This window comes from Chlorocebus sabaeus, chromosome 11 (assembly GCF_047675955.1).
Source record: "Chlorocebus sabaeus isolate Y175 chromosome 11, mChlSab1.0.hap1, whole genome shotgun sequence".
NCBI lineage: Eukaryota > Metazoa > Chordata > Mammalia > Primates > Cercopithecidae > Chlorocebus > Chlorocebus sabaeus.
Genome location: NC_132914.1, coordinates 9,882,136 through 9,954,224, shown reverse-complemented (window position 1 = coordinate 9,954,224; position 72,089 = coordinate 9,882,136). Strand labels below are relative to the sequence as shown.

Sequence of the window (72,089 nt, the reverse complement as noted above, 5' to 3'; positions counted from 1 at the left end):
GCGAGACAACATGCACTGGGCTGCTTAGACGGGAGCTGCAGTGCCCACAGGAAGGCAAGCAGGCGGCGGTCAGGGGAGGCGGGGTGGGCTTTACAGCGGGGATGGGCCTGTGACAGTGGGTCGGGACAAGGTGGCCACAAGGGAGAGGAGCAATGGCCAAGGTTGGAAAGGTTGAGAAGGACAGACGGTGGCGGGGGACAGTTTGGCTGGAGAGGCGGATTTGTGTGGGCAATTGTGGGAGACTGCCAAGGGGTGGGGCTTGAATGCCTGCCTGAGGAGAGTACAGGCCAGGCTGGTGGGCTTTGGTGTGGTTGGAAGTGCAGGGGTGGCTGAGATGCCAGTGGAGGCTCCATCTGACCTTTGATGCCCAGGACTGTACCTGGCATTCCTCCCGCCCGGTTATCCTCTGATGTCTCCCCAAGCAGCGGAGGTGGGGAGGAGGCTGACCTCCAGCCGCATGCCTGTGTTTTCTCTAGTGACCCAGAGGGAGACCTTGAATACGGGAGGTGATGAGTTCAGTGGTTCTGCTGATACAGGAAGATCAGAGACCTGTGAGCGTGAGCAATGCTGCGTGTTTGCACTGGGAGGGCAATTGCTTTATTGATATCCTGAGGTCATGTAAATGGAGAGGGGAGGGAGATGGGGAATGAGGAGGAGGGGCAGGGCACCCTCACCAAGCTAATTCAGGCTCAGACTCCTGCCCTTGGGGTACATTTGGGTTCTTCAAAACCAGAGAAGAGTTTGAGAAGCACAAAGGTGGTTCCTACTGAGGTAACAAGTGGGACTTGACTTCGGAGGTGGGGTTGACCCTGGACCAGATTGAAGACTGGCTAAACAGGGAAGAGGGGAAAGCACCTGTCCATAAGACATGCCCACCAGTGCCATGCCAGTTTACTACTGCTATGGCAATGTTATCACCCTTTTTTGAGAAATTTCTGAGTAGCCTACCCCTTGGTGTGCATGTAATTCAAAGGGAGCATTAATGTGACTATGGGGCCGCCCCTGAGTAGCTGCTCTGGACACACTGCCTGTGGGGTTGCCCTGGACCGTGGAGCCGCCCCTGAGTAGCTACTCTGGACACACTGCCTATGGGGTTGGCCGTGCTCTGCAGGAGCAGTCAAGGAGCTGTATCACTGCCGCCTCAATAAAGCTGTTTTCTTCTAACATGGGCTTGTTCTTCAGTTCTTTCCTAAGGGAAGCCAAGAAACTTCCTGGGTGAAACCCCAATTCTGGGGCTCGTCTGCCCTGCAACGCTTCTTGCCTTCTTCTGAGCCTGTTCTGTGGGCAACACTGTGGTATCCTTAGGGGAGACACACAGCTCCAAATGACACTGACTGGGGCACTGAGAACCCGCAGGTTGCTTGCAAGGGAGAAAGCCTCAAGCATCATAGCTGGGGTGGGGCCTGAGAAGCTGTATTTTTAGCAAACTCCACAGCCAGGGGTGCAGGCAGCAGAGACTCCCAGCTGTGGATGGTGTAGGACAGTACATTGGGGCTGCTGCAGCAGGGAGAGCTGGTTTTGAGTGTTGAATAGAGAACAACCCACCAGCCTGGAAAGAAAGAGCCCAAGTCCCCAGAAGGGTCATGGCAAGCTGGGCTCTTGAGAGCTGGGCCCTCAGGACTTACTGGCTTGGTTCCTGGCTTTCCTACCAAGACCAAAACATGAGACCTTTCCTTTACTCAGATTCCCCCACATCAATGCTCTTGCCAATTTCAGTATCTGTGGGCACAGGAGGTGGGGGAAGTAAGTGCTTAGAGTTCTCCAGGAGGACAGTGGGGCTGGAGTGGGTCGGAACTTCAGAGCAGAGGACGGAAGTGGGCAAGTCCAGCCATGGGTGGTCTGCCATGGCCATGGCACCCACCAAAGAATCACAGTGGACTTGGATTCAGGAGGCTTATGGTCCTTGAAGACCTTCCTGATCTGCTCTGGTCCTCTGTGTGCTCACCCGGAACAGGAGACCATCCTGAGGCCCTTTCCTGTCATGCATGTGATGGTCTGTGACCCACAGGTACACATGGCCCTGCTGAGCTTCGTCGAGATGCTGGGGCGGCACAGCTACTTGACCCTGCCCCAGGGGAGCATCGTCATCCACCACCTTGTTAGGCTCAGCCAGCCGGAGCCCTCAGTGAGTAGGGCCTGGTACAAGTGAGGGGACCGAGGGTGGAGCGAGCCAGGGGCAGGAGACCGAGGAGGGCAGGGGTGGAAGCAGAGATACAGAATAGGGGCCTGGCTGGCCTGACGGGGACAGGCTTTGGCATCCACACCCCGGATCAGTGGACCGGGGAGGTCTTGACCCAGGAGTTTCAGCTAGCATTGGTTCTAGATTTTAATTCTTTCTTTTCTTTTTCCAGAATAAAAGGACACCCAGCAGATGTGCACCAAGATCCTACGAATAGTACACACAGTTAGGGCCAAAGAGGCCTCTCCATTTCCTCCCCCCCGACTCCCCAGATCACTATTCTGCCCCACTAGACTGCCCTCCATCTTACCCCGTGTACTGTCTCTTTCACCCTCCTGATCTCCATCTGTTCTTGCTTAAGGGCCTGGGGATCCTCTGAGAGGTGGCTCAGTGGAGCAAAAGACAGGGATTGGACTGTGAGTCTGGAGACCTGAGCTTGAGTCCCTCTGCGAGTTTCTGGCTGTGTAAGCAAATTGCTCCCTGGGCTGCACTTTCTTCTTCTGTGTAAAGGAGGAGATTCCCTGCCCTGCCTGCTCAGAGTAACCTCCAAGGATTCCTGAAGACTCCTGTGGGCTGATGCATGGTTGGAGTTGGGAAGAAGGCCCTGGGAGGGGAGAATTGTGAGTTCCTCTCCTCCCAGAGGCAAACTGCTCTCCCAAACAAGCCTAGTCTCCTGACCTTTAACATTTCTTCTCCTCTGGAATGTTCCCCAGTGAAGGTGATCGCAAGTCACATAATTTCAAATTTTAAGAAACCCTTCTATCTAAGCATGTCCTTCCTTGTGTGATTTTCATAAGAACCTTGGTGACCTTTTACCAATGTGGGGCAGGAGGGGGAAGAGTGAGACACGGAGAGTCAGAGATGGAGTCAGAGGCACCAGGAGCACAAGGGGAGAGCCGACGATGCGTCCGGGCCTCTACTGCTCCTCCAGGAAAGGGATCCAAGGTCATGGGGTCGGAGAACTCAAGATGGGGGCTGATTTGGGCTTGTTGCTGATGTCTTTGCGTATCACCTGCCCAGTGTCCCTGCCAGAACTCATCAATCTCCTATGCCAGCCATACCACATCTTGGTCTTCATGGTTTTTAGCCAGGTAGCTATGGAGGTGGCTCTGCAGGCTCTCTCCGTGGGCCAGTTCCTCTTCCTCAGCAGCTTCCACTATAGACATGAGTACAAAGCTGGGTCATCTATGGGAAGGGGGGTGGCCAGGAAGGCTGTGGCTGCTGTGGGCATGGAGGGAGGGGGTAGGCTGGCACACTGTGGGGGAGTGGGGTGAGGAGAGGGTACAGGTCTGTGATGAGGGGTAGGCTGCAGACTGATCCTCAGCCAGGGTGAAAGGAGGGCCCTTTTCTTAGCATGCAAAATATGATGAAAATCTGCAATTGCCTCCAAGGCCTTCAAAACACAGTAAGTACCCCGGTCTCCTCCAATTGTTCTCTGTCCTGACCGAGAAACACAGAGTGCACTCAGCTGCTCTGTGACCCAACCAGCAGCATATTTTCCCTTGCAGGCTTGAACCCAACGCAAGCTGATAAAGGTGTTTGCGTTGTTGCCCAAAACACTGAAAGAAACTGGCCCTGGCCTGGAGTCAAATGCCTTAAACTGTCATATAGACTCCACTCCCTAAGCCCCTGACTGTGGACAGATCTAGGTAGAACACCCCTTCCTCTTGCTGGCTACCTTGAGGATCCACTGCAGTCCATTTTCTACCTGGTCTTCCCTAATAAATGCTTTAGACTGATCACCCTGGCATCCGACGCTTCTTTCTTTGGGATCCCAACCGGCTCCATCTTGTGATGGTTTGGGGCATTCCCTTGTGGGAACTCCCCTGACACCACTGTTGACTCCAGCCATGAATTTGGCTGGAACAGAGCACAGTTATTTACTGACTAGCCCGGGCCCATCTCTGGCAGATGAGATTATGACAAACTGTGCACTGATTGCCAGCACTCAGTTTACTTCCAGGCTGAGCCGAATGGGCAATAGCTTCCTCAAAGCCTCTGGCCTTGAAGCCCCAGAAAGAAGAAAGTACCTTTTAAAATGTGTCAAAGGGGGAAAAACGAAAACAAAAAGAATTTAGCAATTTGCTCGAAGGCCTTCAAAATTCATTGCAGGAGTTGCCCAATAGGAGGGTGAAAAATAGTTACCTATTACCCCTTGTAATAGGCAACTGACATAAAAGGGCAACGGTGGCACAAACATTGAGGTCCACCTGCAGAAGCAGGGTCTGTCTAAAAGCCATAGTGAATTGTGGTGAACAATTAGGGCTGGTGAGATGACCAGATCCCCAGAGCACTGGATTTCCAGAGTTCTGATCCAGCCCTGGGAGACCGTCTGCCCTTGGTGTTTATGGAACCCTGAAGCTTGGTGGCCTCCTAATTTCCAGAAATATCCTTACCATAGATTCCTATTGCTGACGTAACTCAGGAGGGTCTCTGTGACCCTGAGGGAGTCTGACTGATACTTAGGATCTCAGCATCTGGGGTTTGCAGAGAGAGTTGGGGAAGAGCTGGGAGCAGAGCGAACCACCACACTCCCACTCTTGACTGTTTTTCCTCCAGCCTGTGCTTCTCATTCCTGCCACAGTGACAGACGGCACCTGCACAGAAGGAAGCCCTCGGTCAAGGATTTGGGTCTCAGTCCAAGCTCTTAAAGTGCAACCACCGAGGCAGGCACCTCTGTCACTGTCACTTGCTTCTCCATGAAGAAACCACCGCTCCTTCTGCTCCTCTGAGCCTGAGTCACTTGGTTCCAGGCCCCTAGAGCTTAAGACATGGGTCACTATCTCTGTTTTTGCCCCCGGGTTCTGCCCACAGTGACCTGATAGATAGCCCCAACATTAGAATGGGAACCATCCCTTAAAACCCGTCTTTTCCAGAAGCCAGTCTGAATTTACATCTTTAAAAATCTCCAAAATATTTATTTTACAAGGCAGGAGCTGTGCCCCAAAGCTTGTAGCAAGTGGGGACCTAAGGTTCCTTGAAATCACCTGAGTGTGGAGGTGGTGATAAGGTGCTAAAGAAGTGACCTGAACTCACCAGGCTGATGTGGATAGAATGCGGTTCCCAGTTCTGTCCCTCCATCCCTGAGGCCCCTCCCCAGCGCCCGTGAACCCCCTGTCCACGGAGGCAGTGCTGTGTGCCAGCCTCTCTCCTGCATCTGGAGATGCTGTTCCAAGATGCAGGTTCCCTCATACCTGCCCCCACCCAGCAAACTCCAGTGGACAGATCCATGCCAGCAACAGCTTCACAGCTAGGCCCTGGAGGTATGGAGCTCACAGACCTCCCGCTAACTAAGAAAAACGTGGTAGAGAGCCAGGAGAAGGGTAGCAGCTTTCAACAGAGCCCCTACCATGTCCCCCACTCAGCTCCCCATCCGATCCCTTCCCTCCACCTGGACTCAGCACCGTCCTGAGTCCCTGCGTAAGAGGCACATTGAGTCCTATGGAAAAATAACAAAAGTGAGAACAACTGGTGCAGTTGCCATGAGGCCCTGGATGCCCAGGGGACTGGAGGCTTTGACGCCCTCTGACACGGCCCCTCTCAGGGGATCCTGAGGACTATCGGGATGTTTGCTTCTCCACACACACAGAGGATCCCATTCCCTGGCTGCACTCCACATGGATTACCTTCCTACACCAGAGGTTTCAGTATTTCTTTAAAAGCTTGGCAATTGTGAAAAATTTTTTTCGTACATTTATTCCTTATGATTCATTCCTCTGCCTTCTTACAATTGAGCATTTTGAAAGTAATTTAACCTTTTCATCATGACTTGGGGCCCTGCTGATGAACACCATTATTGTATTGAGGTGCCATTCTCCCCAGAGTGCAGGGACCACGTCTCAGTCCTCTGTGTGCTCCTCGGCACCTCGGCCACCACGTGGTGATGCTGTGTGCGTCTGCGGGGCTGTCCTGACAGAAGCCAACAGAGGCTCCCACATAGAGGCTGACAGAGCCTGCTGCTCTGGGCGGCTCTGCTTTGTGAATATGCATTCCTTAGTGTCTTTCCTTAGTATCCTCTCTTGCTATCAGTCTATCCGCTCACCAAACCTTGAGGCCCCTTTTTTTATGTTCACTTTTTAAAAGCTGAGATATAATTTACCTAACATAAAAATCACCCTTTTAAAGTGGTTTTCATATATATTCACAAAGTTGTGCATCCATCACTACTATCTAATTCTAAACATTTTCATCACCTCCACGAAGAAACCTCATACCCATGGTCAGTCTCCACACTTCTTTCCCCTAGCCCCCGGCAACCACAAATCTACCTTCTGTCTCTCTGGATTTGCCTGTTCTGCACTTTTTCGTAGAATGGAATCCTGTGCCATGTGGTCCTTTTATGCACGATATCCAGCCCAGAGAAAGCCCCTGCTTCCTAAGCCCCCTGAGACTCACCAGCCACGAGCCCACATCTATAGCAAGTTCTTTTAAAGGCCCTCCTTACTGCTGGACATTCTTCCTTTGTGCAACAAGTCAATAAACCCATTTTGTTTCAGCTCTAGGTGAGTTCTTGATGGTTTTTAGCTTAGTAGGATTGGCAGAAATAGAGGTTCCCTGAGTCAGCTGAAGCCCTCCCCCTTGGACAAGAGCCCCCGCCTCAGTTACGGTGGACACAGCTGAGACACACAGGGCGTCTCCCGCTGTCTGAGGTGCCAGGTGGCCCACAGCTGGAAGGCAGCTCGGGGTGAATGGAGGCTGATGTTTTCTTGAGGCCGCTCCGCTTCAGGTGCGCTCTGTTTTGGGAATGAGGTGCTGTGCGACTTTTCCTGGCGATCTCATCAGATTTGCCCCGCTCCTCGGTGAAACCGCTGTCTAGCCTTCTGAGAAACGCTCCTATGTCTATCCGGTGGTCGAATGTTCTGAGCGTTGTCTCTAAGGGGAAAATTCAGTAGTTCGACAGGGGCCCGGGAAGTCTGTCCTCAAACTGGTCTTGGAGGTCACAGTGCTCAGGAGTTCCCCTCAGACCAGCATTCATTGGCATGAGCTTTGCCCCAGGTCACTGTTTCCATACCAAAAGGTGGATTTCCCTTCAACCTTGTCTCTGTGTGGTTCCTGAGAACGACTCCCTTTAAAGTTCCCTCTGCCTGGAATCAGGAGGATTGGGGACAATCAGCCTGCGGCCTCTGACCAAGCTCCAGAGGCAAGAAGTCTCTTTTCAGACTGCTCGGGTGCCCGTGCGACCTTCTTCATCGGAAGTGGCTCTTTCCCAGGCCAAACACCTGCTGCTTCCAGATTTCCTCACTGTCGTGTGAACTCATCTTATGTCTCTGACACAATTTCTTAAGACACCATTTGAAATTGCAGTGGTCACTCTGGGGAATTTTCACATGAATGAGCTTGTTCATTTGGGGGGTTCTGTACAGCAAAAAGGAAAGGAACCTCATGAGAGCTTCTCTTGTGGGAAAGAGACGCTGATTTGTTTAAAGCAGGAGACACACAGTCCCTTCTTCGTTTGTTTCCATACTTCAGGGATTAATATAAGCGCTGGGGTTTTGTTGTACAGATTGATAAAACTATCAAAGGCCAAGCTATTGTCCAAAACAGGATCATTTCACTAGCTTTGAGAGTATTTGTCAAAAATATGTTTTTCTAACTTTTTTTTTTTTTTTTTGCAAAATAACCTAATTAGCCTGATGGTCATAATTTCATACTTACTGGAAGCCAGTTCCCTCTCCTTTTTTGTTTATTTTAAAAAAGTTTACATTTCTTATTTTAATATTTATTTATTTATTTATTTGAGACAGGACATTATTCTGTCCCCCAGACTGCAGTGCAGTGGCACAATCACAGCTCACCGCAGCCTGGACTTCCCAGGCTCAGGTGATCCTTACACCTCTGCCTTTTGAGTAGCTAGGACTACAGGCGCCCAACCACCACACCCAGTGAAGTTTTGTATCTTTTGTAGAGATGAGGTTTTGCCATGTTTCTCAGGCTGGTCTCAAACTCCTTGGGCTCAAGCAGTCTGCCCACCTCAGCCTCCAAAGTGTTAGAATTACAGACCTGAGTCACTCCATCCAACCTCTCATTTTTTTGTTTCTATCCCTCCATTTTTCTTGGGCTAGACGATATTGACTCACTATTTTTCAGAAAAGAAAATAGAGGTTCAGAGAGGTTAGGTGACTTGCCCAAGTTCACACTGCTAACCTATATAGCAGGGCCAGGACTCAACTCAGACTGTGAGATGTGGCCGGTGTTCGGAACAAAAACGTGCCTCATTGTGTTACCTCCCTCAGGACCAAGGAGAAAGGAGAGGAACTTGGGGATCATCAGACCAGCCATGCCAGAACTCACAGCGTTCTTACTCAGTCCCACAAGCCCACAGGGTGTCAGCACTCAGATGGATTTTGGAAACAATCCAGTCTCATCCCTCGATTAACAGATGTGGAGACTCAGGCCCAGAGAGGAAAAGTGACGTGTTCAAGGTCACACAGATTAGTGGCAATGCCTAGACTTGAACCAAGATGAGCAGCGTCTGGTGCACTGCAACGTTCCACCTTCCTCCTCCACAGCAGGTGCAGGGAGGGTCCACCCTTCTGGTCACTACAGCATGTTACAGTTTTCTGTGCCAGTGCCCTTCCTCTTAGGAAGAAACATTTCTGGGCTGGGGTAGCTGGCTCCCCCTTTTAGCCATGTAGAATTTTTCTCTGGGCATTTTAGGTAGGAGTGTTGTCTATATTTCTTAAGTGTCTGAGTCTACCTTGGCTACAGAGATGAATTAGGACAAATTCGTCTCTTCTGTGTATGTGTGCAGAGTTCTCCATGCACAATAACTTGTGAGTGAAAAGCAGCAAATGCTATTAGCAGCAGGGCAAGCCAAAACTGCTGTGCCCTTTTTAAAATGTCCTCAAGTCATCCTCAAACCCATCCATGTAATTATCTTCTAAGTGCATTCTCAAAAATGAGATTTTAAATTTCAGGGTCTATTTACAGCCAGGTGATCATAATACTCCCCTGCTCAAAAAGCTTCGATGACCCCTATGCCTTGACATTAAAGTCACAAATTCCTCTCTCATCATCCAAGGCCACTTGTGATCTGGTCAAAATCTATTTCTAGTAGTATTGCCCACTGCTTCCTTTCCAGGCACTCAACTCAGTCTACCTCCAGCAGATTAGATTTCCTAGAAATAACTGCTCCTCCTTCTACATCCCATGAACAAAAGTTTTCTGAAAAGGAATCTGGAGGAAAGAGACTATTTCAGTGGACAGTTTGCAAAACTGGGTGTTAGGTTTTGAAGGGAAGGCGAGGATTAAAGAAAGACACACATAAGGGGGTGGCTTAATAGCAAATGCAGGCTTTATGTCCAGCATAAAACCTACAGAAGTTAGGGACCAGCATAATGCCAGAGCCCAATGCTGCTTACAAGCCTGGGGCAATTTATAGCTATGGGCTGAAGGGGTCTGGGCAGTGTGGCTTGCTGCCTGGCAGGGTATTGGTAAGATGTTCCCATGCTGAGACGGTTCTGGCCCTTGTGCCAGTGGGATTTCGTTGTGGTGTTCTGGGTGTTCCTCGGACCTTTGTCCAGCAAGATATGATAGAGATGTGTCTTTGGTTGGGCCTTTGTCTGCCTTGCGGTTAGGTGGTTAGGCAGACTGTTTCTCACGCCTGAACCCCTGTTTCACTTTGACCAAGGTCTGCAAAATAGCAGAGAGAGCTTACAACATGGTGCAGTTTGGACTAACACCGAGAGACCAGACTTCACTGTAAAATGAAGGTGTGTTCAGAGAACAAAGAGAGGAGTCGGGCTTTATAGCAAAATTTGCTGCCCAGGTTCCCCATCAGGTTCATTTGCATATGAACCCAGGTTCATTTGCATTGGCTTTCTTCGGATGCAGATGAGCTCTGATTGGTTTCCAAGCCCTAAACTGGGAGTCTCTGTCAGACTGTTGCTGGCTGGTGGTGGGAGGGGCCCAGCAGCAGTTTGTCCTGGGAACAACAAACAGCAGGCGCCGGTTTGGCTTGATTGTGAAAAGAGGGGTCCTGTGATGCTCTTACATCTTTCTGAGAACACAGAGTACGTGACCGCTCCCACACCTGGCTGTAGCCACTGGGTTTCTGTTTTAAATGTGAATACCTCAGTGAGTCATAGGGAGTCCATTTGGTCTATGGGCTATGGATATACTTTACTATTCCCAATCCTGTTCTCTCTTGACAAACCACTTTCTCTGCCCAAATACAGATACTGGAGTGTGTGTCTTTCCTCCCCTTAAGGACAGGACCTCTTGGGCTTACTTTTATTAGCCCCACCTAGGAGAGAGCCCGGCACATGTTAGGTCTTAATCAGCACTGAGCAAATGAATGACTGCGTTCATTCATTTACCCTTCCCGGCTCCATGCCTGGGAAGAATGAGCTGCCTCTGAAGATGGGTAACATCTTGAGATTTTCACAAAAGAATATAAAGCTAGCAAGTTGAAGACAGTGTGATACTCCTCTGTTTTTAGTTTTTCTTTGTTTGTTTGTTTTTCCTGAAAGAAACACAGCACATTAGGAGTTGGGATGATGGTATAGACAGACTCTCCTTGTGGTTTGTGTGCAATTTTTAACCAGGATTCATGGCTGGGGAAACCAAAGCACTTCTTTGCCTGTATAACTTTGTTCCCTTCCTTTATTACTTCAAATAGGCAAGATGTGGTTTGCATTCATTTCACTGCTAATGTTGTTCAGATATTGCTCTCAGAGATGGCTAAAGATCTCCTCTCCCCTTACACACTCCACTCATTTGTAACCCATATCCTCAGTGTGGCTAATGGAGGGCCGCTCAGCCCCGTAACTTCTGTGCATAAAGCAGTAGGTAGTGGGTGCAGTTGTGTTAAACAGTAGGTAATATCGGTATCTTTTAACCTTACTATGAGAATCTTAAAGATGGAAGCATTATCCTCTGCTTATGATTGCTGTAGACAAGAATGTGCAGCAACCCTCCCAAGAGTATAGAGATCCTCACCATCACCATTGTAAGGCGACAGCTCTTTACAGTTCATGTACCTTTTTCCCAGTTATTCTCCCTCTTAGTCATTGCAAAAGTCTCGGGAGACAGGTGTGAATCTTTCTAGGGCACAACTGAAAAAGTTAAATGTCTCCTCCTAGAGCACACAGCTCAGCAGCACCAAGAATGAAATGTTTAATCTGGTGTTTTTCCCTCTATGCTATAGTGAAGCTCTGCTAGAGATTTACCAAAGTCCTTGATATTTTCACCTAGCTATCAACTTCAGCCCAGAGAAAATCTTCCAAAAGTAGATTCATCCATCAACCATAACCTTAAATCTGAAGCCAGTAACTAAAAAGAAATTCTCAAGTTAACACAATTGTCATGAAGTCTCACTTCCAGGACCAATTATAATCTGGATTTTTTGTCTTCATCCTCCCAGATGTCTCTCATCCCACTGTAACCAAATCCTGAATCCTGGGGCATTTCTTCTGCTTATTTTGCTCTTTCTGTACACATTTTCCAGGCACTTCCACCACTCATCACCCTCCAAAAGGAGCTGATCCCTAAGCTTGTGCAGTGATTAATGATTTTCATGTCTTTTTCATATGCCTGCAGTTATGCTACAAGATCTCTTGGCAAAGGACTAGCCAGGTATGCCTAATATACACATTTGTGTGATTTAACAAACTGGTTTCTACCACTTTCGGCCTGAAGTGACAGTGCTTTTTAATGTTGGTTGCAGGTAGGGGGCTGTTGCCCCCTCCCAAAGCGCTTCAGCTTCCTTGCACGGCCTCTCCTTGGCTTCTGTCTGTCCCTGCCAGCAGCTCTTCATGGGACCCATCCTGACCCTCAAAGAAAACAGAAAAGGGGGTTCCTGATGCAAAAAGTAAAGAGCTTTCATCTGAGGAAGGTGAGTCTTTTTAAACTATGAGGCCTAGAGAGACGTTAAAATGAGATCACACCTTACTGCCCGCTTTGAGCTATCTATGCATCTCTTAAAACTGCTTGCTATTGCCACAAGTAGCTATCAATTACTTTTAATTTAGGATAATTATTATAGTGTCTCACCAGAAGTATAAGCTACATCCTATAACTTAACCATAACCAATTGCTCATCAATTTTATTTCTGTAATCCAAAGAGAGTTTCTGATCCACAGTTTTGTACCAGCCCACTCTCTCGGTCCCAGTCTTTTGTCTTTAAAAACCTGCTGGTAACAAAGGCTCTAGGAAGCTCACAGCCAAGAGTACTTGGGTCTGAGTCTTCCAGGCAGCTGTCCTCACTTTGGCTCAAGTAAACTCTTTAGATTCTACTTTGTGTCTCAGCCTCTTCCTTTCGGGTCAGCACTGAGGGGAGTGAATGAAGGCCCCTGCTCCTTCTCTCTCTGAAGCTTGGACTTCTCCTGAGAGGATTTCCTATTCCAAGATAGGAGAGAGTCTCACTCAGGAGAAGAAGGAGCTCCTGCCTCTGAGGACACGGTTCCATTCAATGAGGTCAGCAGGGCTGTTGGCAGCTTCTGTTAATTCTGTTGGGGCAGGCACGTGGCAAGTGGCAGTTATTTGAGCTGAGGATGCTGGGATGGATTTTTACATGAGCGGTTGGCCCTTAGATCATGAGACCAGCCTAAGTGTCCAAGGAAATGGAACAGCAGGGAGGGGGACATCACATCCATCACCAAAACTTCTTGTTAGTCTCTGGCTTCCACATCCTTCCCCAAAACTTCAGCCGGATTCACAGCCTCATTTTTCCATCTCTTCTCCATTCCTCCATGGGAGAGCTTTCTGTTGGTACAGGAAGAGCTGCGAAGTGGGAAAGATCAAGGGTAGTAAGAGCTGCCCCAGATAATCCTACAGAAAACTTTGCTGGAATTGGGTTGTGCATCTCTGAACCTGAGCTAGATCTGTTGGGTCAGGGACCATACTTATTTACTGACCCAAGAATTAAAAGAGGAGGTGTCTAAGAAATGCTTGTTGGATGAATAAATAAACAGCTGAGTGAGGGTTTACATGAGCCTGAAAACTGCCTGCGCCAGCACAAAAGTAAAGCCCCGACATCCTCAGGTCACACCTACTAGAAAAATATATGTCAACCCCAGAATAACGTGGGCGACATGAGGCAAGTCCGGAGCAACACAGGAAACTGCCTTCCTCTTCTGTCCTCTCTTCCACTGTGATGCTAAAAATCTCATTAAGGCTGGTCATCTAATCAGGATGTAAGAGGGTCATTCTCTGTGGCCATTCCAGTTTCCTGGAAACTTGGCTTTCTCCTGACCATTGCCCCATGAGCGTGGTGCTGACAAGCTTGAGCTCTGACATCAGAAAGTCCCCAGTTTGCAACCTCTAGCTTCTTACTCGCTAGCTATGAGACTCTGGGCAAATTAATCTCTCTCAACCTCAATTTCTCAATCTGTAAAATGTTTGAGGTCAAGCAACTCACTTTTCCACATTGTAATTGATGAAACTAAAATTCAGACTCAGATCTGCCTCACTCCACAGTGTGTGCTTTTTCCTTCCCACTCATCTGTTTCTCTTTCTATTAAAAATTTCGTAACACGTTTGAGATTCTGTCTCAACTCATATCACTAAGATCATCTGTCACGTCTGATGATCAAATAGAAGCCAGACTAAGATTCAGTCACAAATGTTATGGCTAAGCCTTTCTTATTATTTCTTCTTAATGTTTTTCATTTATACAATAAAACTTGCATCCTAGTATTATTGGCAGGCTAATGTATGCCCATGAGACACGTAGCTTAAATCTCTATATGGGATAGGATAAATATTCTCCCTTTGTTTGTGATTTGAAAGCTTTCCATGAATGCTAAAGCGATTTGTTAAGATATCTTCACCTGTAGGTATTTTTTCCCTCTTAAAAGCCAAATTCATCTCTGAGTTTTACTAAAACAATCTAATTTGCTCATTTTCTCTAACCATTCCAAGCTAAATCCCAGGAAATACTAAAGAAGCAATGCACAGACACAGTATCATACAATGTGAGACGCAGTATTACACAATTGATGTGAACTTCTAGGCACAGTATGCTCATACTCGTCCAGAAATAACTTTGTAGCAAGCATAGCTCCAGTCTAGCTGCCTGGCAGCCTGGCAGGATACTATTATTACTGATTCTAATTTACTTTTTAATGTAAATTTACCCAGAATATATTGAAGAAGTTTCAATAAATCAAAATCACGGATTATAACCTGACATAGTTCTAAGGAACCACTGGTTCCATGTTAGTTTAGCATTTGGTTAGCTTTTTCAAAGTCCATGCTTGAGAAACATTTTTGCTCTCCCAATCAGAGCGTTGTAGTTTTTTTTTTTTTTTTTTTAAGCATACTATTGTGCAGATAAATAAATCAGATTTAATGCCATTGCAAGTTCTGGCTTTGTGTAGGGTTTTCTAATGAAGCCTATTTAGGATCCTGGATTTGTCCAAGCTGTTCTGATTATCCCATCATTTTTAACATGGATAATCTACAATCTCTCATCTATTACGTATGTTAAATTCTGGCACAAGTTCAACTGCTCTTCATTGAAACTGAGAAAAATTTTAGGATCACTTTGCTAGAATCCAAAGAAGATGTTAAATACTACCAAAAAAAAAAAAAAAAAAAAAAAAAAAAAAGCCTAAAAACTGGTTTCCAGGAATCTCTGAGGCATCCTTAAGAACTCCCCTTGCATGTTCATTAGACAACCCTTTACCCAATGCATCTCTAATAGTCTGCTGAAAATACTCAAAGGCAAGTAATTTTCATGTAATCAACTAAATAAAGTGTTTAACAAATATGGCAAGTATTAATATTTTTAACTGTTTATGTAAACTGTTTATGCAAAGTGCAAATATTAATATTTTTTACTGTTTATGTAAAGTGCAAAAGAGTTATTGATTAGGAGAGTAGCTCTGAAGCTGAACAGCCTCGGTCTAAATCCCAGTTCTGTCATCAAGAAGCTCCACTACTGTTGATAAGTTATTTCGATTATCGGTGTCTTAGGATCTTTCCTTATAAAATAGAGGTGATGATCGCTGCCATCTAATAGCACTGTAGTGATCATATACGCAGAGTTTACCACACTAATTGACATTCAAAAATATTAACTCTTAAAAAATTATTATTAGAAATTTGAGAAAAAGAATCACACTAAAAAAGGATAAAAGGCATTGAAAATAATTCCCCAAAAAGAAAATAAAAATTTCTCAAATCATATAGGACTTATTTTTTAACATTAAGAGGATTCCAACTAATTCAAATTAAATGGATAAGATGCCTTATCTTCACTATGAGAGTCCAATAGCCTGTTTTCTTATTTCAATGAAAATATGTAATGATGGTGAAGATTCAGTGAGAAAGGCACTTTCATACTAGCTGCTGGAATTCTACATTGACACAACATATTTGGTGAGCAATATGACAATCAGAAGACTAAAAGAATGTTGCATATTTTGTCTTGGCAATTCCTCTTCTGGGAATCTTTCTTAACTGAACAATTCCTAATTCAAAAGCTGCTTACTATGTAGTTATACACGAAGACATATGCTACAAAATTATTAATTACTAGGAAAACAAAACGAAATCATCTATATATTATATAATAAAAGAATAACTAAATTTCATGTAGTCACATAAAGATATGTTTATGCAGCAGAAAATTGGTATTTATGAAAAGATTGGCATAATACAGAGACAAGTTTTCTTAGTTATCATGAACAGAAAAGTGTGATGGCCGTCATGAAAAATATTCATTAAAAATTAGAGGAAAATAAATTATCTCTCTGTGTGTCTGTCTATCTTTCTATCTATATTTTGAGATTCTGTTTTATAACTGAAGTATGGACTCTGTGACCCTCCCCTAAAAGTCTGTTCATCTCTTTTTCAGTCAAGACTGTTGACCACTTTTTCACAACAGCCAGTAGACATCAGTGACAACCACTTTTCTCATGCATTCTGTTTTCCATATTTCCAAAATACTTTCCCTTAAGCTGAATACAACTTCTCCCTCTGCATCTGTTTTCCATGAGCATATCTGGATTTACTGGTATATCTATGACTTCCATGTCCTTTTCAGGATTGGTGAACCATGTCATCATTTCCTGCTCCTTGCAGAAACTTGTTCTCAGTCCCTGGTTTTGAGCCTGTGTATCTGCCTCTCTCTTCTGTTTTTATTTTAGGTTCAGGGGCACAAGTGTATGTTTGTTAGACAGGTAAACTCATGTCACAGGGGTTTGTTGTACATATTATTTTGTCTTCCAGACTCTAAACCTACTACCCAATAGTTATTTTTTCTGGTCTCCTCTCTCCTTCGACCTTCTGCTCTCAAGTGGGCCCCAGTGTCTGTTGTTCCCTTTATTGTCTCCGTGTGTTCTCATTATTTAGCTCCTACTTATAAATGAGAACATTTGGTATTTGGTTTTCTGTTCCTTTGTAAGTTTGCTAAGAATAATGGCTTCCAGCTCCATCCATGTCCCTGCAAAAGACATGATCTAGTTCTTTTTTGTGACTGCAGAGTAGTCCATGGTGCATAGGTACCACATTTTTTAAAAAAAATCTGGTCTGCCATGGATAAACATTTAGGTTGATTCCATGTATTTGCTGTTGTGAATGGTGCTGCAATGAACATGTGCGTATGTATGTCTTTATGGTAGAACAATAAATCACAACATTAATGGCAGTTGGTAGAATTAATTTGAGGTAATTTCTTATGCTTTTCTTTATATTTTTCAAATATTCTACAGTGACAATACCTTGCTTCTCTAGTAATATGAATGTAAGCATATAAATAATTAAAGTTACCTGGTTAATCTCACTTGTTGTCTCTGAACTTTGTGTCTCCCTGCGAAGGCAAATCTCCTGAATAAATGCTTACTTAGCATGTGCATCTACTTGGAATCGAACATCTGAAGTAGTTACTGTTTGTGGTGCACTGACTGTAACTTCAAACTTGGGCAGCACTAGAAACAAAGAGAAATATACTTCAGTCCCCATAAACACTGGTGAGCAAAACTTATTGCAATCATATAGCTTAAGGTGCTTGCTGGCACTAGCTTTCACTGTATGTCCATCTGGACAGATCATGTTCTGTTGCCCCAGATTCCGTGTGGCACCAGTCTACATGATGGTGTCTCACTAGTCGTTAACTCTTCCTCTTTCTTTTCTCTGTCCTCAGAATTTCAAGTTTTTTCCATTGTAATCTCTTAGATCTCTCCTGGCAGATTGGGCTTTAGAAAATGTATATTTTCTAGGGAGAAAAAAAGGCAGAAATCAGAATAAGGATACTGGGGGAGGAGTGAGGAGCAGGAAAATGCTGATGATGAAGCCAACCAGGCCAAGGAAGGGAGATGAGAAAAACCAGATTCAAGCTTCACGTACTCCTGCCTATGTCTAACAGCAAAGGTGTTTTGTTCCATCCTTTGAGTCCTTTATCTACATAGGAAAACTACAAATAGCAATTGGTTACCCTGCACCTTGACAGTAAATTGGTGTGTCAGTGTCTTTCCTGATTTTCTTTTCACAACAATTGAGTAACCTCCAAACACTGTTTCTGAAATCAACGGGAATGAGAGGAATCATACAGTACAGACTGTTTTGTGACTGGCTTCCTTCTTTCCACATTATGTCTCTGAAATTCATCCATCTTGTGGCAGACAGGAGGAGCTCACTGCCTTTCACTGTCTTGTAATCTTCCATGGTCTGAGCACCCCACACTGTATCCACCTCTCCCCACATGCCTACTAAATGTGTCAGCCAAACCTGACTACTTCCCATTCTGCACACATACTTTCTCCACCTTGGTGGCCGAACCCTTTGGAGCCTGCCTCTCACATTCAGCTCCCTGTTCTTGGTTATTTGGGCTCCTGTCTCATGTGCTCTATCAGGTTCTAGGCTTTGTAGGAGTGAGTTCTATGTCTCCACTCATTTCTATGTGCCTCGTAGGGCTGACTCTTGGGAAGGTCTTCATGGTGACTGAGGCATGGATCCTTAGCCCTGTAGCTTGAATTCACTTGGCACTCAAATATTCAACCTGAAATGATGCTTTGAAAGTGATGCTTCCAGTCAATTAAGGGTTCACTGTATTATGGATTCCCAGCACCCAATATCTAGCACATAAGAAATGAATGAAAAATAGTGAATGAATGAGTAAATGATCTCCAGTATGCCCACAAGGCGAGAGGAAAGTGATCCTACTTACCAGTCATGCTAGGGAGGCATTTGGGACTGTTGGCTCTGCTGTTGCACAATAGGCCTGGGACTCTGAAGGCTAGCATTTCCTCATCCTAAACCTCAAATTTCAATAAATTACCTCCAAGTGGACAAAAGTCCATGGGCCAGGGCTCTTTGTATAAATAAGCCACTTCTTTTGGGTGTGGTTAATGGACAGGGACTAAACAAAACTAAAAACAATGTTTGAGTGCTGACTACCTGTCAGCCATGGTGATGAAGCACTCTGTATACATGACCTTATTCAATGCTCCCTACAAACCCATGAAGAAGATTTTTAGAAAAACTTTGTAGCTGGAGTATTTTGTACAAGACAATAGTGTAATGAGCTTTCACCTCCTCATCAGCAGATTTAAATATTTGTTAACTCATAGCCAATCTTGTTTCCTGTATACTCCCACCCACTTCTCCTCCTCTTTTGTTATTTTAAAGCAAATCCCGGACATCATATAATTTCATCCATGGGTATCTTAGTATGTATCTGTAAAAGAAAAGGACTAAATTTGTTGTTGTTGTTGTTGTTTTTGAAATAGGGTCTCTGTTGTCCAGGTTGGAGTGCTATGGCACTCCAACATTCATCACGTTGATGAATTCCTTCCTGTTTCTAGTTTGCTGAGAATTTTTTTTTTTCCATGCATGGGTAGATAATTTTACTCTCATTTACAGAAAAGGAAATGGTTATTCAAGCAGCCTGCTTCCAGACGAAGCCCTGGATTATGGTGCTGTCTATAGCACTCTCTTCCATTTCATTTTTCCTCTGTGCTTCCTCTAAAATTGTCTTTCAGCTCACTGGAGAATGTTGGTGTCTCCAGGATTCTCAGCACTTTGCTTGGGTGCTTCTCTGCTGAAGTGGGAGAATGGATTCAGCCATCCCCTGCAAGCTGATGACTGCACATTCCCTATCTTCTGCCCTGAGCTCGGTGAATCCCCATGCTCCCAAGACTTTTCCACTTGGATATGTCAGGAAATCTCAAACCCATCCTGTCCTAGAATGCCCCATTATCCCTCTCCACTCAAGTGGGCTTCTCTGCCTCTATGTTCAACATTGTATGCTGCTGCCATTTGCTCTGTTCCAGCCTGAAACCTGGGCGTGATCCAGCACTTTTTCCTCTCCTTGACCCCTCCTGTCACCTTTTCTAATCAGTGGCCAAGTTTGGCATATTTTTACTCCTCACCGCCACTGCTACTGAAACAGGAGGTAGAAAGACATTATTTAGGCAGATAGTGAGGGGAACAGAGTCCTTGGCAGAGCTTCCCTTCCAACAAAAAGCAGCCCAACAAATTATCTTTTTCTAACAAAGAGCAGCCTGAAAAATCAAGCCGCAAATGTAGTTAAGCAAGCTGGAAGCTTGCACGGGGGAATGCTGGCAGCTGTGCCAATAGAAAAGGGCTACCTGGGGGCCGGGCATATCCAACATGGAGGGTCCATCTTCCCTCTTCTGTCACCACGTGTGCAGTAACAGAGAAATGGGCAACATGGCACAGCTCAGGCAGAGAACCCACCTGCATAATACAAGATTAGGGAGGGGACGACCAGAATTTCCCACCCTATGCAAAGGGCACACCGACCAGCTCTAAGCAGTTTTTCACGCCCTATGCAAATGGCACGCCTGGTCTGACTAGTCTTTCATGTCCTATGTAAATCAGACACCACCTCCTCACCAGCTCATCTATAAAACCCTCTGCGTTTTGCCATGGACTGGCGATCCATTTCTCTGTGACCCCTCGCTGCAGCAGACAGCTTTCCTTTTTCTTTCGCCTATTAAACTTCCGCTCTTAACCTCACTCTTTGTGAGTCCACATCCTTGTTCTCCATGGCTGTGAGATCACAAACTTCAGGTGCTACTCCAGACAATGAGGCCGTTTCATTCCTGCCTTGCTCCTGCCTCCAGTCTCATTCCCCTCAAATTCACCCTCCATGTTACCAACAGAGCAATTTCTCTGAATTACAGATCCTCTCACACTTAGCCCTTTAACGGTTCCCTATTCCCACAGCACAGCAATTAAGGCCTTTCCTCATCTGTTCATTTCATACACTAGGAACTTCCACTAAAGACTGAAGTCACTAAATGCACTTTCTGATGTCAATTTTAATAACCTCATCCTGCTTTCATCATTTGATGTTAGAAATAACGTTACCCATTTGACTCTGCTTTCTTCTGCATGTTGTGTTTTCTCTGCCTCAATGCGTCTTGTGTACTCTGTTGTCTTTTTAAAATATTAAACTTACTTAAATAGAAACAGGGGTCTCACTATGTTGCCCAGGCTGGTCTCGAACTCCTGGGCTCAAGTGATCCCCTCAGCTCGACCTCCCAAAGTGGTGAGCCTAAAGGCACGAGCCACCACTCCTGGCCCTATTGTCTTTTTTTGAATAGTTCTTTCTCCTCCCATGCCATTCCCTCTATTCCTTTACATCCTGAAAAGACTTCTTTGAACCTTCCTCTAGCTGGTGCATAGTTAATTATGCCCTCCTCCGTATTATTTCAGAACATTGTGTATGCCTATAATATCACATATGTTATCCTATGTTATAAGTATTTGTCATGTTTTCACTCTAGATTTATACTAGATTTATCTTAAATACTCTTATAATTGCCTGTATATAGAAAGTGCTTAAAGAATATTTGTTGAATTCACCTGAATTAGGATTTGTCTATAAGCCTCCTTGCTTTTAATAAACAATTTTCTAATTTGTCAAATAGTTTAAATGCATTTTGAAGAGAACATACTTTAAAAATAACATTTTAAATGTGACAAAGTAACATGTTTATTTTAGACCATACAGAACATACTGAAAAGACCTACCAAGAAAAGAAAAATGATTTTTAAATCTACGATCTGGATACTGTTAGTCCAGACTGCACTGTTTTGTAAGCCCCCTGCTATTTCACAGACCTTGGTCAGAGCAAAACATTCCACGGGGGTTCCACCGTGAGAAACGTCCTGCCCCACCACCTGACCACAAGGCACAGGAACGTCCCTATCATACCCTGCCAGGAAAAGGCCCAACTGAAGGAACATCTTTGTCAAGCAGCAAGCCATGCCACCCAGACCCTTCCCGCCCATACCTATAAGTACCCCAGCCTGTAAGCAGTGGTGGGCTCTGGTGTTAAGCTGGTCCCCCACCTCAGTAGCTTGCTCTGGCAATGAACTTGTGTTGCTGTCGAGCTACCAACTCTCCCTCTGTCTTTTTGTAACCCTCGCCTTCCCTTCAAAAACTAACAGATATGTTACCATTTTGATATACGTCCTTTCAGTTTTATCTGTGCACCCATATGTGCATTCATATATGAGGATTAACCTGGCATTTATTATATAAAAATCACTTGGTTGCTTTTCTTTAAAATTTTTATTTTGAAATGACTAGATTCACAGGGAGTCACAAAAGTAGTAGAGAGTCCCTTGGATGCTTTTCCTGGCTTCCCCTACCAGTGCTATCTTACAGAACAGCAGGACACCATCAAAACCAGGGCATGGGCATTGGTTGGCTATTGTTAGGCTACAGACCTTATGCAGTTTTCGCAGTGTTTGCATGTACTCCTTTGTGTGTGTGTGTTCTATGCAAGATGGTCTCGTGTAGTATCTTGTAAACACTTGCACCAGTGTCCTTGCCAAAGAACTGTTTCATCACTGAGAGGAACTCACTTGTGCTACCTCTTTTTAGTCATATCCTCATACCTTGTCCCTGTCTCCTGGCAACCACCAATCTGTTCTCCATCTCTATAGTTTTGTTAGTTGGAGTGGAACAAGAATGAAAAGAAATTAAAGAATATGTAAGCAAAAACTCAGCTGTATGTAAGAAAACCCAATTCCCCCTGAGGAAGAGAAAGAACTGGAGTCTTTAACAATTAACTGCCTGTTTTTTCTGTGACTAGTGAGCCTTATCTCTCCCTTTCCCAGGAGTTGTGAAGACCCTGTTTCTCTAGCTGTACAGCTGCAAGGTCACTAGACAGATAAACTCAAGTTGCAAAACATGTTTTTCCTTGAAAAGTAAGAAATAATGTAATGCAAGTCTCAACTGAATAATTGTCTTTGTTTCTTGATTCTGTAATATGCTTCCCCCTGCACAGATCTCCCCCCGCCCCACAAAATGCTTAAAAGGTAACTTGACTCTTCGTTCGGGGCTCAGTCCTTTGGATGTTAATCCGGCTGGACCGGTGAACCTAAATAATAAATATCCTCCTCAACCCCTCAGTCTCTCTGATTCCTAAATTATCCCACAACAGGAGAATGTTTTATACATGGAATCTTATCAGTGTAAAACCTTTTAGAAGATTGGCTTTTTTCACAAGAGAAAGTTTTTTTCTTTCTTCAACAAAAGCCAAAACCCAATCTTCAACAAAAGTTTGGCTTTTTTCACCAACTTTCATGCTCTAACAAAACTTCCAAGTTGTTGCTTGTATCAATAGTTTCTTGCTTTTTATTCCTGGGTAGTATTCTCATATATGGATATGGTAGAATTTGTTGAGTCTTTCACCACTGAAAGATATTTGGGTGGTTTCCAGTTTGAGGCTGTTTTGAATAAAACTTTTAAGAACATTCACGTACAGGTTTTTGTGAACCTGTTTTCATTCTTCCGGTTAAATCCTGAAGAGTGAAATTGCTGAGTCACATAGGACGTGTACCTTTGGTTTTATAAGAAACTGCCAAACTCTTTTCCAGAGTGGCTGTATCTTGTTTAAGTGACGCCAGTGATGTGTGGGTTGTCTGGTTTCTAAGCAATCTTGCCGGCATTTGCTGTCATCATTGACCTTATCCATTCTAACAGATATAGTGATACTTCATTGTTTTAATGTGCATTTCTCTAATGGTTACTGATGCTGATCATATTCACTTGTGCTTCTTTGCTGTTCGTGTTCTTTGACAGAATGTCTTTTCATGTCTGTCTTTTCATGTCTTTTGCCCACTTTTTCATAGGATTTTTTTTTTTTTTAAAGTGTTGAATTTTGAAGGTTCTTCGTAGATTTTACATACAAGTCCTTTGTCCACTATATGGTTTGTGTTATGTGTTTTCACTCAGTCTGTAGCATGTCCTTTTGTCCTGTTAATAAGAACAGAGCAATCCATTCAAGTTCACAGGGGCAGGTGACACTTGAAAATGTCAGGGTCAACTTGCAGGGCAGAAGTTAGCAGGGATGTCTTCCTGGGGTAGTGGGAGAGCCCAGCAGAATTTAGGAGGAGGGAGGGGTGATATCGGGGTAATCCTCTTGAGTCCCTCTTTCCTCTTCAGGCAACGTTCAGGAAGACCCTGCAATCTCTCTGCAGGCTCATGGGAGCTCCCAGAAGTGAGACAACACACAGATCCAGGCCTGCTTTGAAGTCAGTGGGATGAGGCCCTTGAAAGTCAGTGTATTGGGTTCCCAGGGCTCACATAAAAACATGCCACACCTGGCTGGTTTTAAACAATGGGATTTTATTCCACCAGTTGCGAAGGCTAGAAATGCAAAGTCAAGGTAGGGGCAGGACGAGTTCCTGCTAGAGGCTGTGAGGCAGATCAACTCCATGACTCACTCTTGGCTTCTGCTGGTTTCTGGCAACTGTCCACGTCCCGTGACTTGTAGACACTTCACTCTAAGCTCTGCCTCCATTTTCACAGGCACATTCTTTTGTGTGTATATGTGTGTGTGTGTGTTCTCTTAAGGACAGGAATCATTAGACTAGGTGGGGCCCACTCTAATCCACTGTGAGCTCCTCTTACTTTGGTAACATCTGCAAAGACCCTATTTCCAAACAAGGTCACATTCCACGTTCTAGGACTATCTTCTGAGAGATGTCTCCCCCAGGATTGGTCCAAGTGGAAGGATGCCCTTTGATCTGCAAAGCCAGCCAGAAAACCAGGATCGGGGCAGGACAAGGGGATGCTAGTCTGTGATGGCTCCCACCCAGGTGGGGTGTGAGGAGCAGTGTCTGTGGGCTGGGACACGCCAACTTGCTCCCATCAACTCATCTGAGATGGATTGTACAGTGTATGTCCAGGGCCCATCCTGGCACGCTCTGCCTTTGCAATGCTGTCTCTGCACTTTGGAAATTTGCTGAGCCCACTGCGTGGGGTGGTCTGAGGCAGGCCACAGTCGTTTCTCAACCATCCCTGAGTGCCTGACCAGTATCCCTTGGGGGTAACGACTGGCCACATCTGGAGTGTGAGGGGTGTGTTTACCTAGTGAGTAAGGATGCAAGCAAAGGATGTGCTGGCCTATCCTCTGCACAAGCAATGCCTTTGCTCCAACGGAATGGGCAACGTTGGATTAGGCCTAAGGAGGCAGATTTGATCTCGGAAGATACATTCGAGTCTATGTTGTGTGTGTTTGTTTTTGTTTCCTTGAATTAACATGGAGCCCGTTTCAACTTTCACTTAGTCTGCTTCTTTCTTTCTCTTCCCCCACTTCTTTCTCTCTCTCTCTGGATATGGAGGAATTCTAACTCTGTATTCCATAATGTCTAAACATTCGAATTTAGAGTTGACAGCAATACAGCAAATTATTCGAGTTGCTGTCAAAAAAACCCCTGCGTTTTCTAGGATTAAAACTGTGAATAAAGTACTGGAAGGAAAAAAAGTCATAGACTCAGTTGCAAAATGACAACATTTAATGAGATGACAAGGAAATAAAATCTGATAAGAAGCCAGAGCAGATTGTGGACTGTTCAGGATGCCAGATGGTTCATGAAATTTTTCCAGGTTTGATACAGAAGAATCAGTTTGTTAAAAGAAATGCTTTTCCACCTGGGATTTAAAACATTGTTTAAACAATAAACACATGTTTGTATTTATATCTAAATGGATATTTAGATATAAAAACATGCATATATAGGCACATAGACATGTATCATACATATACAGCATATGTACAAATATATGTGCCTAAATTTTTACTGATCTGTCAACTTACAAAACAAAAATGAGAGATTTATAAAAGGTACATATATAGCTGTGAATTCTTTAAAGCTATTTTTAAAGAAATTAATACAATCTTAACAACTATCAGAATACTCATGTAGTACACAGTTACACAACTCTAATGAAGTACCAGACACTTGTCTTTCTTCAACCATTGTCCTATCTTATTTAGGTTTTCATTTTCTTATTAGATGTGTTTTCAATGGTTTATGATGTAATAAAATTTCTTTACCTCTTCCAGTAATTGCTTTGTCTCACTCAGAAACTGAACTACTGTCGATGTTGTAAAAAGCAAGGGCATATTCTTCTGAAAAAATAAAGGGAACATGTATTTTTATTAAGTAGATGATATAAGCACATTCGATCTAATCTTTCCAATAATTTTGAAATAGAGACAATTACTTTCCTATTTTATACATCCAGAAATATGCTAATAATATTTAAGACACTTGATGAAATACATTCTATTAGTAAATGTCAGAGACAGAATTCAAATACTCAACAAACTTCACACAGCATTCAACAAGAAACAAATAGCACCAACCTTCCGGGGAATAGTTGTATGGTCTCTACGACATCTTAGTAATCGTTTTAGAAATTAATCTATCAAATTTTTAAAATAGCATTTCAGAATACTCCCCACTCCCCTTTTTAAGTCAAAGTCCTTAGAGGTAGCTTCGAACGGTCAGTCTTAGCATGAACAACAATGACAACAACAAAAAGACCTGGAAGCTTCATGTGTCTTGTATTTCAAATTCAAGTGGAGCCCTGTCAGATTATATTGAAAGGATTCTGTGTTGAAAAACTCTGGTAACTGGAAAATGGGTTCAGTCAGAAGATGCATCATGGAAGAAAGAAACCAGTATACAAAGTAATGCCATCTATTGCTTACTCTGTGAAGACAGAGGTTGATTTTGGGAAGTTTAGTAGCTCGGGAATGTTAGATATAAATACCATGTTCAATAGCCTTAGGGCATGGCTGTTGCTTGCCTACCTTTTTCATAATAATCGTAGACCATGACCGGGGCTGGCTGAATGTTGAACACAAGGTTGCTCTGCTCAACAGAAAAAGTGAAACTGTGGGCTGTACCAAAAACCTGTAATGACACAAATTATAATTACATTGTAGCAAGTCTGAGAAAAGATAATCACTGAGAAAATTATCCCCAGAAGTTTATGATCTACGTAATTAAATAGATCTAGGGTATGATTCACTTACATATTGGCAAAATAATGAGTTGTTAACCTTAAATCATATAAAATTTTCAGTTCCTTTGCTTACATTGAGGTGAGAGGAATTTAGCTGGAAGTCTTAGATGAATGAATGTAGGCATTTATGTGAGTGGTAATGATACACATAGAAAAGACGTCTCTAAACTGCAAGCCACAGTTTGGCTTTTCCTGAGAAAAATAAAAATAGAACTATCCTATGATCCAGCAATCCCATTTCTGGGTATGCATCCAAAGAAAATGAGATTAATATCTTGAAGAGACAGTTGCAGTCCCATGCTCATTCTTTCATTATGATAGCCAACATAAGGAACCAACCTAAATGTTCGAAACAGATGAATGGATAATGAAACTGGGGGATATATTTATATATACAAATTATTCAGCCTTAAATAAAAATAATTTCTGCCATTTGCAACAACATTGCCAAACTTGGAGTAAACTATTTGGAGTGAAACAAAGCAGACACACACAGAAAACACTGCAGGATCTCACCTGTAAGTTAAATCTAAAGTTGAATTCATAGATGCAGAGAGTAGAATGGTAGTTATCAGGGATGGGAAAATGGGGAGATGCTGGTCAAACGATAGAAACCTTCAGCTGTGCAGAATGAATACATTCTACAAATCTCAGATACAGCAGTAGCCTACAGTTGACAATGCTATACTGTATATATAATATTCCCTAAGGGAGTAGATCTTAAGTGCTTCATCATGAAAAAGGAAGAGGTAACGGTGTGAAGAGAGGGATGTTTTAGTCAGCTGTTTCACATATAGTCACGCTGGATGATAACAATCAGCTCACTATATCAAAACGTCACACCACACACCTTCAATACACAATTGTAATTAAAAAAATTATGGCAAACTTTGTGAGAGTTTAGTCAAATTATAAAATAATTACACATCTACTCTGTGACCAGACTGTGTTTGATAGGGAGAGGAAAGCTATCTAGTCACGTAGCCAGGGCATAGATGAAATAGCCTTCGAACTAGCAAGGAGAAGATGATCAGTGGGATAGAACACTGGTCATCCTTAATGTCGCTTAGTTTTTTCCTTTTACAAATCCTATCATATCTATAAGAAGCGGAAGCATCCAATCGTCCTTGGAAGGAAAAAAGAAAACTTTAAAGAAAAAAATTATTGCTAAACTTACATTTTCCAAATAGAAAAGAACATGGCCGTTCTTGACTTCAGTCTTCATCACTTGGCCCTTGTTTTCAAGCTTTGAAGAAATTGTTAGGGAAGGATAGAGAATAGATATTAGAACAAATGACAGCACCACTGCAGAACTGAATGTCCACGCTTTTCCATGTTAGGTTCTGTTTTATGGAACATTCCTTGGTGCCATGATAAGCACAGGTAGCAACTAAAGAAAAATATATGATGAACCGTGGGAAATACTGACTGCTAATTTGTACAAATTAAATACACCAGCTCTCCAGTGTTAGTGTAAAAATATAAAGGTGAATGTTGAAGAAGAATTCTATAGTTTTGTTTTGCTAAACAACTGCTAAACAAGTATTTACTTTATCTTTATACTCTATGTAGCTGTCTTTGTGCTGACAGATTAGGCTTCTATTATTTACCTTTTCAATGGATGACATGGCTGGAGTAAATCCTGATAGCATTTTTACATCTGTAACCACAATACTGGATTTATTGTGAATTCCAGTATATCTGAAAATTTTAAGAAAACACTAGTTTAGATATCAATTTTAAAAAGTGACTTATCTAATGAGAGTGCCAGGTGGATAAATACTAATTGGCTAGAAGTCTGGAGGACAGGTAAAAGCCGAAGAGAAAATTTGAAGAAAGTCATTTTCAAGCATCTGTGAATAGGCATGATCAGAATGATAATGAAAGAGATAATACATAGCAACAGAAATTGGAGCAAATAATGAATTATCTGACACGAAATCTCCCCCAAATCCTGGTCTTAAGCTTACCTGCAGTCTCAAAGTTTGAACTGGTAAACAAAGCTTCTAAATCTATATTACATATACTTAGGTTAATGTTGGATTTGCATAACACTTAGAGGACATCTTTGCTTACAAGGTGGTATATTAGCAGAATTATGGAGTAGACATGTCTCCAAGAGATCTTCTAGCTCAGTTTCCTGCTTCTGGGTAAGACTACTGGGGTATGAAGTTAAGAGTTCCATAGTTCATCAGGGCATGGTTTCTTACGCCTGTAATCCCAGCACTTTTGGAGGCCAAGATGGGTGGATCACTTGAGGGTCAGAGTTCAAGACCAGCCTGGGCAACATGGCAAAACCCTGACTCTGCTAAAAATAGAAAAATTAGCCAGATGTGGTGGTGCACACTGGTAATCCCAGCTACTCGGGAGGCTGAGCCATAAGAATCCCTTGAACCCAGGAGGTGGAAGTTGCAGTGAGCTAAGATTGTGCCACTGTGCCACTGCACTGCAGCCTGGGTGACAAAGTGAGACTCTGTCTCAAAAAAAAAAAAGGGTTCCCCAGGTCATTGAGTTCTTAGCCCTGGAGCTCAAGAGAATTTTATTTAGAAATTCTAAAGAATATCTGCCAAACTAATTTTACTCAATGCTTTCCACATATTAGCTAAGGCTAACATCCTTTAGCATCTATAAATCATGCTTGAAATCAAGAGGATCATTTTGTTTTTCTATTCTGAAAAGTAAAAATCTAAAATTTTACTCTTTACAGTTATAAAATAAACATTTGTGGGCTTGCTACTATATGACCATGCGTGCTTGTCTTGAGAAAGAAATACAGAATCTCTGTTTTTCAAAACTAGGAGTACTTCCATACAACAGAATAGAAAGTGTCATTGGAATATCAGTGCAGCCAAAGCTTTCAAATCATGCTCATGTAGACTGCATGTTATGCTTGCCTCATTTTAGCTCTGATTTAGCTGAAGATGTACTAAATTGTGGTGTCCGGACAGAGGGCTAAAAAGTGACTGTGCTGTAGAATTGTCACCACCAACATGAGAACTCATCATATTACCATGATTTATATTTTGTGATTTCACTACTGTTCAAACTTTTTAAATATTTTACCATCTTGCTCACATGGGAGTTACTATCAAAATATGACACTTACTTGAGGGTCACTGTGAGGTCAAAAATAGTCTGGAAGATATCCGAAGAGTTCTTTACTATTTCCAAGGAAAGAGAAAATCCAGATGCTTTCTTAGGTAGGAGAACATTGTACTTAAGCGTGGCCTAGAAAGGATAGCAAATTATAAGAAAACTCATCCTGTATTAAGAATTATACAGGCTGACTACAGTCAGTAGTAATGTAATTTTACATTTTAAGATAACTAAGAGTATACTTCCATCATTTCTAACACAAAGGATAAATGCTTGAGGTGATGCATACCCCACTTGCCCTGATGTGATTCTTACACATTGTATGCCTATATCATGCACCCCGTAAATATTTACACCTACTATGCACCCACAAAAATTAAAAATAAAACATTTTTAAAAAGAAAGAACCTGTTGCTTATTTCTATTATTAATGTAGTTTACATCTTTATCATCAGGGAATCGGGTTAAATTCTTTAGTTTTCAGAATAATGTAATTTAAGGAAGATAGAATACTTTGTAATAGCAATAATCCTCAAGAAACTTCAACAACTGAGTACCTTTTCATAAAATAACTTGCATTTTCGGCCATTGACGTGTAAATACACAAAACGGTCAGATAACACTTCACATAGAACTGAACAGACAGTCTGACTCTTTTACTGGCAAACACTCATCACCCTCTCAGGCAGATTTCTGTTACCTGGACAAATGTACAGCCGTGTCCTTCCACATCTACTGTGTATTCTCCAGGTGCCTTTGTTAGTTCTGAACGTTGGACCAGTAGGCGGTTATCACTGTTAACCTGGAAAATCTCACTGGATCCTTCACGGCTAAAGGTAACGGTGTTTTGATTCTTAGAGAAGGTTAACTTCATGTAACGGGTTATGGCAAGAAGACAAACTGGAGTTTCCTGCACAGAACAGCACAAGCAATGATCCAAGCTCAGTTATGACACAATATTGGTCATCATTTGACCACAGACTTCATATCAATCCTTAGAAATGTTCCTAAAACAGGTCAGCAAAACACCAAGAAGCAATATCCTGAATGGTAGGAAAATATACTTGCTTGTGCAAATTGTTTCCACTTAAATTAATTTTCTTCAACAAATCTTAATTGTGTTTTTACTTTCTAAAAATTTTTCATAAAAGATAGTCTCTTTGGTTAAAAATGGTGTCAAAGCTTTTCTAAAAGTTAAGGCATTACATAAGTCAGCGGCCCCTGTGGCTGCCATGGATAATTCTTTTTTTTCTGCTCCTCTTCAAAGAAGGGAAGTCAGAATCAGGAAAAGATCTTTGGAAATTCATTCGTATATGGTTTTACTCAGAAACTAAGACCAAATACAAAGAGAAATGCAGATTTTTCTCATGGAAATAAAACTGTTTTTTGTTTTGTTTTTTTTTTTTTTGCATTTTCAATTTGTTTCCAAGTAAGGAAAAACATGTCACTGTTTCTCATACCCCCCATTTCTCCTGTTTTCCTTCTTTTCATTTGCTTTTCCCAGTGTATAGCCCACAGAACTAGAGAGAAAACTTTCTTTTTGGTCCACATATAATTTGAACATAGTATCATCAGGTGTCTAATGTACCACCAAGAGTGGTGCTTATGACAAAAATATCCTCTAGGCTTATTCTGTGTTTGCTGTGTGAATGAAGATACAAATGGTGATAAATTCCTGGAGCAGGGGGCCTCATTTCATTCACTTCTACTTAGAGGCTTCCTAGTAGAGTGCCTGATACACAATAACCGGCCAACAAATAATTGTTGAGGAAATAAAATACGATTAATAATACCCACGATTCTTCTTCTCAGAAAGGATTTGTTGTGATATCTTTACTATGAATATCTCACTCATCATAGAGTTACAGCTTCTGCATTAAACATACTGCTATTAATATCAGGCCTACATGAATCACCTGGGTAGAAGAAAAGCCTCCATGGGAATTCATCTGTTGGGCAAGCCACTGTACAATCTTGTTGGCATAGGTGAGGTCAGGAATTTTCCGGGAAATGACAGCCAACAGCACATAGCAAGTCTTCTCAGTCTCAGCAGAAGGTGCCCAGGGAATAAAGGATGGAAATTCTTCTGTCTTGGGTTTCCTTTCTGTTTCCCAGTAGATGATGTTATCTGAGAAAAAGGAAGAATTTTCACATAGTCTGTATAAAAGTCATGGGTTACACATAAAGAAGGATGCAAATTCCATTTCCGACCTCTGTTTGTGCTGAATTGCTCCCCTCACATTTATATGTTGAAACCCCAACTCCAAGTACCTCAAAATGTGGCTGTATTTGGAGATAAGACTTTTTAAAGAGGTGACTAAGTTAAAATGAAGCTTCCGGGCCACAATCCAATCTGACTGGTGCCCTTATGAGAAGAAAAATTTTGGACACACAAAAGGGAGAGCAGGGCTGTGCACACACAAAAGATCTTGTGAAGATGAAGGGAGAATGTGGTCACCTGCAGGTGAAGAAACCACACTTCCAACACCTTGAACTTAGACTTCTAGCCTCCAGAAGCGTGAGAAAATAAACTTGTTGCTGAAGTCATCCAGTATGTGGTATTTGATGACAGCTATAGCAAATTACTACAGCCTTAAATAGCAACTTTCTAAGTAGCAGGTGATTAAGCTTCCCCAGTAGTTATGGTAGCCTATGGCTTGGTCACCAGGCTTGACTCCCCTCACATCACTCATTTGAGAGGAAGCTAGCATAAAGCAAAAGAGGAAAGTTTAGAATATGCAGTGTTCTTGGAAGGTATAAAGGCCACTGATAAATTCCATAAGAGAAATAGAAACACACTGGTGAAGAGGGAGCTCCTATGTGACTGCTTAGAACGCTTCCTCACTGTGCTCCAAGATCACCCCCACTAGCAACAATGAATAATAACGCTTACTTATTTTTGTGGCAGATTGATCCAGGGTCTGGAGTAAAGATTCCACTTTCTGCTCTTCTCCAGCTAAGGCAAAAGTGTAAGCTAGAATTGCATGATTGTAGCCATTAGTGACACCACTGTCCAATGCCTCTTCAAGGCAAAAGAGTGCGCTTCGTAGAGCAGGAAACTGTTGGTCAGGAAGTAGAATCATATATTGTAAACTGATAACTGAACATTCCATGAGCTTGCTGAACATTTAAACTAATCATTGCTTATAATATATATAATATATCCTCAAAGTATATTTTATATACAAATCCATTTATATATACACATATATTTTATCCTTCAAAAATATCATTAAAATAAATTCCTAATGTCATTATTAGTACCTAAGCAATAATTTTTTTTTTCAGATAGGGTCTTGCTCTGTTACCCAGTCTGGAGTGCAGTGGCATGATCTCAGCTCACTGCAACCTCCACCTCCCAGGTTCAAGCAATTCTCCTGCCTCCATCCCCCAAGTAGCTGGGATCACAGGCATGCACCACCAAGCCTAGCTAATTTTTGTATTTTTAGTAGAGACAGGGTTTCACCATGTTGGCCAGGCTGGTCTTGAACTTCTGACCTCAGGTAATCCACCTGCCTCAGCCTCCCAAAGTGCTTGGATTATAGACATGAACCACCATGTCTGGCCCAATAAAATTTAGTGAGAAGATGGTAGTTTTTATATCTGATCAGTGATATTTTAGTTATGAATGTCTTCTATGTGGCAAAGCATCCAAATTTATCATAGGCCTAAGAGGCTTACATTTCTGAAGATAATTTTCAAGGTATACTAATGACCCTGACAATTTCTAGCATCTTAGTTCAGGAATAGATTTTGGAAATCTAACCTATGGATTGGGAGGTGGCGAGGGTGAGCCACACTTGAGTTGAAAATGTTTACTCACTGTTGAGAGAGAAACAGAATACTAGGCTATGGCTTTACATAGAGCAGGGGTTCTAATCTGAAATTCATGGCTGAACTTTAGGAGAGATGTGAATGCCTGCAATTGTGTGAATAAGTCTTTCATGTGCATATGTGTATTCTCCCTAGGGAGAAACTCAATTCTGTTTTACAAAGCTGTCTATGAATGAAAAACAGTTTGAACAGCATTAATTTAAAGGGTGGTAATAAACTAAATGTTATCTCGGGGTTTCATCTAGTCTTAGAATCTCAAGTGACTCTGACTCTACAGTCTATTTAATGTGCATTCAGCTGACTGAAATCAGAAGATGATGGGGATCCATACAGTGAAATTGAGCCCAGCTTCAAAGAACATCCCAACAACATATGCAGTGAGTGAAATGTCCTCTTCATCTCCACCCTGAAAACAAAGGAACAATGAGTCATTCGGGACAGCAGAGCACAAAATAACAAGTATTCTTCTGAAGTAAAACTAGGTATGAAAAAAATACTGGAACAAATACCATTATTCATAAAAACACCCGAATATGTGTAGTTTTAAAATTAGATGGTTAATAATCATATTATCTGAGCAAGAATCATTCAGAATTATTGCATAGAGATGCAATAATTAAATCATAATTATTAAGTTGTTATTATTATAACAATTAATTTCAAATATAGTAAATAACATATATAATCATATTTATGCAGCCTGGTGTTAAGCATGCATTTTAAGGAATTCACAGGACTCTATTTGTCTCCACTTGGTATAAATCTGAAAAAAGCCAACAAAGAATCTCTAACGAGGTGAAGCAGAAAGTTGCTGTGAAGATTCCTGGAAATTCCTGGAAAAGCACACTAGAAGGTCACCAGAGTCAAGTCTCAGATTCTTACAGTGTAAAATGAGAAACTCATTTAGAAATCATGTGGTTTGCAAACTGACTGTGCATAAAAGTCCCCTGGGGTACTTAAATCAACCAGCATCTACACAGAGATTCTCATTCAAAAAACTCAGGAATAAGACAGCGAAATGCATTTTAATGGGTGCTCTAGTGATTCTGATGGAAATGGTATTCAGAATGGCATTTGGGATCTACTGATCTTGTACAAGCTTTCCGTTTTATCTATTTAAGCAAAGGACAACCCCTCCTTTCTTCAGAAAAGAAATATTTCTGAGAAACCAAGTGTTTAAGACGCAAATAACAGCATATGGTAGGCAATAACATGAGGTACGAGGACTCACAGTACATCTAAATTACAGCGAGTGGTATCACCATTCCTCTGCAGTGTAAGCTTTTATTTTTCCCTTGCATTTTTATTTCTCTCAACTCATAACACACACAGACACCCACCCACTCACCCCCCCAACAGATATTTAATTATAAAGAAAATACTGGGGAAGATCAGACAAACTGAAGCAGTAATCAGCAATGATTTGCCAGTAATGAATCTGATAAGAAGAAAGATGGGATGTGAAGATGTTTTAGAAGAGAACGTGGGAAAGTTTTTGATTTTTCTACCAAGGAGCAAGAGCTCTTCTCCATCAGGGCCCCCCCGTTGTAAGGAATAAGTTTGGAATAAATTAAAAATACTACAAAACAATTTGAATACAATTTGCATGCAAATTAAATATCATTGAGTGTCTGTTTTCATTCATATTTTGATGTGGATTAGATATGCATTCTGTGTTTCAAGAACAGGAGTGATGATCAAGAGGAAGGATGCTGAAGAAAAGCTCATGTTATTTCAGGGGCCATCGGAGCATGCTAAAATGCCATGATGGGAGATTTTGAGCATCCAGAGGGAAAAATAGGACAGGAAAGGAGACAGAAGATGGGCTGGAGGTGGACAGCTATCTGCAAAGAAAGGACGTTGGAAGGGAGGGATTTACCTAAATATGGACAGGAAAAGGGTTGGATTCTGCCAAGGATATAATTCACCTCATTTGTACTTTGGCCCTGGGGCAAGCTTGGCCTTTGAATTTTTCCTTGAGAGGGTCTTAGAAAAACTTGCTTCATTGAAACAATGTGAACTACTAGATACTCTCCCCAGAACTTTCTTGCCATCCATGGACAGGAATAAACTTTCCTTCCTCATATACTCACAGCCCCCTCCCTTTATACATTGACTGTCTCCAAATTTATGAAAGTTTCTTTTCTAGGTTCCCTTTCTCTCTCCTCCCTTCTATTGCTAGTTTACTTTCGGAAGAGGACTGAGACCGGGGAAGGACTAGAGGCTGAGTAAGGCAGACAAGAGACTCAGAAGGAGTCACATCCAGGCTGTGGTTAAACATGCACGCAGCGGGAATGGTGCTGCTGACCAACCCACCACAGGCCCAGGACTGCAGTGGCTCAGAAGGCTTCATATTCACAGGAAGATTATTCATATTCCAGATCAGGAAAGCCAGAGGCAGGGCAAGGCAGGCAACGCCCAGGAGCAAGGAAAGCCTGGTGCTGCCCCTCTCTCACCTCCCAGGCATGGTTGAAAAGCTGGCCATCATTCTTAAAGCAGCCGTTCGTTTTCTGCTGGCTTGAAAGCCAGATTAAGGTCTGTTTTTGAACATTTTCATCAATGAATACATAATTTTTCATTCTCTCCAATGTCTTAAAAGTAAGAGCACTGAGCCTGTAGTACAAATCACCAAAGCAAAAGTTAGATAAAGAGGAAATGGCGATGTTAGCAATTCCACATGTTCATCGCCATCGTTCTCTTTGGGTAAGGGACGCATTCAACTCATCTGCTGTAAACCGTCTTTATTGATAGTGGCTCTTTCCTTTGGGTCAGGAAAATATTATGACTAGCAATAAGTGGAAATTGGAGTAGGTAATTTTCAGCATGTTTGCACCCAAAGGTCTTGCTGTGTAGCCCATTAGATTACCTATACATGGAGAGAAAATTAGGCATTTTGGGTTCTTCTAATTTCACTTTCCTGAATCTACAGGGGACTCTGAGAAACATAGAGTAAGACATGCCCTCTTCGGTGGAGTTAGCCAGCTGTGCCTGTGTATGGGCTGTCATGAGAGGATCAGACTGCTAAACAAATCATCATGAGACTGAAGGTATATTGTATTAGAATCAGAATCACTAAATCTTTAGTTTTATCTGTTTCTCCTCTGTAAATTGACTTTGAAACCCACTTTGCTTCTAAATCCCCACTGAACTCTATCCTCCTTCACCTCCTTGCAAGCCCTCCTCAGGTAATTTCCATATCATATAAAATAAAATGTTTATGTCTCACCATATGCTTCCTTTCTGATTCTGCTGCCAAAACACACTATATGAACCATCAGAGTTCTTGAAAGATAACTGCCTTTGATAACCTAAAAGAGAACATTGTAGGAAATTATTTTTTAACCTAAGAAGTCAGAAGAGAAAGAATAGTGCAGTGCAAGCCCGAGGTTTTGGTGTTAGACAGACACAAATCACTAGGATGATCATTTCCATTTGAACTTCTGAAACTCAGTTTCTGTATTTATAAGGGAGAAAACATAACTCTTACTTTATAGGATTTTGATGACAAGATAATACAGATGGATAAGTCTGGCTCAGTAATTGCCTCATCATTGATACCTACTAATTATTCAGTACATTTCCCCTAAGGTCCTTTTACTTCAGTGTTATCTTTCTGAGAAAAAAAACCAAAGAAGATTATTTTATGCTCTTGGACTTTTCCTTAACCTCACATTTTACAACATTGGCCCTCTTTCTGTATACAAAGCCAATCACTTCATTGCAACAGACCACAGCTGAGCAAACAAATACAGACGTTGATAGATGAACCACTGACAACAACTCTTAACAAAAACAACAGCAATCACAACAACAAACAAGGTAGCTTGCAAAATACCAGGCATTAAAAAAAATTAAGTGCATAGCTTGAAAACTCTGCAACTGCAAATGATGACCACACAGATTTTGAAGTCAAACAGAAAACAGAGCTAGGACTGAGAGTTCCTAGGTTCAGGTTCACTTTTCTTTCACCAGACTATTGCATAAAAACAGCTTATGACATCTTTGTATGAGTTACAATTGATTTCAACCATTATGGGCAGAAATTACTTAAATCTTCTCACCGTTAGACAAGAGAAAGAAAGCCTTAGATTGAACTTCCTCTGTCAGTTGCTCAGTAGATTTCAGGTAGTCAAGAACGTAAGTATCAGATGCCAGCAGGGCCACATTCTGCTCTCCACTTCCATAGGGCGTTTGCAGAACAACCAGATTCTGCATGGCAAGTCCTAGAATATCTCCTAAAAACAGGAAAAGCGGAAAGCTGTATTGTTTACAGTTGCCATCTCAGCATTAATAACAACAGACAAAAGAGGCCTAGTGGAATAGGTAACATTTAAAATTGAGTCTAAATGGTGGAAACAAAGAAAGTTTTATGAAGCAATTTGAAAGAGGAGATAGCCCTGAAGGGTGAGGTTAAAGTGCTATGGAAAATATTTCTGAAAATCTCATTACCAGAGAGAGGAGGAAGTTAGGAGAATGTGTTTGCTTGTTTGCTAGTTTTACTTTTTTCTTTTTTAAATAAACCAATCCTATGAATTACAAAGTGTAATCCATCCCTTCCAAGAGATGTTCATGTTAATAACAGACAAAGAAGCTTGCCTTTCGTAGCAACAACAAAAAATTCTCCTTGTACTGAGAAAACTCCCAACATCATTAACAGGCAAAGTTAATTCTGATTCTCCAAGAGGTGAATTTCATATTTCAGATTAATGATTATAAAGAACCTCTTGCTTTCTGAACGCTAGTTACCATCTACACAAGCTAGGGTTTCCTGAGAATATAGGTCTGGAAACGGTACTGTAATCCCTTCAGATCCCATCAGGAAACATAGAGGGTGATCTGAACAATAATTCCCTCCAATTGATCGCTTAGGAAAATCTCTCTATTCTGTTATTTTAAGGATTTTTTTTTAAGACCACCTCAACCAAGATTTTCAAATCATTGTGAAACAAAACATTTAATCAACTCACCCACAACAGTGAAAAAGCCTCTGGCTGAATCTTCTACTACATCGTTTGGCAAGTCCAAAACTCCCTGCTTGGAGGCTTTGGCACCTGGAATGAAAATATTGATTTAAAAAATGTGACGGCTTCTTTATATCAGCAGATTTGGGGGATACACGTATTGGAAGTAAGATTCCATTACTTATTTTTATTTTACAAGTTGTTTATTAGAGGAGATGAAATTGGAGTTTTGACCTAGTTTAGGATAACAGTACATTCAGAAAATGGCATTTAAATCTGTGCATTAGATTGTGGCCCCCATTGTTCACTGGTTTAGTGCCTGAACTATTTATGTATGAAAAAAATGTAAAAACTAGACTGACTGTAACACATAAAACAACACACACAAAAGGTAAAGCTTGAAGGCTCTGATGAGGGAGTATAATCAGATCACCATCAACCAGGTAAAATAATACCCCTCATGGCCATAAAACCAGAGACTGAGGGGCAGGGGCAGTGATGTATCTACGGGTGATTTTATTCTAAGAGTACAAAAGCAAAGATTATATTATGTGCTATTGGGCCTCAATCCTGATGTCCCATTGTCCAATGTTGTGTGACAACGATATCATAAGAGGAGCTAAGAATACACATAATGAAAAAAAAATAGGTCGGGGCAGACCAACATCAAAAAGTGAACTAAAAACCACCTTCTGAATATGCTTCTCAATGGCTAAAATTATATCATGAAGATAAAGCATGAAACACGAGAATCCTCCATGAGATATTTAAAGTGAAATCACAGGGCACATGGACTTATGTGGAAGGAGAGGACATAAACTGATTCTTCTGGTGAATTTTATTTATAACTAATTTGACTTCCTAAAAGATCCTCTTACCTTCTGTACAGATAAGGAAACTCTGGGTCCTTTCCTTTTCAATACCTTCAGGCTGTCAAAGAGTAACACAAACAAGCACGGAAGAATGAGTTTAAGTCCTCTGTCCATGAAGGAAAAGTGATTAAGCACTAGCTCACTTAAGCATGGCTGGTGCAAGTTTATCCCTGAGAGAAGATCCAACTCATGGTCCCCTTCTGTTCATATCTGGAAGGCATGGGACGTCACCAGCACCCATTTTAGCCTCTGCGTTCTGTAGCTTGGACAGGCATAACCTTGATGTCATTGTGGGACACTCTCAGCTCCTCTGATCCTATATAGCATCTCCAGTAAACAACTAAAAGTGCTTTGTGGAGCAGGGATGTGCCGAGAGGCAAATCGAGAGTGTTCCTCTGACAAGTGCTGATTCTTGTTGAGGATGACGGGAACTGCACGGGAGTGTAGGACAAGTAGATTTGTCTCTTGAATATGAGAATCGGAAAAATAGAAGGAGGAGAAATAGGTGTACAGGAAACATCTTGACTCAGAAACAAACAAAAAATTGTCAAGTCTGTTTCAAGTGTTAAGCTTTACTATCCTGGGTGAGGTATTAATTAAAGAAAGGATGAAATTTATGCTGTTTTAATTCATTTAAAATGGCATGTCTTATGTCAAAAGTAAATGTTGTCAACTAAGTCTCTTCAAGGAGAATGTCTTTTAAGACAGAGCCTCTTGGATGTCTGTTTCTTTTCAGGAAAAGCTTGACAGTTGGCATATCCATACCTCTACCAAGAAGCTTTTGACCACAGTGTCTTTCCAGTTTAGCTTTTGCTGCTCCATTCCTTCATTTGAACAAGCACTGCTTTGTTTGGACTCAGCAACTACAGTGATATTCACTTTACCTGGAAGACATTCCAAAATGTAAATTAAACTGATCATTGGTCCCTTCTATAATGAGAAATGACTAGAGTCTGTGAACCATGTCTTGAATGGGATGAACCAAATTCTATCGTTAATTTGATGCTTAGAACAAAATAACTTGTTTCTTCTCCCTCCTAGATACAATGTGGTCTCTTCTATTTCACCTCTTCCTTGATTTTCATGATTCCTTATATTAAGTAAATGATGAATTTACTTAATTAAAACTTAAGGAATTTTAGGAAAAGTAACATTCTACAAAGTCATCGGAGTCAATTCCTTGATATTGTTTATAAAGATTACTTATGACAATATAGGCAAATAATATCAGTTAATTAGGGCTCCTAACTTTTCCCAAGATCAAACAAACAAAAAGAGTAAAATATGATATAGTAGACAGGCACTGGGATTGAAATACTGTCCTAGCAAGGAATTCATTGTCTTTAAACTTCCTGACTTCACATTACATAATTAGAGCTGATCTCCAGTTTCCTTGCTTGTAAAAATTAGAGGATTGAAAACAATCATTCTTTAAAGTTATTATTATTTACATGACTATACATCAATATATACAACCAATATATTGTTCTTATTTTTTGGTGTGTTTGATTTGTTTCTCTGTCTCAGAAAGCTTGTTATTTCACTCTTAACACTGTGTCTTCAACTTAATGTCATAAAACTATACAAGTTGGTACAGGATTCTATCTCAATTGCCAAGGTAGGATTTTGAAGATCTTGTGCAGTAGAAATATTGAGAAACTTCAAATCTAATAGAAAAATAGTCTGAGAACAGCATCACAACTGAACTAAAATGATCTCATCGATGTATTATTTGCTGTTAAAATAATACAACAAATATAGGACATTAAATAAAGAAAATTTGAATGACTATTTTTTAAAAGTAGTGATTAAAAGTATCACACATATCACATCTAGCATTCCTTGTTTACTAGAGTTTTAAACTTTTTCCATTCCATGTATTTTCGATATTTCAATAGGAGACAAGTTTATTTTTCCATCTTGCAGATAGCATAGGCACTAAATATTCTCAGTTTTTGATCTCATTCCAATCATTTAGTGATTTTGGTATCCCCGTGGCACATGTAGTAAATTTACAAACCTGACAATTACCTAACTGATCATTGTGATGGAGTAGCAAGTTTTGTGAAGGTGGCCTGGGTTCATGATGGTAGGCGAAGGAGCCAGTGAGAAGTCAAAGAATTAAGGTGGCATTAATGACAACATGGCCTTTATTTGGGATATGGCATATTCCAAACATATAGTCCATGATAGGTCATGCAAGTTAGCATTTATATTGTATTTTAATTGCATTATGCTCTTGTAAAAATGACTGTGGTTTTGCACTACACAACATTGACAACCAGAAATTAGATTACTATAGATTAGAATTTCTAATGGAGAATTTACAACAAGAATTTTAAAAATGTAAAAGAGAAAATCATGTTTGTATAGACAATTTAAGGAAAATAAATGGATACAATTAATATGGGCTGGTTTTCCATGAGCGACTGGTGTAGACAGATAGCTGCTTACCCAATTTCTTAGGTATAATAGTCCAGACATTTGTTTTCCTCCCTCCAGTTTGGATAATCTCACTGCCATTGATTTTCAGGGTGTTAATATTTGCTTCATAATTCTGAGACTCCTCCACTTGAACAGAAATCTACGAAAACAATCATGGCAATGAGGATGGCACTGGAACACACATCACTATGAAATGCCGTGCGCAATACACTGTTTAAACCGTCACTGTGAATGAAAGCAATTATATTTGTTTGAAGAATATAGACCTAAGTCTCATACCTTTATAGTAGCATTTTGCATTTGAGAATAAAGAGAATATGGAAATATTAAGAAATATTTTAGCTTTGTTAAATTTTTGCCTCCAGATCCAAGAGAATAACTCACCTCTACACATGTATCCAAGTAGTTGAAGACATTGACAATCAAATCAAATTGTTCATTTTGAACAACCGAAAAGGGTGAAGCAATTTCAATAAAGAAAGGTTGGGAGACCTCTAGAGTGGTTGTAGAGGAAACACCAAATCCAACGTCGCCATTCACACAAAAGCCACTTGCCTCCCATTGGGTTATCATATCAGGAATGAGGAATGAAAGATTGGCAGAGCCTGAGGAACTGGAAGAAGAGGTTATCGGTAAAACACATTCTTTGTCTGAACCAAGAACTTAAAATTAAGTGCGAAGCAAGCAGAAAAGTATTGACTGAAGCTCAAAAGTGAGTTATATTGTTTGGATGGGGCATTAGATAAAAATAATGAGAGCTGGATTTTTATAAAATTTGAGTATAGAAAGGTCATGTTTCTTTAAACACCACATTATGTGTTTTTTTGTTTTTTGTTTTTTGTTTTTTGTTTTTGAGACAGAGTCTCTCTCTGTCACCCAGGTGGGAGTGCAGTGGCACGATCTCAGCTCACTGCAACCTCCGCCTCCTGGGTTCAAGCAATTCTTCTGCCTCAGCCTCCCGAGTAGCTGGGATTATAGGTGCCCACCACCACGCCCGGCTTTTTTTTTGTATTTTTAGTAGAGACAGGGTTTCACCATGTTGACCAGGCTGGTTTCAAACTCCTGACCTCAGGTGATCCACCTGCCTCAGTCTCCCAAAGTGCTGGGATTACAGACATGAGCCACCACGCCCGGCCCACATTATGTTTTTTAATTGGGGCAGCTTAAATCTGCCTGCATAAAATGAATAGAAGAGAAACTCTTGGTGAAGGGAAAACAACGCTAGAGAAAAAATAAAATAAAATGTGTGATCAGTGCATGCAAGTCGATGATATATATTTTACAAATATGATACTGTTTTATATACCGAGGAATAAAAGTGAAGAAAGAGAAAGAAAATAGAAATAAAGAGACATAGGAGAGAAAATGGTTAAAACTCACTCGACACTGACGAGGTCCCATATCCATGTTTCTGGGAAGTTTGTTCTTACTGTTTGAATTATAGCCTGTTCTACATTGTCAGCATTCTCCTCTCTGATTTCACCAGCTAAAAAAAAAAAGGAAGAAGTACCTTATTCAGACTTTGGACTCTGCAAATTATGGTCTATATATTATCAGGGTGTAAGGTCCCCATAAAACACCTCACTTTCCTGTATCACAGTCACTTACTATGACTGTTTTTGTGTATCACCATACATTGCCTGTTCCTATACACAGTCAGTTACCACATAATAACATTGTGATCAACGACAGACCACTTAGACTGCAGTGGTCCTGTAAGATTATAATGGAGCTGAAAAATCCCTACCACCTATTGTCATCAAAGCCATCATAACATTGTAGTGCAATGCATTGGTCATGGGTTTGTGATGATGCTGGTATAAACAAACCTACTGCACTGCCAGTCCTATAAAAATATAGCAGAGAAATTCTGTATAGTGCATAATACTTGATAATGATAATAAATGACTATGTTACTGGTTTTTGTGCTTACAGTAAACAGTATACTACACTGTTTACTGTTTAGAATGTACTCGTTTTCCTTATCAAAAAAAAAAAAAAAAGTAACTGCAAAACACCTTCAGGCAGGTCCTTCAGGAGGTGTTACAGAAGAAGGCATTGCTGTCACAGGATAGGACAACTCCATGTGTGTTATTACCTCTGAAGACCCTTTAAGTGGTACAAGATGTGGAGGTAGAAGACAGTGATATTGATGATCCTGACCTTGTATAGGCCTAGACTAATGTGTGTGTTTGCGTTTTCGTTTTTAACAAAAAAGTATAAAAGGTACAAAAATTGAAAAATAGGAAAAAGCTTATAGAATAGGGACGTAAAGAAAGAAAATATATTTGTACCCTGACTCACTCAGAGTAACTTTTAACTTTGCAAGCTCCATTCATGGGAAGTGCCGTATATAAAAGTACAACTTTTTAAAATCCTGTGTACCACATTTTCACTATGCCTTTTCCATGTTTAGCAATGTTTAGATACACAAATAGTTACCATTGTGTTACAACTGCCTACTGTATTCAGTATAGCCACATGCCGTGGAGGTTTGTAGTGTAGGAAAAATAGGCTGTACCACACAGCCTAGGTGTGTTGTAGGCTACAGCATCTAGGCTTGTCTAAGTTCACTGTATGATGTTCACACAGCAATATCACCTAACAATGCATTTTTCAGAACAAATTCTCCATCACTAAGTGAAGCATGATTGTATTTCTGACATTGTATTTTATCAATAAAAGTAAACTACATCTCACCTCTGAAGCTAATTTCTTGTTAGAGCCAAAAGCATTTCTAGTCTGTCTTATTCTGCTTTATCCAACTATAGGATGTCTAATTGTAGCCAAAAATATGGCATAATTCACATATAAAATTCCAAAATTGTATAGTTTATCTCAAATACACTAAATTCCACAAACCGCTTCGGTCATCCCCCAACAAAAAATTTAAGATTACCTACATGCAATTCTAGATGAAGCACTAAGCATCAGACCATAATTTTCTGTTCCTACATAAAGCGGCTTAGAGAGTGAACGCCCTCTCTCCATCACACATACTTCTGGTTTTCGGTAATGGAGATTGGTAAAGACTTTCAGACCCATGTTCTTTAAAGAAACAAACAACAAAAATATTGTTCATTCTTTTCATGCAAGAACTATAAAAGGCCTGTTATTTATATTGTAAAGATAAATGGATCGTCAGTATCCATATTTTCCGTCTTAACAAAGGCCTGAGAAGTTACAAGTCAACTTACCTCTATTTGACTTATGGAAAAGCCCTATTTCAGAGAAAAAATGGAAATTACTATGATTTATCTAGCACTTATTATGTGCTAGCATTTTTCTAAGTATTTTCCATTGTTCTCCATTTCATCCTAAGTGAAAAATACTGACGAGATCAGCACTATCATTACCCTAATTAACATCAAACACACACACACACACACACACACACACACACACGGCACACTCAGTAAATTGAAGAGCTGGAACTTGATAAAGTCTGTCTGATTCAACGCCCCTTTTCTTATACACTTGTGACGTTAATTATAAAGATTCTTTCATGGAAGGCTCAGCGTATTTCATTAATGGCCTAGGGATATCTGGAGTCCACACTCTCTTAGCCCCTTGATTTGACTATCTTTGCATAAGATTTATTGTATTAATTGGAGACTGTCTTTTTCTTTAAATGAGGTTTTGTAATTATAGCTACATGATTTATTTTCAGCAGAAAATTTAAAAATCAACAAAATTAATATCTCCTTTTTATAAGACAGTTTCTCTGTACTGTACTGGCAGATTACAGACACGAATCTCAAAGTCCAGGCAGAAAACTACATAATTAAGAAAACATCAATATGCATTATGAATACTAAAAATTGAGATGAAATATTTTCCAAAATCCTTAGTGATCTTACCATGACAATATTATAGATATCTCCATCCCCATAGTTGCTTACAGGTGTGTAATATAAACCATTGTAGAACATATCTCTCTGAGGAATGCAAGGGTCTTCCTTGCTATCATCAAGATTGAGGCCACGGTAGAAATAACCATACAGCTCTGTACTTGGAACCATGTTATACACCTATGAGAAAAAACATTTCCCAATAATTTTAAACACTTTTTTTAAAATTACAAAATTGGCAAACTGTGTACTGTACCATTTATTCTTGTTCTTTTCTTTAAGAGCATGGCCATGATATTTAATCCAGTATTTTCACTTAAGCTCTTCCTTTCAAAAGAGCAAACCAGTTTTGTTTTAGGCCACCGATACCATATTCACAGAATTTCTCAGCTTAGGCACAGGATTTAAGAGAGAATATAAGAAAGCAATGCCTGATTATTGATTAACCCAAGGCCCATTGTACAGACAATCAATTATAATGCTAGAACTTCTAAGTCTGGAGAATAATGTTAGCTGGCTGATTTTAAATCTTCTTACTGAATCTTCCAAAGAAAACATAAAATCAACAAAGAGAACAAGTAATGATACTCATGACTAATATCTTTAACATTACTGCGATACAGAGAATACCATGATCTTCAAATTATTCCTTAGCAGAGAAACAAACACCAAATTCCAAGAGAGCGTCTACTGCTGTTGCAGAGGGAAGGCTTAAGAGACTGCAGAGAAAAAGCAGAATGGCATGGAAAAATGAGAAGAAACACGCACCAAGTGAACGCCAAGTAAAAGAAAGTCTAGCATTGTTAAAAATACAAATCATAGTTTTCAGACTCAACAGTTCCCAGTACTACACACAGGGAAAGGGCTTGGAATGAATGGGCCTGGTAGTGGAAGCTTCCAAAAAACATGGCTAATGGGAAATAATCAGATCACAAGAAGAGGTGTGCAGATCCTTGGAGACAGGGCATTTAAAGAAGGCAAGGATGTCATAGGATAAAATAACTCCCTTCACCCTCATTTCCATCACCAACATTTTTAAAATAATGCATTTTACTAAAAAAAAGGAAGGGTACTCTTCACCTATGAACACTGTGCACAAAATATCAAGAACTAGAAAAAATCAACTCCATACAAAGCTGCTGTAAGAGAAAATAGGAAATGTAAACCAAAACAGTTCAGCTAATGAAACTTCTTCACTAAAGTCCCTAATAAATAAGTAAATGAAGAAAAGTCATACCAAAATAATTTAACATAAGTGAAATATTCTCAAGCATGTATTTGGGGTATTTAAAAGGCAGCATGAGTCAGAAATCCAATTAAGAGAAGATAGAAATGGGAAAAAAATCAAGAAGAAATAAAATGAGGCTTTATTGAACTCAGAAAAACTAGACAAAATTGTATCATCAATAAACCCTAAAGTATAAGGACATCAAGGTAAAACAGTTCAGAGAAAACTTTAAAGGCAGCATAGAGGAAAAACAAAAGAATAAAACTGAGAGAGAATGAATTAAAGCAGGTCACAGGCAAAGTGATTGAATTAGAAAGCAGGCAAGGAAGATCCAACAAATGTACAGAGATTTTTTTTTTAGAACAAAAGAAAAGGGAAAGACTAATATTTACAATTATAATTCAGGAGAAATATCTGAAAATAAAAAAGATTTGAGTTTATATATTGCATGAGTCCACTGCGTATCTGGCAAAACTTCTACAGAATAATACATACTTACTGAAACTATTAGATTAAAGTATAAGCGGGAAAAACATCCAAGGCCTTCAGACATAAAGATAAAGTAGCCCACAATGGAAAATGAATTAAACTAATGTCAGCACTATTAAAAGCCATTTTCAAAGCAAGTCAATAATAGGGTAGCATTCCAAAGAAATTTTAAAATGTATAAACCAAAGATTTAATATACAAATACCTGTCCTTCATTTATTAAGGCTTTAGGAAAAATAATTTCGAATATGAAAATGTCAGAGAATTCTATACTTATGTGATATCCTGAGGACTTTAGTAGAGAATTCATGTTTAAAAAATTTTTATTTATTTATTTTTGAGACAGGGTCTCATTCCCTTGCCCAGGCTGAAGTGCAGTGGTACAATAATGGCTCACAGCAGCCTCGATCTCCCAGGCTCAAGCAATCTTCTCACCCCAGCTTCCTGGAGAATGAGCTTTATGTAACCAAAAGGTGACTCAGGAAATTAGTAAAACTTGATGAATAAGAGAAACAATAAAGAATGTAAACATTATATATCCTGACAAAAAAGGAAAGATACCACAATCAAATGAGAGAAGAGGGAGAGAAAAGTGGAAACTAGAGATTACTGACTGTTGTGTAGGTAGCAGTTAAGACTCAAAGATTAAAAATAATGGACTAGATATTAAGGTTAAGCAAGAAAAAAATGAGATTGCGATATTATAAAATATGTAAATATAAAAATAGCCACTATAATAAAAATTCAACCTGGCCTGACTACTCAAAGAAGCTTTAAGCAAGATAACAAAAAACAAACAAAAAAGCTAAAGAAATAAAGTAGTTTAAAATAAAATATAGAATCATAAGAAAAATAATATGATAGAGCTGAGGCCTAACACATACATCATATCGATAGAGTGAATAGACTTTATTCTCCTTTAAAAGACAAAGATATGTATATTTAAAACAAAACCCAAGGCTGTACTTGATACGAAAGACAAGTGGAGTGTGTATTTCAAAATGTGAAATCCAAAGGGCAGGTAAAGGAAAATAATAAGAATGCAAAGGCTGCAATCCTCCTGTTATCGGAAATAGCAGAAGTAAGGCCAAAAGACATCAAACAAGACAGAGAAGAATACTTACTGCTAAAAGCTACAATTCATAATAAAGCCATAACAGTTATGATTACCTGTGCAGAAACTACAGAAGATGCAAGAAGAAACAGAGCGCTATTAGTAGGGTATTTTAACATATCACTCAGCAGAAGAAGGTTAAATAAATTTTACAAAACAAGTAAGAATGCAAAGGATCAAAATAATCCAACCTCGTGGATGGAAAACAAACTGACAATAGAGACTATATCTTTCCAACACATAAGATATATTCGCAAAACCTCATTATATATTTGGGCACAAAAATACATCGGTGGAAATATTGCTGACCATGAAGATATAGAACTTGAAATTTAAAAGAAAACTCTAAAATAAATTCCCTTTTACATGAAAATTATAAAATACTCCAGTAAGCAAATTTTCAGTGAAAGGGTTAATACAAACAGAAATTACAGAATTTCTGAAAAATAAAAATGGTGCGATTGCTGTGTATCAGGATCTATGAGATACTTCAAAAGTAGGAATCATAGAAAAACTTATAGGCTTAAAAACACCGAACCCAATAAAATAATTAATGAAAATGAAGTAAACTTCTAAGTGAAAAAGTTAAAAATAACGACAAAATAAAGCACCAGTAAGGAAATAATAAATATAAAAATAGAAATTAATGTGGTGGAGTAGCAAAAAACCTCATATCATATGACATCACGTTAATAAATTAAAATTACATGTTTTTGGAAAACTCAGCAAAATAGGTAAACCACTAACTAATCTAACAAGGCAGTAAATTAGCTATCTGCTTAGGAACAAAAGAAAAACAACTTCTTCCATGACTCAGTTTTCAGCCTCATTTTTTGTCCTTTTAGCATCGTGAATTGGAGTCTTGAGTTGTTTGTATTTTCCTTTCACGATAGACTGATGTATGTAACCTAGTCTCAAATGATTCAGAAAAAATTGAAATGCCATAAACTCTGTGTGTGTGTGTGTGTGTGTGTGTGTGTGTGTGTGGGTGGGTGGAGAGAGTGAGAAAGAGAAAACAAGTATGGCAAAATGTTCACAAACTGGTGAATCAGGTCAATGGTATATGGGAGTTCTCTGTGCTATCCTTGCACTTTAAAAAATTATTTAAAACTAAAAGCTAAGCTTACATAACATAATATAAAAAAATAACTTAAACGTATAGAATGTAAATTGGAATTCACTCATTTATAGAACTTCACTTGATTTATACTAATGATATAGCTATCAATAATAAACAAGGGCAACCTCTTTTGGTTCTGATATATTCTGAGACATCTGAAAATGCCTCTAGAATTTTCTTTTTGAGGTCCCTTGATGGTCTTTCCTTGAGACAGTTTTCCTAAGATATTGCCACCTCCAACTGTAGGAAGAATGAGCAGAAGCTATTTACTCTGAATCCATGAAACTCTCAAGGCAAAAAAAAAAGTGTGTGTGTGTGTGTGTATGTGTGTGTGTATGTGTGTGTGTGTATATATATATATTCCTTTTTTTCTTTGAGACAGGGTCTCGTTTTGTCACCCAGGATGGAGCATAGTGGCACAATCTTGGCTCACTGCAACCTCTGACCCCGCCAGGGTTCAAGCAATCCTCCCATGTCAATCTCTCAAGTTTCTGAGATCACAGGTGCACACCACTGTGCCCTGCTCGTTTTTCATATTTTTGGGAGAGACAGAGTCTCATCATGTTGTGCAGGCTGGTCTCGACCTCGTGAGCTCAAACGATCTGCCCACCTTGGCCTCCCAAAGTGCTGGGATTACAGGCGTGAGCACAGCACACGACCATATTCCATATTTACAGATAAATTTATCCTTTATTTGTTTGATGCCTCCTCAGATCCTGAAAGCCTCTAACTAAAAGTATTTTTGCTCCCTGTAATAGAAAACTTACATGGTTTCTATCATGATTCACAGTTATTCAGTTATTATTACTGAATTCTATAATTTTATATTTAAAACTGGACTTACTATAGAGTGTTGAAAACAAAATACAGAATTGTATTTTTTGGTGAGATCTCAAGTTTGTAAAATATATATGCCTCCAGAAAAGAGATTTTTAAAAATTACAGCAAAACTATAAAGATGCCTAAGTGTTAGGACTATAAATGATTTTTAAAATTTCCTTCTTTATGTCTTTGTATACTTTGCACATTTTCTATATTATACAGGTATAATATTAATCAGAAAAATTAAATTATTAAATTAGATTTAAACATGATCATAAATTTCAATAGTTATTTATATGTAATTGTGTTGGAAATAAACACAAAATGTCCAACAATTGTTAGCCGAAATAAATTTGATGTGAACTTCTGGAATTCCAGGTCTGGAAATATTTAAGAAAATAAAAGATGCATTTATAGAAAATAACTTTACGCTGAATCCAAGCAGATTCTTGAACACAGAGATTTCATTTGATTCCAGGTTTCCATATCTATGATTACACCTATGATTTTTAAAAATCACAGTTGTAAAATTCCTAAACTGTTATAATTATCTATCAAATTCTCTATTGTTATAAGCATGTTCTTAGGGTAGCCAAGAAAAATAAGTATATAATCCATGAAGGAACAAAGGAAGAAAACATTCAATATTTTCAAGATGTTCAAAACATCACCTGAAGGCTAAGACTTCTGGGAGTCCAGAGAAACATGAAAAACAAGGAAGTCAGAGAGCTTACACTTTCAGCTGACCGCTGTTGTTCCGATTTCAGTAGAAGGACGCTCCTATCCACAGCCCGGAGGGCACAGAATGAGTCAGGGGCTGCTTGAAGATAGAGGCTAGCATTGGAGCCAGGTAGGCCCTGCTCTTTAGAGAACTTTATGTTAACCTAAAGTAGAGGAAAAAAAAGAAATGAGAGTAGAGACCATTTTATGTAAAGATGATCTGAATACATGTAATCTCTCCTGAATAAATCCTTAGAGATTTCTGTACTGTATTTCCCCTGCCCACTCTCACCCTCAGCTCTCCTCGCAGAAGACCCCCTTCACCACCCTGCTGCCGTCTCAGGATTGGCACTGCTGCCAAGGATCATGCATGGTGTTTGGTGATTCTCGCATCCCCTAAGAATTCAATTATGCCAGCACTGAGGGTGAGTTTCCCACTTGAAGGTGATAGTAGTCAGAAGAGAAGACAGCAGGGAGCAAACTGTTCCCACTTCTCAGGCCAGAAATAGGAGAAACATCACCTTGTGTTTAAAGCACTTGTCAATCTGGAATCTGACACTGTCAGCCACAATTTCCCCACTGGGGTGAAGGGTGTAGACAAACAGGACAGCCGCAGGAGCCAGATCAGTACTGATGCTGATTGGGAATGAGAAGTTTCCATTCCAGGCTGTGTAAATAGGAGACGAACAGATAAAATACCGAGAGTTTCCTGGATCACTGGTACACTTAGATAAAAGAGAATGGCTCATGGACAGAAAGAGTAAATTTGGCCCTGTTTTCAAGATGAATAAATCAAATAATAGGAAGTACATACACAAATAAAGAAGACTGCATAATTTAGATAATAACAATACTGGGATTTTGTACACCACTTTTCTAATGTACTCAATGACCTGCCAATAAAAGAAATAGGTAGAACTCTCCTTCATCAAGACATTTAGTAGCTTACCTCAGGCTGTGCTAACTATTCCCTTCATCCACAAATTGAAATAAGTGCTCATTCTAACTTCTTTTCACTATATATATATACACACACACACATATATACACACATATATATACACACACACACACACATACACACACACGTAAGTTTGACTACATATAAATGTATTGTCTTAATATATATAATTCCCATATATATGTCTATATTTCCTTAACAAGAAAAAAATGAAGTTAGAGTACATAGTTTAAAATGAATATATTGTATATACCTTTGTTTCTGATTTCCTTTTGTCCACTGAGTAAGATAGCTCCTTTTACCATCATCTGTGCAGAACAAAGAAAACATAACATGCAATATATTATCTAATGTCATCATATTCTCACACTGCGATTAGGTAATTTATTACTTAACGGTAATTCTGTTCCATAAGATAGGGTAGCTTCTACAAGCAAATATTCAAAATAGACTTTGCATAAGTTAGAAAAGAGCAGAGAAAAGGACTAAAATTGATTGAGGTTCTATTATGTACTGGAAACTTTGTGAACTATGTGTAATGCACTGTGCCAAGTGGCACATAAAGCTCTGAAATTGTCAGGGCTGTCTGGTTTCAAATACACCTTCACCTGCTCATTAACTTTGTGACTTAAGGCATGACGTTTTACCTGTTTGCCTCTGTTCCTTTATCTGTAAAATGGAGATACCTATAAGGCTAATTAAATGAGTTAACACATATGCAATCCTTAAAACAGTGCCTGACACAGAACACTTACCCTCAGAGGTAAGTCTTATAATCTCCAATTACACTGTACACCTGAGGAAGCCAAGGGTTAAAACAGTTCAAACGATCTGTCCAAGATGCACTAACTTGCATGCTTACCAGGAGAGGGTGGGGGATTCAAGTTAATGTCTTAATTTCCAGGTCTTTGTCTTTTCACTCTTCGACAAGCTTTAGAGCAGAAGTCCCTAGTCCCCAGGCTGTGTACTGGTAGGTGCCTGTCCATGGCCTGTTAGGTACTGGGCCACACAGCAGGAGGTGAGCAGTGTGGTGAGCAGGCGTTATCACCTGAACTCCTGTCAGATCAGCAGTGGTATGAGATTCTCATAGGAGCACAAGCCCTGCTGTGAACTGCATATGTGAGGGATCTAGGTTGTGTGCTCCTTAAGAGAAGCTAATGCCTGATAACCTGTCACTGTCTCCCATTACCACCAGACAGGACCATCTAGCTGCAGGAAAACAAACACAGGGTTCTTACTGATTCCACACTATGATGAGTATGTCATAATAATAGAAATAAAGTGAACAATAAATGTAATATGCTTGAATCATCCTGAAGCCATCCCACCATCCCCACCCCATCTGTGGAAAAATTGTCTTCCATGAAGCCAGTCCCTGGTGCCAAAAAGGTTGGAGGTTCCTCCTTAGAAAGACAAAATGACAGAACCAAGAGAACGAAGTCCGTTTACTGCTTATCAAAATAAGTTTTCCACCTTGCTTTCTGGCATCTACCCAATATTTTACTATTACAGAGGATCATACATACTTGTTATGAGTTACATTTGAATGCTTAAACAAGCAGATTCTGAACGGCAAGTTCTTCAACCTTCGGGAAATTTAAATTGCCTTAGATCATTTTATGTGTTTGTTGTTAATGGATGGAACAGTATTCATCAGCAAAGTGAGAAGGCTGCCCTTACTCTGGTCACCATGGGGTGACTGATGCTTGCTTCCTAAGCTGTGCGGGGCTAAGCAGACGTACAATTGAACAGGATTCCAGGAACCCACTGACTCTGAGACTCACCAAATAGAAGAACTTTACATTGGAATCATCCTCATATGCTTCACTGTTTAGGGAGTAAAGCACAGTCACAACCTTCTGCTGATTACATTCAAGTTGCTTTGGTTCAGGAACAATCTTCAGGAAGCTGTTGGTTCGGGAGTAAAAGCGTGAGACTAAGAAGCTGGCATCCGAGTACTGAGGCGTCAACCAGCTGGGAAGATAGCAGCTCTTAGGTCGAACATATGTGGCCTGAGATGACAAAAGAAAGTGAAGGGTCTTGGTATCATGACATCCGAAGACAGGTGTTACTGAGACTGGAGACTTCTCAACTCTCCAGAGTAGGGAGGAATCTCAGCTTGTGGCTGACATTTTAATGTGAAGTTATTGGAATCAAAATAATAACAGCACTCGCTCTTTGTATACAAAACGTGACCATGAAAGATTATGTAAATATTTCATTAGACTGATGGTGAATTGTTGTGTTTTTTACTCTTTAACTGAAGCCACAGAACTGTCCTTCAGTTCTGTTTCTTTCAGCTTCATGTGAACACTGACAAATTGTTTAACTGCGAAATTCTGTTTAAGCAGCAGAAAATAAAGAGAAAGCATAGGATCTCCCCTATCTGTGCATGAAATGATCTGAGGAAGAAAGTCAAATCATCCTCATGAACTACTTTTTGTTTCCTAGAGGAAAATATTAGTTGTTAGCAAATTTATAACAATCGTTAATAGACTTTTAGCTTCTTATCGTCTTGAACAAGTATTCTCATATATTATTTAGTGAACCAGCAAATTATATAAAATAAGCTACATTTTAAATTTTCTTTAAAATATGTTCTGTATACAAGTTATCTTTTAAGACATTCCTAATGTTTAACATTCCCGATACCCAAATCCTCTGTGGGATGTCTAACGGTCTTCTTCCGTTCTTTGATGTCTTACTTTTAGGTTGAACTCTGGGTCAAATATGTCTGAAGTGTCAATGGAAAACTGAGCTTCGCCATTCTCATCTGTAGTGTAATTTCCTATAAATTCATCATTCAGCTCCAGTTGCAACAACTTGTTCACCATAGGTACATTATCAGGACCCAAAAATTTAAGCTGTACAAGAAAAGAATAAGTAATATGACTTGAAACACAAAATGTTTACATTTTTACAGAGAAATAGTTTTCTACTCATAAATGTGATCCCTTGTCATTTTCCTAAATTCGAACAGACAGAAAGATGCTCTATTAAATACATAGATATATAATATAAAGTATGGAAACAACTGTAATGTTATCTATTTTGCTTCTTTCCATCTAGGACATTTTCTAGCACCTCAGACATAGTAATGCTTAAAATGTATTATAAAAGTAGGAAAAAAGTGACCAGAAATTTTCAAAGGGCAATCTATGATCCAAGAAAATGAAATGGAAGCATGTATTCTTTAGTCAAACCTACAGTTCCAAAATAAGAAATCCCTCTTCTGTAGAAAGTATCCATGTTCTCAAAGTTTACAGTTCCCAGCAATTGAGTGATAAACACTGAGGTCTCCTCACCGATCTGCACACCTGTAAGGAATGATGAACACAGCAGAGTGGAACATGTCTAGCTAAGTTACCATCCACAGCAATATAAACGTGACCAGCTTTCCCAGTGTGAACAGCATCAAGATATTGATCAAGTATGCGTATATAGAGCACTTTACAATGGCATAATCACAATTCCTTTTTAAATAACAAGAAATAATTAGTAGTTACATCTGATTTTCCCACTCCAAATGAAATAATTTCTTTCTTCCTTCCTTCCTTTCTTCCCTTTCTTTTCTTTCCCCTTCCTTTCTTCTTTCCTTCCTTCCTTCCTTCCTTCCTTCCTTCCTTCCTTCCTTCCTTCCTTCCTTCCTTCCTCTTTCTTTTCTTTTCTTTTCTTTTCTTTCTTTCGACTAAGTCTTGTTCTGTCACCCAGGCTGAAGTGCAATGACATGATCTTAGCTCACTGCAGTCTCTGCCTCCTGGGTTCAAGCGATTCTCTCCTGCCTCAGCCTCCCGAGTAGCTGGGATTACAGGCACTCACCATCATGCCCGGCTAAGTTTTTGTATTTTTGTAGAGACGGGGTTTCACCACGCTGGCCAGGCTGATTTTGAACTCCTGACCTCAGGTGATCCACCTGCCTCGGCCTCCCAAAGTGCTGGGATTACAGGTGTGAGCTACCACGCCCGGTCTCTTCTTTCATTCTTTTCACAGATACTTATTGAACACTCACTATGAGCAATCTTGTAAATTTTTCAGTAATAATTTTTGCACTTGCAACTATTCCCAGTTGTATTAAATTAGGAATAATTTAATTTGTACGTAGTGCTAACTCAACAAGCTTCTCCCAGTAAGTTGCCATATGTCCTCAGGTCGTCCAAAAATACAGTCATTACCTGTTCCAAATTCTGTAACAATTACAGCAACGTGAAATGTCATGAATAATCCAGAACGGTAGAGTTGGAAGACTTTTGTATTTACAATTTGAGAAACACAACCATTTTCCAACTGAAAAATAAAGAGAAGGTATCATTAAAATGTTAGGGATCTAAGAGGTTTTTTTTAAGTGTCTTTTAAAAATAGGATTTTTGCACAAATTAACAACCCCCATCCCATGCCATGGCTCTACCTCATAAACTTGTTGAAATGGCCAAAGAATTAAAGGAGGAGAAGGAGGAGTGAATATTTACATCAGCATTTTAAATAAGGTAAGGAGGTAATCTGTATTTTACAGATTTCAAGGAAATTCTCCTGGAAACATTATAGATGGGAAAAGGTTAAAGGATGGAAAGGAAGCTGAATGGTATTGTGAAAGGAAAGTAAATCTCAGGACCCCCCCAGCATCACTAAGTCAAAGGCAAAGGGCGAGCTGGGAACTCCTGGGCAAATCTGTCTCCCATTTTATTCCCAAATAAGGTAGCTACAAAGTTAAAAACTAGATTCCTCCCTCACGATTTTTCCCTAAAACAGAACATTTCCTAAAAGAGTTCTTTGGAAATTCACCCTGGCAATATAAATTCATAGCTCATCTTCACAGGCATGGGACAAAGGACAGAACTCAAAGTCATCCCTCTGCTTACCTGAGACAAATGCATATCTGATTTATCCGATTGCTTCCTCTGCCCAATAGTTTACTAAAAATGCAGATTTACTGAGCCAGACTAAGGCATAAGTGACTATTCCTCTATCCTCCTCTCACGTGTAAATTGTGTATTCAGTGAAAGGCTGATCAAAGATAAAGATCTATTCTCTCTCTTTTTTTTTTTTTTTTTTTTTTTGAGATAGTCCTGCTCTGTCACTCGGGCTGAGGTGCAATAGCGCAATCTTGACTCACTGCAACCTCCGCCTCCCAGGTTCAAGCGATTCTCCTGCATCAGTCTCCCAAGTAGCTGGGATTACAGGCACCTGCCACCATGCCCAGCTAATTTATTTATTTATTTATTTATTTATTTATTTATTTATTTATTTATTATTTTTGAGACGGAGTCTCGCTCTGTCGCCCAGGCTGGAGAGCAGTGGCGCAATCTTGGCTCACTGCAAGCTCCGCCTCCCGGGTTCACGCCATTCTCCTGCCTCAGCCTCCCGAGTAGCCGGGACTACAGGCCCCCGCCACCACGCCTGGCTAGTTTTTTGTATTTTTTAGTATAGACAGGGTTTCACTGTGTTAGCCAGGATGGTCTCGATCTCCTGACCTCCTGATCCTCCCGTCTACGGCCTCCCAAAGTGCTGGGATTACAGGCGTGAGCCACCGCGCCCAGCTCAATTTTTGTGTTTTTAGTAGAGATGGGATTTCTCCATGTTAGTCAGGCTGGTCTCGATCTCCTGACCTCACGTGATCCGCTCGCCTCGGCCTCCCAAAGTGCTGGGTTTACAACCATGAACCACTGCGCCTGGCCTCAAAGACTTATTCTTCATACAACTGTTGATCTCTTATCTACCTATGACCTGGAAGCCCCCTTGCTTTGGATTGTCCTGCCTTTCCGGACTGGACCAACGTACATCTTACACGTATTTGTTGATGTCTCACCCCTCCCTGAAATGCATAAAAACAAGCTGTACCCCAACCACCTTGGGCACATGTTGGTAGGAGGTCTTGAGGCTGTCATGGGCACATCCATAACCTTGGCAAAATAAGCTTTCTAAATTGATTGAGATCTGTCTCAGATACTTTTGGTTCACAGTGTGTTAAGAGCAAGAAATTATAATCATCGAGAAAGGCACTAAAACGGATGGAACGGAAGCACTCAGCAAATGTGTAACAACAAAACAAACACTTCTTAAGGCAAATTGCTTATTTAAAATAACAAAAAAAAAATCTATAGTTAATCTATCATCAGTAATGTCAATAATTAGAGAAATATAAATTTAGTTATATTTTACAACACAGTGTTTACTAATTCCAGATTTAAAATGTTATAAGGATATATCAGTTTATTTGATACTCAAAACTATCACATGAGCTAGGTACTGTTATTATCTTATTATATAGATGAATAAACTAAAATAGGTACATCATGTAACCTGTCCAAGACCTCACAGCTAAAAGATGGTGGAGTTAAGTAGCTGCTCTGGCTCCAGAGTATGTGCGTCTCAATTTTAAATTAACAGCTACGACATCAACAACAAAAGCAATTTTACTTTGTCTAATTATAATATAGTCAAATTAAAATGAAAGAATAGAAAGTGACCAGAAGAACCTTATTTTGAAAATAAGACAAAAGCTTTTTTTCAGGAATCCTTGAATCAAAGAGAAAATATAAAGTAAACCAATAAGAACCCAGATATTAGAGTGATGAAAAAATGCTTTGCATCAAAATCAATGGTGTTCAGCTGTAGTTAAAAAGAAATGTAAAACATTGAATGTGCTTATTACTAAAAGAAACAGCTAACATATTTTTTAAACCCCCCCAAAATCAACTACAAATATTAAAAAAAAAAAAGACTTAATAAGATGAAAGAGAAAATAAATTATTTAGGAACACAAAATAATGTAAGAAAGAAAATAGTAAAAATAAGAACCAATAAAATAGGTGAAACTTTTGTGGGCATGATTTAGAACAAAGAGTGAGAGAGAACAAAATCGGGAGATAGGTGCTAACACAACACAGCCCACATCTGGAAGAAAAATTCCCAGTTTAGAATATCATTGGAAATGAACTTTATGTCTATTAAAAAATTGTAAACAACCTTAAGAGCATACTTAGATAGCCACATGTACAACACAGGGGCCGGTGAGATTTTTTTTCTAAGACTGGAAACCCTAAGGAAGGTGGGTATGTCAAAAATAGGACAAAGTAAATGAGTTGGCTGTTTAAATAACAGACTCGAAAAAAAAATGCTTGGAGGATGGAAGGCAGTACTTACAATGAAAGCTTCCATTTCACATGAACAGAAAAACATAGGTAATTAAGAGTTCACAGGCTGGGCGCGGTGGCTCAAGCCTGTAATCCCAGCACTTTGGGAGGCCAAGACGGGCGGATCGAGGTCAGGAGAGCGAGACCATCCTGGCTAAAACGGTGAAACCCCGTCTCTACTAAAAAATACAAAAAACTAGCTGGGCGCGGTGGCGGGGGCCTGTAATCCCAACTACTCGGGAGGCTGAGGCAGGAGAATGGCTTAAACCCGGGAGGCGGAGCTTGCAGTGAGCTGAGATCCGGCCACTGCACTCCAGCCTGGGCAGACAGAGTGAGACTTCGTCTCAAAAAAAAAAAAAAAAAAAAAGAGTTCTCAAATCCAAATTGATAACAAAAATATGAAAAGTTGCTCAAACTAAATAGAAATTAGATAGCACAAGTTAAAACAAGCTAAATTTGTGTCTATCAAAATGACAAAAACTTTTAAAAGTTCTAAATATATTGCTGAAAGTAATTTGGAAAATACAGTATTCTCATATATTTCTGACAGGAATTTGAATGCCTAAAAACTTTTAGGAGAGCAATATGCTAATAGTTATTAAAATTAAAACTGTCTGTGAACATTATCTGTATTTCCTTTGACTCAGGAAACTCACTCTAAGAAATTTATTTCAAATAAATAAAACCTCTCATATATAACGATAGTTCCACCAGACAGAATCTTTTTTTTTTTTTTTTTTTGAGGCAGGTCTTGCTCTGTTGCCCAGGCTGGAGTATAGTGGTGCAAACACAATTTATTGCAGCTTGACCTCCTGGGCTCCAGTGATTCTCTTGCCTCAGTCTCCCTGTAGCTGGGACCACAGAGGTGCACCACTATGCCTGGCTCATTTTTGTAGAGAAGGAGCTCACTAAGTTGCCCAGGCTGGTTTTGATCTCCTGGAATCAAATGATCCTCCCGCCTCAGCCTTCCAAAATGCTCAGATTAGAGGTGTGAGCCACTGCTTCTAGCCTCTACCAGATTATTTATTGACATCTTTTTCACATGGGGGAAAAAAATAAACCATTAGCTGAGGGAACACCCATCATTGTGTAAAACGGTTGACTGAACTCTATCAGAACCACCCAATGGAAGAATGTACTGCTGACGTGGAAAAATTCCACCCTACTTTTCTTTGCCTGCATTTCCTATATAAAGGTAGGATTCTGCTTGTCTTTGTCAATTATTGATATTTACCTAGAGGATGTTCACTAAATTTGATGAGTAACTTTGGGACAATTGCACTTAAAAAATGAAAGATGTGGCATACACAGGCTTCACTTCGGGGAGTCAAAAGACAGTTTGAAAGAGATAGGAAGAGTTGTTCACTTAAGGTAGGATGCTGCAGATAGAGAGAGCAAATGATGACTTCGGATATGAACTGCAAGTCTAAAGTAATATAGTGGGGGTACTCTGAATTGCAGCTGATTGCAAATAAGCTGTTTCAATTTAAAAAAAAATATCCAGGTGGCATGGAGAGTAATATCACAGACTCATTTAAAAAATGATTAACAATTCTCCAAAGGAAAATCAGGGAGGCTACCTAGGCAGTACATAAAACAACAAAGCCCATGATACCTTTCGGATTCTAAAATTCCCATGAATCTAGGGGTGGATAACAATTTATGTGGCCTGTGGAATAAAAGGCTACTTTAAGCCCTGTATTTTCTTCTCTTTCTTCACTTTATTTAGCTGCAAACTCCATGATCAATAAAATGAAAACAGTATTGTGAAGCCCCTCTTATAAATGAAATCAAAGAAAGAATAAGAATGAAAAATGAGTGAGAACTTTTATTTTGGAGTAAAGATTGTGGTCTTTACCTGTGCAATAAATTGCTCACATATTTCATTGTCGTTTTTCTCACAATTGCTTGAAGAAAAATACTCTCTGCACACCCGGATTTGGGTTTTCCCTTGCACAGGTTGGCCAAAGGTATACCTAATAGGGGAAGGTGTAGTTATGATTACAGACAACCAATATCATAGCAATATTTTATGATCTTCTTCAGAAATTATGTAGGAAGTCTCTAAACTATGAGTAACCCAGTCTAACCAAATTGAATTAGGAATTCTCACCTACTGGTGAGGCTTTAGGTTCCCCACAGAATTCAGGTTAAACTGGGCATTTGATCTCTTAGGAGGATTTGGTTGCTTTTTAAAAAATCGAATTCAGGGTAAGGCAGAATCTAAAATAATCTAAAATAATCTAAAATCTCATTGAATATGATTTAATGCTTAAACTGAGTTTTTTAAAAAATTTTTTAATCTGATAGAAACATCATAACATTATAGCACTTTCCCTTCTATCAGAAAAATATATATGTATATCAAACTTGGATGATTCAGGATCTTGAAATATTTCCACATCAGTATTTTAAGCATGAGTTTTTATTTATCACTCAATAAATATAAAGGCTATGGGGCTTGGCATGAACTGGTTATGCTTTGACCAAAAATATAATACCTTATGGGGTGGGTTTGAGTATCTCATTTTCTCCTAAAACACAAAACTACAACACAAGATTTGTAAAGGTTCAACCAAAGGCAAATCTAGTTAATTGGAGTTTTTCTTTTTGTTAATAGATAACAAATGTAAAACTAGCATATAATAAAAGTGAATATTATTTTCACAGATTAGAATACTTTTTCTAATTGTTGGACACTGATATATATCATTTATTTTTCCCAGTGACCCTGATTTGTAAAATAAGGTCAAGTAACTTACTTCTCCACATTGTAATTGATGAAACTAAAATTCGGACTCAGATCTGCCTCACTCCGTGGCCTGTGCCCTTTTCTTTCCACTCACCTTTTTCTCTTTCTATTTAAACATTCCTAACACTTCTGAGATTCTGGGTCAATTCACATCAATAAAATCATGTGTCAGGTTTCATGATTATATAAAGGCCAGACTTAGATCTGGCCACACATATTTCTTCTTATTTCTGAACATTTCTTCTTATTTCTACTTAATGTCTTTTATTTATAAAATAGAACTCTTACTGCAGTGTTATCTGTAAGCTAACATATGCCCATAAGACAGGTAGCTTAAATGTTTAAAACAGGACAGAATAAACATTCTCCCTTTGTTTGTGATTTGAAAAGCTTTCTGTGAATGCTAATGCAGTGTATTAAAATCTCTTTGCCTATAGGTAAATTTTCTTCCCTCTTAAAAGCCTAAGGCATCTCTGAGATTGTTTGCTAAAATAATCCATTTTTTTCTTGTTTTCTCTAGGCATTCTAAGCTAAATCCCAGAAAGGACTAAAGAAACACAGACACAGCATCATACAATTTAAGATGAACCAATTTCGTGTGAACCTTCTAGAAGCAGTGCTCTCACAATCTGCCCAGAAATAACTTTGTAGCAAGCACAGCTGCAGTCTAGCTGCCTGGCCTTTTGGCAGGATATTATTATTGCTGATACGGATTTACTCCTTAATGTAACCCTATCCAGAATACAATATTAAAGAAATTTCAAGAAATCAGGTTTGCAAGTCTTTTCCAAAGGCCATGCTTGAGAAACATTTTTTCTCTCCCAATGTGCTGTAGTTTTTTTAGCATACTATTGTGCAGACAAATAAATGAGATGTTAATGCGGTTGAAAGCTCTGGCTTTGTGTATGGCCTTTCTAGCGAAACCAGTTTAGGACTCCGGATTTCTTCCAGCTTATATTTAACACCTCATCATTTTCAACATCAATGATCTACAGTCTCTCTCATGTGTATTAAATTCTGGTATTTTCAACTACTCTTCATTAAAACTCAGAAAAAAAATTATCATCATTTCCCAAAGTCAAAAGAGGGTTTGAAATGCTACTGAAAAAAAAAAAAAAAAAAAAAAGAAGGCTGAAAACTGGTTTCCAAGATTCTCTGGGGCATCAAAGGCATCTTAAGAACCCCCCTTGCACGTTCATTAGACAACCCTTTAACCAATATATCTTTAATAGACTGCTGAAAATACTCAAAGGCAAGTAATTTTCATATCATAAGTTAAATAAAGTGTTTAACAAATATGGCAAACATTAATATTGTTAACTGTTTTTATAAAGTATATAACAGTTATTGATTAGGAGAGTAGCTTTGAAGCTGAGCAACCTAGGTCTAAATCCTAGTTCTGCCATCAACAAGCTCCATTACTGTTGATAAGTTATTTTAATCCTCTGTGTCTTATTATCTTTCTTTGTAAAATAGAGATGACAATAGCTCCTATCTCATAGCACTGTGGTAATAATATATGCAGAGCTAAACAAACTAGTTGACATTCAAAAATGTTAGCTGTTTTTTTCATTGGTTTGTTTGTTTTTTCTGAGATGGAGTTTCACTCAGTTGCCCAGGCTGGAGTGAGGAGGCATGATCTCGGCTCACTGCAACCTCCGCCTCCTGGGTGCAAACAATTCTCCTGCCTCAGCCTCCCGAGTAGCTGGGATTACAGGCACCTGCCACCACGCCCGTCTAATTATTTGTATTTTTAGTAGAGACGGGGTTTCACTATATTGGCCAGGCTGGTCTTGAACTCCTGACCTCAGGTGATCCCCCCACCTTGCCCTCCCAAAGTGCTGGGATTACAGGCATGAGCCACCGTGCCTGGCCAATTGTTTATTAGAAATTTGAGAGAAGGCATTAAAAAAGGGGGGAAAAAACATTAAAAATAATTTTCCAAAAACAAAATACAAATTTCTGATATCATGTAGAATTTTTTTTAATTAAGAGAATTCAAATAATTCAGATTAAATTGATACGATGCCTTATTTTCACTTTGCCATTTCAATAGCTCATATTCTTATTTTAATGAAAACATGCCATGATAGTGAAGATTCAATGAGACAATTTCATACCAGCTGCTAGAATTCTACATTGGCACAACATGTTTAGTGAGGAGTATGGCAATCAGAAGACTAAAATAATGTTACAGATTTTGTCTTGGTAATTCCTTTTCTGGAAATCTTTCTTAAGTAAAGAATTTTTAATTCAAAAGCTACCTATTGTATGTTATACACAAAGACATATACTGCAAAATTATTAATTACCAGGAAAACAAAATGAAACAGCCAATATATTATATAATAAAATAATTAAATTTGGTACAGTCACATATAAATATGTTTGTGCAACAGAAAATTGGAATTAATGAAAAGATTGGCATAATATGAAGACATGTTTTCTTAATTATAATAAATAGAAAAGTATGATTGCAGTCATGGAAAATATTCATTAAAATTAGAGGAAACTTACAATGTTAGTGACATTACAATGTTAATGGCAGTTGGTCAAATTAATAATAGTTAATGTCTTGTATTTTTCTCCATATTTTTCAAATATTCTATAATGAGGATTCATTGCTTCTCTAATAACATTAATGTAAGTGTGTAAATAATTAAAGTTTCATGGTTAATCTCACTTCTCATTCTCTCTGAGCTTTGTTTTCTTGTAAAGGTAAATCTCCTGAATAAATACTTACTTAGCACAAACATCCACTTGGAATTCATCATCTGAAATAGTTACTGTTTGTGGTGCACTGACCGTAACTTCAAATTTGGGCAGCACTGGAAACAAAGAGAAATATTCTTTAGCCTGCACAATCACAGGAAATTGCAGTCTTAAAGTTTACTATGATTCCTTGTACCTTCCATCTGTACGAGCTATGTACGAGCTATCATTTGCCCCAAATTGTGTGGCACCATTCTACATGGTGGTGTCTCACTAATGATTAATTCTTCTTCTTCCTTTTCTTTTCCCTATCCTCAGAATTTCACATTTTGTTTCTTTTTGCTTGTTTGAGACGGAGTCTCAGTCTGCTGCCCAGGCTGGAGTACAGTGGTGCAATCTTGGCTCACTGCAACCTCTGCCTACAGGGTTCAAGCCATTCTCATTCTCCTGCCTCAGCCTCCTGAGTAGCTGGGATTACAGGCATGTATGACCATGCTAGGCTAATTTTTATATTTTTAGTAGAGACTGGATTTCACCATGTTGGGCAGTCTGGTCCCGAACTCCTGACCTCATGATCCACCCGCCTCAATCTCTCAAAGTGCTGGGATTACAGGTGTGAGCTACTATACCCAGCCTCACATTTTGTTTCTATTGCAATCTCTTAGATCTCTCCTAGAAGACTGCGGGGATTCTAGGAAAAAATGTTTATTTTCTAGGGGGAAAAAGAAGGTAGGAATCAGAATAAGGATACTGGGGAAGGAATGAGGAGCAGCAAAGTACTGATGAAAAAGCCAACCAGGTCAAGGAAGGGAGATAAGGGAGATAAAGAAAATCAGATCAAGCTTCACCTACTCCTGCCTAAGTGTAACATAAATGTTGTTTTGTTCCATCCTTTGAACCCTTCATCTACATAGGACAACTACAAATAGCAACTGGTTACCATATCTTTTAACAGCAAATTGGTGTGTCACTGTCTTCCCTGAGTTTTTTTTCACAACAATCCAGTAATCTCCAAATATTGGTTCCGAAATCAACTGGAATGAGAGTTGGGTAATATTTCGGAAAGAAGTCACATTTTGCCATTGAAAAATCCGATTGTTTTGAGGATCCTAGAAAATAATGGAAAAAAAAAAAAAAACAATCAGAGTTTGCATGAGAGCATTACCCTTTGCTGATATATTTTGGATCGTTTCTATAGTTGTTGGAAGTAAAGAAAATGCAATCATTTTATTGCACTATTTATCTCAAATTGTAGAAGCAGCATAACTTCCTCAATGCATTCAATTCCAATCTTAACGTATATCTCACTTAAACCCAAAATGGCTAACAGTTCCATAGTTAAAGTTCCATAGTTAAAGAATTAGAAACTTATTTTGCTTGCTTCAGAGTGGTGCTGTCCAAAGCGATGAACTCACACCAAAAGGGTCACAAAGAAACACATGCTAACAAATGCTTATAAAAATTGCCACGGGTTTTTATTTAGTCTCTACATAAGTTGGTCATGAATTGCACAGTTTGCATGCAAGAGCTGCTAAGTGGAAGTTGTATGACAAGAGAGGATTGATGATGCCAATATAAATAAATTTATTAACTTATTAATAAATTCTAGAAACAATGTATATTTTCTAGGGGGAAAAAGAAAATAAATTTATTGATATCATTCAGCTGTGATTAAAGAAATCCTGACTAAAAAGATCTCCATAAAAAGACAAAAACATACTTCACTACTCACTACAATTTTTTTTTCTTTCCTCTACTGTAAAGTCTAGAAAGCTAGAGGCCAGGTACAGTGGTTCATGTCTATGTTCCCAGCAGTTTGGGAGGCTGAGGTTGGAGGATTGCTTGAGCCCAGGAGTACATGACCAGCCCAGGCAACAAAGTCAGAACATGTCTCTACAAAAAAATTAAAAATTAAAAATTAGTAAAGCATGGTGGCAATTTTTTTTTCCTGTGTAGCTCTGGTCCCAGCTACACAACAGGTTGAGGCAGGAGGATTGCTTGAGCTCAGGAGATTGAGACCGCAGTGAGCCGTGTTCACATCACTGCACTCCATTCTACACAACAGAGCAAGACCTTGACTCAAAACAAAACAAAACAAAACAAAACAAAACAAAACAAATCTTAAGGCTGAATTAATATCTCAGACTTCCTTTCAGTTAGAGTTGTACAAGTGACAAAGTGTTGGTTGATTAAGTGTAAGGGGAAGTCACTGGTTAGAAATTCTCTCTAAAAGAATCAGGCCTAGTTGGCAGTGAAAATAAAACAATACATTGAGGGTAGCAGAGAGGTTAAGCAGAAAAAGCCTGGATCCTTGGCAGCACTGTGTTGTTGCTAAGTGTCTACACTCAGACTTAGTGGTTTGTGAAAACAAAGAATCTTTACTCGTTTAAGTCAACTTTAGTTAAGCTTTCTGTTACTTTCAATGGAATGCAATGTTAGCTGAATCAGGATGTGATGGAAATACTAGTTATAGATTACTGATAATGCAGACAACATGAAAATGACTGACATGATAATTTTTCTATTATAAGGATGAGCTTAGTGTAGGATACACCTCTGTAACAAAGTCAAAGCCATCTAAATTATACAAAGACTATTTGATGCACATATTTACATACATAATTACTAGTGCTGAGCCTGGATCTCAGTGTACCCATCTTCAGACATAGCTAGCAATACTGTTGCACATTGTGTGTAACAGATTAAAATACATATGTTGGAGTTGGTTGATACAATTTTTTACTGATAAGTATACGACTTCAAATAAGTTTGAAGACCCCGCTATTCTAGAGACTAGAACAGTTAGGAAGAGCCTCCCTTAATTATTTTCTGAAAACAGAGTCAGTTTTATAATAATATCACCTTCTAGCATATTTCAAAATTTTTAGATGTTTGTGTTTTCTATTTCCTTAAAACAAGAAGTGACTAGATTAAGACTGAAAATGGCCGGCAGCCAAAATTAAGCAATTTCAGGCAAGGACACTGCTTAGAAAAATCTCAATGCTTTATTCTCCGTAAAAACCAAGATAATGCATTTGCCACACGGCTTACACCAAAAGCAGCAGTACTTGATTTAGACCTTCATCTGATGCCTTACATTGTGTATGCACATAAAGACTTTCACTTCCCCTTATTTTAGTCATCTTAATTCCTAATTATGGATTATAAAAACCAAAACAAATCACCTTTATCTAAATATTTTAAAAGAATGAATGTAAAAAGCAGGTCTCTTACCTGAACTGTGATTAAAGGATACTGAAAGAGGAAAAAACAATACAGATTAATACTGTAATTGCACATTATTTTTTGCCAAATATTGCATTGCAAAGCTCTAAATATGTCTTAATTTAAGTATCAAAACCTAGGCTTTACTTCCCCGGAGGACAACGTTTCTATGGCTAAAGATGCCAAGAAAATCACAAATGCGAAATAAATCCCAAACATCTTCTGGGAAGGAGAAAGCAGGTTCCATACAACCTATATTTACTTTACATAATGAAAAGGCCTAAAAAATATACATCATCTCACTACAAATGAAAGTTTTCCATTTAAACGTGAGGTTAGCATTGAAGCTATACCCATAAAGTACCCTACGTTGGAACCTCATTTCCACACATATGGAAAGCTTCCTGAAGGAGCTTTATGTAGCAATGGATTTGTCTAATTGTACCACTAGAAATTATTGAACTCACCAAATCTTCAACAGCCTTGAACTTGGTATCCAGGGTCACAATGCGAAACTGAACTAAAAGAGATAGAGAGAGAGAGAGAGCGGGGGGATCATTTTTTGTTGTTATTGTTATTTTCCCTCCAGGTATGATTGCTTGTAAACAGAGAAATTAATTGCCTTGCAATCATGGAATACTATGCTCCCTTCTCCCCTGGCTCTGACTTGACTCTTTCAGATTGGGGTTTCATTGGGAAAGATCTCTTATTGCACGTTGATAATTCTTCTGTTCAGGACGCTCTGCTGTGACCAAGGCTGACACTAGCAGCTACTACTGCTGGGAACTTTTGCCCTTATAGCCCATAGAGAGATCTTCAGCATTGGTGACAGAATTAGTCACAGAAGGATAAATGTGAAATACATACGGCGGGAGATAAACATAATTTTCCTGAAAAAATGTACTGATGCTAGCAAATATTAATTTTAGCAGAATTCTAGAAAAACTATCTTAGCTAACTTTGTATACATAATTTTCATCATAGCATTTTAGTGAGTCCAAAAGAGAAAATATAATTTAGCAAAAATCTCACTATAAGAATTCTGAGTTTAGTTCTATTTATTTTCAATAAATGATATATAATAATTACCAGAATTAAATGTAGAGATGCTTTCTTCCAACTCTTTAATTTTACGAATGAGAAAACTAAGTCCTAAATAACAGAATTTACTTTGCAAAAGCCAATTATTTACTAACAGATCCAAGACCAAAACTAAACCCTCTGAATCTTGATTTGGTGTTCTTTCTGCTACCTTCTACTTACAACAACAATAAAGAAACGAGAAGGGCTTTACCTAGGTTATCAGATTCATTATTACTTCTACTAGTATGAATAATAGTGATAATAATATTAGTTAGGGGTCTTTACTGAATGTTAGGCACTATTTTACATTGACTATCTTATTTTACTCTAACAATATTTCTACAAGTGAAACACTTTTATTTCCATTTTGCAGGTGAAATAACTGAGCCTTAAATAGAGAATTAATTATCTTGCCCAATCGGTAAGTTATGGAGCAAAGATTCAAACCAAACCATTGTCCTCCACATCCTACAGTTGTAGCCATTACATTATATAGGCCTATCGCTAGAACTTGTAAACACTGAAAATGGTATTGAAAATTTTATGAAACAAAGCATTCAATTACTGATGTTGGAGGGTACTCTTTCATAACTGACCCAGGCAACCAATAAGAATTCCAGAAATTCACAATTCCGTGATGTTAAGAATCAATTTAAGAGTAAAATTCAACTTTGAATTGCTCTTAATTTGGTGAATGCATTTCTGAAGCCAATGATACTAAGGAAACACAAATATTTACTTACCATTCTCTCCTGATTTATAGATGGGTTTATCTGTCTGTATAAAGGTTGCCTTCTCCTCTGAAATGACTGCTACAGATCTTCTCTCAGACATTTGATGAGTATCTCCCTTAGCCAGCAAGGTAATAAAAGCCAACTGTTCAGATGACTTCTGAGAGACCTTTTTATGTGAAAGAGCAGAGAATGAAGAAATTATTTTTGGATGTTAAGATGGTGAACAATGTCTTAATTTGGTTTCTTACAATAAGAGAGACTTGTAAACCTACGTTTTCCTAATGAGAGACAGTGATTCCCTGTTATAATTTCTTTATTTAGCGTGAGGACACTTTCTAAGAAACTTTTTTCTTATATCTTCTTGCCTTTTGCTTATGGTTTTTGTTGCCCTGAGTCCCAACCCTTCTCTTCTTTGCTTACATTCTCTTTCCTCAAATTGTGGAACAATTTTACTATCTAAAAAAACTTTTTACTGTTACCTCATTACATCTTTTTATGATAGAAGTATGGCAGTATTTCCCAAGTTTTGTTGCATGTGAAAATTTTCTTTATTTCTTGACTTCCAGGTATTATCCAATTTTCTTTCCTACCTTTTACAATTCATCCCCAACCAAGATTTGTTACCACTCTAAAAATAATTTTTAAAAAATAATTTCATCTTTCCATCTGAAGTCCTGAAATGTCAAATTCAATGCCTGACCTTGAAATCTGCACAAGCATAGAAGTTATCTTCTTCCACAAACTGGTCAAAAATAGTGGTATTGGATCCATCATATTCTAAGATGACACTCAAGGATACAGATTCATTAAGTTTTAAGAGGTGGAGACAAGCTTTTCCTGCAGAATCACTCTGAATCACAGAGGACACCCATAGGATATATTGCCTATGCAAAGAAAGTAACTGACACTGTAAACACAGGTAGGAGAAATGGAGAACATCCACAGAAAGCATCTTTACCTTACTGAAATATCCCTGAAATATGTACCTTTTTCACAGATGGTATTACAGTAAACTTAGGCACAGAGAAGTATCTTAAGAAAAAGAGGTCAATTGTCTTTATATTTGCTTAAAATTTATAGAACAAACAAACCAGCACTCAGTCTCAGAAGGTGAAATGGTAAAAATGTAATTACATTTTAACATGAAACATATTGCATGAGGTCATTTTGTTAGTACTTTGCTATACATAGTGCAATATTTCCTTACGGTTCTGAAGCCACAGCAGCAGTAAAATGAAGCAAAAAGGTGCTCAGGAGAAAAGTAGCCACCATTTTATCCAGATGACTGAGTAATAAAGATTTCAAGAGAAATTTTCTCACGGTCCCTTTCTCACTCTCATTAGAAATTAGCTACCTCAACTCTCCACTTTCCTTACTTCCTTCTGCTCTGCCTCTCTCTGTATATTGTTGCTTTTATAGTCATACACAATGGAAGACCAATTACTTTTTGGAGCAAGTACCATGGAATCCACCAATCACATTTAGATCACCTCTCCTGTTACTTCTCCGAAAGGTGTCACTTTATATGCAACTTCCTGCTTAAGTTCACTGGACCCTGCTCTGTTTTTAGAATCAGCAGCACAAGTTGTACAGGAAGAAAGAGAAGAACAAAGAAAATAGTTGTGTGACAGGGGTTCATTAGTTTATTTCAGCATCACACTCACAGGGTTGACCGCAGTATCAAAAGCATTACTACCTAGGAATTAGCAGTTAGAAGAAAAATACCTCTCCAAAGAGCTGTTACCATACCAACTCCCAAAACGTAAATTTTCCAGGCTTCTGAGAGAAGTAGCATTACTGGTTTTGCCAAAACATTAATACAAACCAAACATACATTCAACAAAAGCTTATTTTACAGATAATTGAAACTGTTAAGTTACTCTTTTATAATTTCATAATACAAAATTCAGCATTAAAAATGTTGATCTGTGTTTAACATTTAATGTGACCATCTTAGTGAGGTCTTCTTACAATGTTCAATGTCCTTTTCTACCCTCAATATAATGAGAAAAAAATGAAAGAAAAGGTGAAACACACACACACACACACACAGACACACACACATTTCTTGGCCAAAAAAAAGAAGAAAATAAATTCTTTACCATTATTTTGATTGCAAAACATTTTTTACAAAGCACATGAACCATACCAAGGAAACTAGGAAACCCTTGATAACATCTTTAGTGTGTTAATTCTCCCATTTGTATTGTCTTTCCCTTTTTTTTTCTTAAAAACGTTCCTCTCACTTTAAGTATTGATGGAGTTAATGCACATGGCTTAAAGAAGGTTACATTGGGTAAGAAAAGACAGAAACTGGATTTAATCTTTTGGAAATAGGCCTGAAACAGCAAACACAAAGTAAAGAACAACAAAACCAATTAGAACCTAAAAATTGAGGAGCTGTAATGGCGTTAAAATGCAGGTAACCACGAAGTCTGGGGAAGGTGAGGACAGGGGTTCCTTGTTGACTGTATTTCATGTTCTAGCACAGAATTGTAGTCATAAAAATTCTGACC

The 72,089-nt window shown here is 39.4% G+C and overlaps 2 protein-coding genes and 1 long non-coding RNA gene across 3 annotated transcripts; all 3 read right to left on the bottom strand.

Moving 5' to 3' along the window:
* Positions 1 to 17,090: 17,090 nt before the first annotated feature.
* LOC119622677 (uncharacterized) lies at positions 17,091 to 17,951 on the bottom strand. Its single transcript, XR_005239267.2, has 2 exons — positions 17,881 to 17,951; positions 17,091 to 17,340 (listed from the first exon to the last, which is right to left on the bottom strand). It is a non-coding gene; the product is annotated as an uncharacterized lncRNA (long non-coding RNA).
* A 6,951-nt stretch (positions 17,952 to 24,902) lies between these two features.
* On the bottom strand, positions 24,903 to 54,792 carry LOC103218553 (ovostatin homolog 2-like). The gene is made up of 26 exons (XM_007967557.3): positions 54,643 to 54,792; positions 53,722 to 53,949; positions 52,191 to 52,245; positions 51,498 to 51,643; positions 50,991 to 51,140; positions 45,493 to 45,663; positions 44,536 to 44,680; positions 43,013 to 43,118; positions 42,017 to 42,245; positions 41,642 to 41,771; positions 39,953 to 40,071; positions 39,194 to 39,245; positions 38,322 to 38,405; positions 37,416 to 37,589; positions 36,581 to 36,662; positions 35,811 to 35,967; positions 33,686 to 33,760; positions 32,414 to 32,579; positions 31,437 to 31,648; positions 30,221 to 30,430; positions 29,531 to 29,652; positions 28,035 to 28,125; positions 27,602 to 27,670; positions 26,210 to 26,312; positions 25,448 to 25,522; positions 24,903 to 25,041 (listed from the first exon to the last, which is right to left on the bottom strand). Exons 1-25 carry the CDS (start codon positions 54,769 to 54,771, stop codon positions 25,470 to 25,472), a joined length of 3,258 nt encoding a protein of 1,085 aa, XP_007965748.3. The 5' UTR covers positions 54,772 to 54,792; the 3' UTR covers positions 24,903 to 25,041; positions 25,448 to 25,469.
* Positions 54,793 to 60,878: 6,086 nt separating this feature from the next.
* LOC140712716 (alpha-2-macroglobulin-like protein 1) lies at positions 60,879 to 70,525 on the bottom strand. The gene is made up of 7 exons (XM_073020308.1): positions 70,274 to 70,525; positions 69,583 to 69,739; positions 68,224 to 68,354; positions 67,766 to 67,786; positions 65,472 to 65,640; positions 64,563 to 64,647; positions 60,879 to 61,043 (listed from the first exon to the last, which is right to left on the bottom strand). Exons 1-7 carry the CDS (start codon positions 70,523 to 70,525, stop codon positions 60,896 to 60,898), a joined length of 963 nt encoding a protein of 320 aa, XP_072876409.1. The 3' UTR covers positions 60,879 to 60,895.
* Between the last annotated feature and the right edge of the window lie 1,564 nt (positions 70,526 to 72,089).

Coding starts and splice junctions, on each gene's coding strand:
- LOC140712716 (XM_073020308.1), bottom strand. CDS start 70,525: ATGCTTTCTGTGGATGTTCTCCATTTCTCCTACCTGTGTTTACAGTGT. Junction 69,740..70,273: donor ATGCTTGTGCAGATTTCAAG/GTCAGGCATTGA, acceptor TCACATAAAAAG/GTCTCTCAGAAGTCATCTGA. Junction 68,355..69,582: donor CTATAAATCAGGAGAGAATG/GTAAGTAAATAT, acceptor TCTGTTTACAAG/CAATCATACCTGGAGGGAAA.
- LOC103218553 (XM_007967557.3), bottom strand. CDS start 54,771: ATGGTGAACAAGTTGTTGCAACTGGAGCTGAATGATGAATTTATAGGA. Junction 51,141..51,497: donor ACAAGTGCTTTAAACACAAG/GTGATGTTTCTC, acceptor CCTCTACTTTAG/GTTAACATAAAGTTCTCTAA. Junction 25,523..26,209: donor CTACGATTATTATGAAAAAG/GTAGGCAAGCAA, acceptor TTATTTTTTCAG/AAGAATATGCCCTTGCTTTT.